Source organism: Galeopterus variegatus, unplaced genomic scaffold (genome assembly GCF_000696425.1).
Source record: "Galeopterus variegatus unplaced genomic scaffold, G_variegatus-3.0.2 Scaffold49, whole genome shotgun sequence".
Taxonomy (NCBI): domain Eukaryota; kingdom Metazoa; phylum Chordata; class Mammalia; order Dermoptera; family Cynocephalidae; genus Galeopterus; species Galeopterus variegatus.
Genome location: NW_007726160.1, coordinates 956,646 through 1,028,734, shown reverse-complemented (window position 1 = coordinate 1,028,734; position 72,089 = coordinate 956,646).

Here is a 72,089-nt window from a genome sequence, read left to right as displayed (position 1 = left end):
TCCCTAGGATCATACAACATCCTTATATAAATATTTTAATATACACAAATGAATGATTTAGCAACAATTTTTCAGGCTTGAAAAAATGAAAATCAAACCAAAGAAACACAAAACAAAACAAAATTAATATACTTCCCAGGAAATAGAGCCACTATAATGATTGATTTATACATAAGCAACAAATTTTTATTGTGATTCTACTATTTTACAAATAATTAGGATTTCAAATACAGCTTAATGTTACTTGGCCACATGAAAAGACCTGAAAAGACCGTAAGTGCATTAAAGAATACTTGAACTTGATTATTAAGTAGAATATTTAATAAAACTCTGAATCCAGAGACTGCAACATTATTAAAATATTTCATCTAGGTCTTTAGATAAAATGATAATGACAGAACATTATGATGCACAAAATGCAAAATAGTTACTTTTATTCAAACACCTGTTTAGCAGAAATGACAGTTTTATGAAATAAATAGGAGTGAAACAGGCACAGTCTTAATTTCTGGCTTATCATTTTAAAATCATTTGGTAACCAGACTGGGAAAGGGGTGCTTCTCAAATAAATAAGCAACAAATGAGGAGGTGACATGTTTAATATTGCTATTTTACTTGCCTTTTCTGACTAGCTAAACCCTTTTCCAATCAGATCTTGGTGTTGGACAATGTCCCATATACTATCATCAACTAGCTCATCTCCACAGCCACGCTCTTTATCTATGAAGTCTTAGGATCCCTTTCTTACTCAAAATATGTTTTTATTTTAAAAAATCCATACATTGTATGCATTCTTTAATTGTAAATGTCTACCTAATTAAAATTTAAGTATTTTAGATATTTATAGAATATGAGATGTGGCAAGTAGAAATTTATATTCATCATTGATAACATTGTTAACATATACCTTAAAGATATTATGTATCTTTCTATCTTCCATATTTTTATGTTACTGAATATCTTTAAAAGTAATTAAAATATTTAAAATTACTATAAGATTTGCATGCAGATAAGTAGGCCTAAAGATTCAGGAAATAGATGCTTAGGTCTTTTGCTATAATTTAAGTATGTCTTTTTTTTTTTTTTTCCTTTTTGTCGTTTTTCGTATCCGGCAATGGATCGTAACCCTTAGTGTCGCGCCCACACCGGACCGGGACTGGCAACGGGATCGCAACCCTCGGTGTTGTGCCCGCACCTCGCTCAGCCAGTGAGCGGGAACCGGTCTGTATGTGGGATCCAAACCCTCGGCGGGAGCGCCGCCGCACTCCCAAGTGGCACACTGTAGCAGTGCGCTACCGGGCCGGCCCTAAGTATGTCTTGTACAGAACAAATATGCCAGTTTTTATTCTCCACCTAAGTTTGACACAGATATTATTACTGTTTTTTAAAGAAAGATTTCTCAGGTTTACCTGTGGTAGGCTGAATAATGTCTCCCCAAAAGATATTCATGTGTTGACCCCTAGAACTTGTGAATGTTACCTTACACTATAGGAAAAGGGTATTGAAGGTATGATTAAGTTAGTGATCTTGAGTTGGGAAAATTATCCCTGATATCCAGGATCTAACGTAATCACACATAGTCTTATGAGAGAAAGTCAGAGGGAGACAGTCAGAAGTGGAGGAGGTGACAAGGTTCTACAGAGAAGTTAGATAGATAGATGATAGATATATAGTTGAGAGAAAGAAAGAGAGAGTTTGAGGACTTGGCTCATGTGGTTGTGCAAATTGGCAGGTCCAAAAACTACAGGGTAGACTCCTGGCAGGCTGGAGACCCATGAGGGAAGATATCACATTGCAGCATGAGTCTGAAGGAAGTCTGCTCGCATAATTTCTTCTTCCTTGGAAGAGGTCAGTCTTTTTATGAAAGTATTCAACTGATTGGATTAGGCTCACCAACATTATAGAGGTTAATTTGCTTTACTCAAAGTCTACTGATATAAATGTTAATCTCATCTAAAAAAATACTTTTGTGGTGACTTCCAGATGTGTTTGACCAAATATATGGGTACCATGGTCTAACCAAGTCAACTTATGTGTCAACACATAAAATAAACAATCTTAGAAGGCAATGTAGCCATCAAGGAAGAGATTGCAATGGCTATAAACAAAAGAATAAGAGAAACAACCAGAGGCAAAAGAGACAAAGAATTGATTCCCCCTCAGAGACTCTGGTGGGGGAACATTCCTATCACTCCTTGGATTTTAGCCCAGTGATACTCATTTTAGACTTCTGGCCTCCAGAAATGTGAAAAAATAAATTTATGTTGCTTTAAGCTACCAAATTTGTTATATGAGCCATTGAAAACTTAACTTATTACAATTTTTAAAAATATATTTGTCTTCACAAGATATTGTTAAGAGATCAAGGATGACAAGGCACATACTATGAGAAAATATTTGCAAAACACATACCTGATAAAGGATTTATATCCCAAAATTAAAATAACTCTTAAAACCGAACAATAAGAAAATAAACCGTACAATTAGAAAATGGTCATAAGAACAGACACCTCATCAAAGAAGATATATGATTGAAAATAAGCACATAAAAAGATGCTCAGTATCCTTAAGGAATTGCAAATTGAAAGAAGAAAATACCACTACACATCTGTTAGAATGGCTAAAGTGCAAAAACCTGACAACATCAAATTCTACCCAGGACGTGAAGCAACAGGAACTCTCATTCGCTGTTGGTGGGAACTCAATATGGTATAACAACTTTGGAAAGACATTTGACACTTTCAGAGTTTTACTGTTTGATCCAACAATCCTGTTCCTAGGTACTTACTGAATTGATGTGAAAAAATGTCCATACAAAAACCTGTACATGGATGTTTATAGCCACTTTATTAGTGGTTAGAGTAACTTATAGGTAATGAAGGTGTTCTTTGATAGGAGAATGGATAAACAAACTGTGGTATATCCATAAAATAAGATGTTATTCAATAGTAAAATGAAATGAGCTATCAAGATACATGAAGACACAGGCATCCTGATAATTGGGAGGCAGAGAGATATAGAAAATAAAGAAAAAGACAATTTGGCCATGGGGACAAAAACTGCTGGCAGCCACCAGAAGTTGGAAGAGACAATGGACAGAAGTCCCAAATTATGATAATCACTTGATTTCAGCTCAATTTTACTGATTTAGGATTTGGCCTCCAAACTGCAAAAGAATATATTTCTCTTTTACTAGCTACCAGGATTGTAGTAATTTGTAGCAGCAGCTACAATACACACATACATCACTTCTCTCATCTCTCTCTATGCCCATATAACATGATATATTCAACATAATTTTCAGAAATCAGGATGAGTATTACTGCAAACATCCATTAATTATGCAAACAAATGTTAAACTATAAGTAATGCAAATTAAAATTGCTATTACAGCAGAGGATAATAGTGACAGAGAAATGAATTTATTACAGTAAAAATACATCTTTAACTTAAATGGTTTTTATTAATTTTATAAAATAATTTTTGAAAATTGAAATGCATCAATATGCTTCTTCTCCATTCATACAAATCTAATTTCAAATGAACTGTTTTAATTTAGAATCCAATTATTAAATGCTTTTCTTGTATAATTTAATTAATTTTTGTATCAACAAATTTTAAGGTGATAAGACAAAAATACCAGCCCTCTTCATTTACAGTTGCTAATGAAGTGTGCAAATATTAAAAGTGATGAGTTAACAAGTATAAAAATTCATATCAAAAATATAGATATCACTTAAACTTGAACAACCTAGTATGTTTTTGAAGCAATGAAGATAAATATCCATGAATTAAAATCATATTTGGTAGTGATACTACATAAATTCATATTTTGGAAATTATCACATACATAAATGAAAATATGTTTTATAAATATAAATGCACATAAATAATGTTATTTATTTTGCCATCTATATTATAAAATCTAAAATCAAAGTTAAGAGATTTTTTTATAACTTAAAATAAAAAGAGAAGCTCCCAGCAGCCAACCAAGAGGAAGTAGCCAAATGACAACCCTCTGTACATGGGCACCAGCTGAAAGCCCAGCCACCCACCACCAGCAGTCCCCCTCCCCTCCCACTGCCCTACCAGGAGCTGAGTAGCTGAGCGAATATCCCCACAAATGTGCACCCATCCAGAAGCTGCTGCAGTCACCACTGGCAGCCCCTTCTCCTCCTGCAAATTGACCAGGAGTCATGTGAGCATCTGGCAACCAGACAGCAATATAATCACTGTTTCCAATTAGTGGTCCACCACAGCATATGTCACAGCTACTACCACAGCAAGAACAGCCCAGTGCCACAGTAATAGCCAAGACCAACTTCCACTCAGACTGTTACACACTCAACTGCATTAACACAAGGATAGTCACCAGCAGAGCCTTCAAATAGAGGAGGAAGTCTTTCTCCTCAAAGCCCACTCCAGAGTAATAGAAGAATCAACTGCTCTTCCAGATGACCAGGCATCAACAAAGAGACACTAGGAATACAAATTAACAAGAAAATATGACACCGCTAAAGGAATACAGTAACTCTGAAGTACCAGATTCTGTACAGAAGGAAACCCTTGGCATGTCTGAAGGAATTCCAAGCAATGATCTTAAGAAAAGTCAAAGAGATAAGAGAAGACTCAATTAAAGAACATAATGAAAAAAGAAAAAGTATACAGGATATGAATGAGAAAATTTACAAAGAGAATAGTACTTTAAAAAGGAATGTGGCCGAACTCTTGGAACTTAGGGACTCATTCAATGAAATAAAAAAACACCACTGAGAGCTTAAACAGCAGGTTAGAGCAAGCAGAAGAAATAATCTCAGATCTCGAAGATGGTCTTTTTGAAATAACCCAGGCCTTAAGAAAAGTCAAAGAGATAAGAGAAGACTCAATTAAAGAACATAATGAAAAAAGAAAAAGTATACAGGATATGAATGAGAAAATTTACAAAGAGAATAGTACTTTAAAAAGGAATGTGGCCGAACTCTTGGAACTTAGGGACTCATTCAATGAAATAAAAAAACACCACTGAGAGCTTAAACAGCAGGTTAGAGCAAGCAGAAGAAATAATCTCAGATCTCGAAGATGGTAATAATAATAATAATAATAATAATAATAATAATAATAATAATAATAATAATAATAAAATATTTAAAAGTTTTTTTTTAAATGAAAAAAATCTAAGAGAGCTGTCTGATAACCTGAAGCACAAAAACAGGGTGTTCCAGAAGGGGAAGAAAAAGGAAAAGACATTGAAAACACATTCAATTAAATAATAGCAGAAAACTTCCCAGGTATAGGGAGAGATATGGACCTCCAGATCCAAGAAGTTCAAATATCCCCAAACAGATTCTATCCATAAAGATCCTCTCTTAGAAACATTATAGTTAAACTGGCAACATTGAAAGTCAAATAGGGAATTATAAAGCATCAAGAGCAAAGAGTCAAGTCACCTATAAGGGAGCCCCCATCAGACTAACAGCAAACTTCTCAACAGAAATTCTACAAGCCAGAAGAAAAGAAAATGGGATGATATATCGAGAATACTAAAAGAAAAAAAAAATTCCAGAAAAGAATTCGATACCCAGCAAGGTTGTCCTTATGCAATGATGGAGTAATACTGTATTTTCCAGACAAATAAAAACTGCAAGAGTTCACCATCATACAACCAGCCCTGCAAGAAATTCTCAAAGGATTCCTACATCTAGAATCTGAAAAACTATAATTACTATTATGAATACACAAGAAACAACAAAGCATGCTGTCAAAACAACAATGCAAAAGAGAAAGAGAAATAAACTAATTCATACCACCTCAAAAAACCAACAAACACTGAAGACAAATAATAAAAAGGGAAGAAAGGAAAAAAAGATATTTGAAACATCTAAACTAAAAGCAATAAGATGCCAGGAGTAGAAGAATACCTGTCAAAAATGACCCTAAATGTGAATGGATTAAACTCCACACTAAAAAGACACAGACTGATGGATTGGATTAAAAAGCTAAGCCCAACTATATGCTATCTTCAAGCAACTCACCTCAAATGGGAAAAACACACACAGACTAAAAGCAAAGGGATTAAAAAAAGATGTGCCATGGAAATAAAAGCCAAAAATAAAAAGAGCAGGAGTAGCTATTCTTATATCAAACAAAATAGATTTTCAACCAAAGTCATAAAAAGAGACAAAGAAAACCAGTGTATAATGATAAAGTGATCTTTCCAGCAAAAAGACATAACAATCATAAATATGTATGCACCCAACACCAGAGCACCCAGATACATAAAGAAAACACTATTACACCTAAGGAAAGAGATAGACCCCAGTGCAATAATAGTGGGGGTCCTGAACACACCTCTCTCAGCATTAGACAGATCAACTAGGCAAAAAATCAACAGCGAAACATAGGATTTAAACCACACTTTAGACTAATTAGACCTGGCAGATATCTACAGAATATTTCATCCAACAATGCGGGGGCTCAGGCGCACTGGGCCATAAACCTCCCAATAGCCCCTTTTAGCCCCCCACCATGGGATGAGCAAGAGAGGGAACTGGTAGGATTACTCCTGCCACCCTAGTGGCCAGGACAGCCCGAGAGGAAGGTGAGTATGCTGCCTGCCTATTCAGCCCCACAGAGAGACACTCAGATGTGTCAGGGGTTCCGTCAAGCAGTTCCATTTATTTCCACACAAGCACCTGCTTTTATAAGCATATGGCAAGGGGATTTCTAACTTCAGCGTATCATCTTAAAGGTCATGTGAACATGCATGTTGCTCTAATGCTTTGCTATTGCAATCACGCAGTGAGCACGAGCATGGAAATAATCCAATAATTTTAAACTATGTCTTTCCTTAGTCACTCCCTGGTGGCTTCCGTCAGGCACCATCTTTATCTCTCCTGTCCAGGTGAATGTTTTCAACAAATTACATACGCGTATGTGGATGGGGTTGTGGCTAGTTCTCTGCCCGGGGAGGAGGTGTGTGGCCTCAACGCCCCAATACAACAACTATAGAATTCTTCTCATCAGCACATAGAACATTATCCAGGATAGACCAGTTACTTATTAGATTACAAATTAAGCCTCAGCAAATTTTAAAGAATCAAAACCATTTGAAATATCCTTTCAGACCACAACGGATTAAAATTGGAAATCAATAACAAACAAAACTCTGAAAACTATACAAATACATGGAAACTAAACAATAAGCTCCTAAAAGACCTATGGGTCCAAGAAGAAATTAACAAGAAATGTAAAAATCTCTTGAAACTAATGAAAACAAAGACAGATCATACCAAAACCTGTGGGATACTTCAAAAGCCATACTAAGAGGGAAGTTTATTGCAATGAAAGCTGACATAAAAAAAAAAAAAAAAAAAAAAAAAAAAATAGAAAGACTTTGAGTTAATGACCTAATGCTACACCTCAAAGAACTACAAAAACAAGGACAATCCAACACTAAAAGTAGTGGATGGAAAGAAATAATTAAGACCAGAGCAGAAATAAATGAAATAGAGACCCCAGAAATGATACAAAAGATCAATGAAACAAAAAGTTGGTTATTTGGAGAAGATAAATAAAATAGTCAAATCATTAGCTAGGTTAACTAAAAAAAGAAGAGAGAAGATCCAAATATCAAAAAATAAGAAATGAAAGAAGAGACAATACAACTTATACCACAGAAATACAAAAAATCATTAAAGACTATTATAAACAACTATATGCCAACAAATTTGAAAACTTGGAGAAAATGAATAAATTTCTGGACACATACAAACTACCAAGACTGAACCAAGAAGAAATAGAAAACTTGAACAGACGAACAACAATCAGTGAGACTGAAGCAGTATTCAGCAGTCTTCCAACAAACAAAAGCTCAGGACCAGGTGGCTTTACTGCTGAATTCTAGCAAACATTTAAAGAGGAATTAATACCAATTCTCTTCAAGCTGTTCCAAACAATTGAAATGGGGGCCATTCTCCCAAACTCATTCTATGAAGTCAGCATCACTCTGATACCAAAATCAGACAAAGGCACAACAAAAAAAGGAAACTACAGGCCAATGTCCTTAATGAACATAGACACAAAAATCATTAGCAAAATATTAGCAATTAGAATACAGCAACACATCAAAAAAATTATACACCATGATCAAGTGGAATTCATCCCAGGGTTGCAAGGACAGTTCGACATAGGCAAGTCAATAAATGTGATACATCACATCAACAAAATTAAGGACAAAAACCATATGATAATCTCAATAGATGCAGAAAAAGCAAAAATTGGCAAAATTCAACATCCCTTCATCACAAAAGCTCTCAGAAAATTAGGTATAGCAGGAATGTATCTCAACCAGTAAAAAACATATACAACAAACACAATGCCAATCATACCAAATGGGGAAAAGCTGAAAACTCTTCCATTAAAAACAGGAAAAAGACAAGGATGCCCACTCTCACTACTCCTGTTTAACACAGTATTGGAAGTACTAGCCAGGGTGACCAGACAAGAGAAAGAAATAAAGGGCATCCAGATTGGAAAGAACAAAGTCAAACTGTCCCTGTTTGCTTACCACATGATCCTGTATGTAGAAAAACCTAAAGACTCTACCAAAAAACTCTTAGAGCTGATTAATAACTTCAGTAATGTTGTAGGATACAAAATCAACACACAAATTCAGTAGTATTTTTATACTCCAATAACAAGCTAGCAGAAAAAGAAATTGGAAAAGCAAGCTCATTTACAATAGTTGTCAAAAATAATAAAATACCTTGGAATCAATTTAACCAAGGTGGTAAAAGATTTCTACAACAAGAACTACAAAACACTACTGAAATAAATTAGAGAAGACACAGAAAGTTGGAAAGACATTTCACGCTCTTGGATTGCAAGAATTAACAATGTGAAAATGTCCATACTACCCAAAGCTATCTACAGATTCAGTGCAATCCCCATCAAAATACAAATGACATTCTTCACAGAAATAGCAAAAAGAAAAAAAAATTATAACATTCATATGGAACAAAAAAAGACAACATTATAGCAATAGCAAAAGCAATCCTGAACAAAATAAATAAATAAATAAAGACAGAGGCATAACACTGCCCGACTTCACATTGTTCTGCAGAGCTATTGTAACCAAAACAGCATAGTACTGGCACAAAAGCAGACAATCGGATTAATGTAACAGAATAGAAACTCTGGAAATCAAATCACATACTTAACAGCCAACTGATCTTTGACAAAGGCAACAAGAACATACATCAGAGAAAAGACAGGCTTTTCAATAAATGGTGCTGGGAAAACTGGACATCTATATGCAGAAGAATGAAACTAGACTGTACCTCTCACTGCATACCAAAATCAACTCAAAATGGATTAAAGACGTAGGTATAAAACAGAAACCATAAGACTACTTTAAAAAAAAAAAAAGAAGGAGCACATCAGGAAGTAGGAGCGGGCAAAGACTTTATGAATAAGACCCCAAAAGCAAAGGCAACAAAAGAAAAAATAAACAAATGGAATTATACAAACTAAAAACTTCTGCATAGTGAAAGAAACAATCAACAGAACAGAAAGACAACCTACAAAATGGTAGAAAATATTTACAAACTATACATCTTACAAGGGATTAATATCCAAAGTATATTTTTAAAAATCCAATTAAAAAATGGGCAAAGGAGCTGAATAGGCATTTTTTAAACGAAGACATGCAAATGACTTACAAGTAACTGAAAAATTCTCAACATTACTAATCATCAGGGAAAAGCAAATCAAAATCACATTGAGAAATCATATCACTCTAGTTAGATTGGCCAGTATTAAAAAGAACAGGAACAACAAATGCTGGCAATGATGTGGAGAAAAGGGAATCTTCCTACACTGTTGGTGAGACTGTAAAACCATTATAGAAAACAGTGTGGAGATTTCCGGAACAAGTACAAACAGAACATAGTACAAATATGATCTAGCAATCCCACTTCTGGGTAAATACCCAAAGGAATGGAAATCATCATGTCGAAGGGATACCTGCCTCCCATGTTCATTGCACTTATATAGCCAAAATATGGAATCAACCTAAATGTCCATCAATGGATGACTGGATAAGGAAAATGTGGTACATATACAGAATGGGACACTACTCAGCCATATGCAATAAAATAAAACAAAATTCTACCATTTACAGCAACATGGATAAGGTTGAAAAAAAATTATGTTAAGTGAAATAAGCCAGACACAGAAAGAGTTATACTGTATATCCTCACTCATAAGTGGGTGCTAAGAAAGAAGGAAGGAAAGAAGGAAAAGGAAGGAAAGAAGGAAGGAAAGAAAGCACACAATAATCATTGATATTTTAGAAGGTGAGAACAAATCTTTGGTTACTAAAAGTGGGGGGGGGAGAGTGGGGGTTGGAGAGAGACTGTGTAAGGGGCATAATAAATAGTTATGATTTGTAATAATGAATATGTTAATAATATTGATTTGATTAATACATGCTCTACACAGGTGACGGTGGTCAATGCTGTGCCCCCAAAATGTGTATGATCAATTATGCTTCAATAAAAAAAAAATAGGTGAAACATAAAAGATAGGAAATTATAAACTATGTTAACATTAACTTTTAAAAAGCCAGAGTGACTATGTTATTCTCAGAGGAACTAGGTTACAAAGCAAAGTAGGTTGCAAAGAGATAAAGAGGGCCATTTCGTGAAGATAAAGTGGCTAATTAATCATGAGAACATAACAATCCTAAAAATATACACATATTCAAATACATGAAGTAAAAACTCAGTGAACTTAAGGAGAAATAGACAAATCCATCATTTTTATTACAGACATCAACATCTGTCTCAATAATTGATAGACCAAAGAGACATAAAATCAGTAAGAGTGTAGAAGACTTGAACAACACAAATAATAAACTTGACCTAATTGACCTTTACACACCATTCAACCAACAAAAACCAGTAACATATTATTTTCAAGTGCACTATGAAAAAAAAATCACTTGAGTTAATACCTAAAAACCCTTAGAACAGGGCTAGGCACACAGTCAAAGATCAATATCATGAGCTGTTGTATAAATACTTGTAAGTTGAGATTTTTATAGTTTTGAAAGTTTTAAGGTTTTAATCTGTGTTTAATAAAGCTTAATAGTCTTACAACTTAACCCTGTTCATCAACTAACACATTTTTAAACTCATTCATTTTCTCTACAAACACTGTAAAAATATAGATAGAGAGAGAGGGAGAACATTTAATTTTGAAAGTGTTTTAAAGTGTCATAAATACATGGAAATTAAAATTTGTGAATATGATTTATTTATTTTTTAATCAGTATTTTTAAATTTTCTTTTATGTGCCAAGTATTGCTGGGTGATTGTGGAGACACACTAGTAAACAAATCAGAGCAAGGGCCTACTCTCATTGTGCATTGTAATACATTGAAGTGAATTACAAAACCAAAATAAATCAAAGAAGCACTGTGCGAATGACAAGTAGACCATTCATTAGTCACATGTCTCTTTTCTACACTCGGGCCTATGTCAACCTAAGTGGTAATAATTTTTATCAGAGAGATGGCTGACAGTGCAAAAAGTTATAGGCTGAAATTATTGTTTTAAAAATAAAATCTGAGCCCTGTTAACTAAAGAAGTTTGAAATACAAATAGAATTTGAAATACAATATTTATTTTGCAATAGAATAAGTCTTGTCTTAATTTCAAATCAATCAGGAAACAGCAGAAGAAAATTGGGGACATATTATTGAAGGACCAAATGATCAATGACATATTTTCATTTTTGCATGTACTCCATGTAAATGCTCTAAAATCTTCTAGAAATATAATGGAAGTTTAGAGAATTGAATAACCTTATACTTCACAGCAGCATAAATAGACATATGGCACTATATATAATATATATATATTATTAGATTTATATATATATATATAATATAATATATATATATATATATTAGTTTACTATGGCTGCTATAACAAACTACCACAGACTGGGTAGCTTAAAGATCAGAAATATATTTTTTCATAGTTTTGGAAACTAGATGTCCAAGAACAAGATGTTAGAAATTTTGGCTTCTGATTACTCTCTGCTTGTCTTGTAACATGGCCATTTTTTCCCTCTGTCTTCAAGACCTTTCCTGCAAATACAGTCACATTCTGAGATACGTGGAGATAAGAAACATATGAATTTTGGGGGCGTCACAATTCAGCCCATAACAGTATATATGTATAGACATAGAATATGTATAGATTGCATATTCCAAAAGTACGAAAATTTACAAAATTAAAAAAGAATAGTCACAATAATGATTACTTCTAGAAAAGTGGGAAAATGGTCTTGGGCCCATTTTTCAAAATAAGCCTTAGTGGTATATTTTAATTTTTCAGTAGACAATAACATATATACAGAATAGTGCACATACCATAAGTATGAATTTTCACAGGATGGATACACCCATAAAACCAGAACCCAGAATGTGAAATTAGATGTTACCAGTTCCCCAGTAGAATGCATGTATTCTCTTTTAGGTGCTACCACCAAGAATAACTACTAGCATGAATTCTAACACAATATATTAGTTATGCTCCTTTTGTACTTTATAAAAATGGAAATACATATTATGAACTTTTTGGTAACTCACTGTTGCTTTTTTTTATTTTTTGAGGAATAATTAAAATTAAAATATTCACGTTTAAAGTGTGCAATTTTCTAAGTTTTGCCATATATATATGCATCCATGAAATCACCACCCCATACAAGATAGGAAACATATTTATCACCCCCAAAAGTTTCCCTTCACTTTTTAAAGTTCCCTCCTACTTCTCTCCATCTCCATTTCCAAGTAACCACTGATCTGTTTTCTGTTATAAATTAGATTGTATTTTGTAGAACTTTATATAAATAAAAGCATACAGTTTCTCTTTTTTGTACTTTCTTCTTTCACACAGCATTATTGTTAGATTTGTCCCTTCAGTAAGGGGCATTTTAAAAGAAAAAATAGAAAATGCAATAAAAGTACTAGAAATAAACAGGGGGGCACAATAAGAGATATTGCAGATATTAAGAAGTTTATAAAAGTACATCCTGTAAAACTTGAAAATTTAGATTAAATGAACAAATTACTACAAAATTATAATAACTTTATGGAAGTGACTCATAATAATAGGAAATTTGAATGAATACATTTAAAAGAGTATATAATTAGCTAAGAATTTAATTGTATTTCTGTATATTATCAAAGAATGATTCAAAATTGAAGTACAAAAATAACTACTGTTAATAGCATCAAGCATATAAAAAACAGAGATAAATTTAACAAAATATTCACAAGGTCTGTACCCTGAAACTGAAAAACACTGCTGGTAGAAAGTTAAGATTGCCTAAATAATGAAGAAATATATGTGTTTATGGGTGGGATGATTGAATATTGCTAAGATGTTAATTTTCTCCAAACATCTATAGATTCAATGTGATCCAAATCAAAATCCCAATAGGATTTCTTGTGCACATTGTCAAACTATGTATAAAATTTATATGGAAATTCAATAGATTTAGAAAGGACAAAGCAATTTTGAAAATAAGAATAAAGTTAGAAAACTTAGATTATTTTATTTCAAGATTTACTAGAAAGCTTCATTAATCAAGATAACAGGACATTGGCATAAGGATAGAAATAAAGATCTAGAAATAGACCCAAATAGATGTGGTCAATGGATTTTCAAGCATGTCAAGTCAGTTTAGTCGAGAAAGGATAGTCTTTCCAACAGATAGTGCTGGAGTAGGTGGCTTATCATATGCAAAAATATGAACCCAAACCTCACTTTACACTATATTCAAAGTCAACTGAAAATATATCATGGACCTAAATGTAACACAAAAAGATAAATGAAGACATATGTCCACCAAAGACTTGTTAATTTAAAGTTCCTAGAATTTTTATTTGAAATAGTCAAAAATTAGAAACCACCCAAATGCCTATCAACAAGTAAATGGATAAATAATCTGTGGTATGTATATACTAGAATGCTGCTCAGCAATTGAATACATGCATATAACAACATGGGTGATGTGGATTGAATTGTGTCCCCCAAATTTCATTTATTAGAAGCTTGATCACCACTGTGATGGTTAAGAGGGTGGGAAATCCTATGTTAATTGAAAGGTGGGGCCTTCAACAGGTGTTTAGATTCTGAAGACAATATGCTAATGAATGGATTAATAATGGTGGTCATGGGCATGATTCTGAGGGCTTTAAAAGAGCATGTAGGTGTCTCTCTCTCTGCTCTGCCATTCTTGCATGTGACACCCTGCATTGCTGTAGAGTCACCTCACCAGGTGTGTTCCCTGGAGTGTGGACTTCCCAGCCTCTAAAACTGTTAGCAATAAATTTTGTTTTCTTTATAAATCACTCAGTTTCAGGTATTTATGTCATAAGCAACAGGAACAGAGAAATACAATGGGTGAACTCAGAAGTATTACATTAAGTGAAAAGAGCTATATACAAAAGACTTAACTCACTGTGTTTGTGTCAAATTCGAGGAATAGCAAGCTTGTAATGATAGAAATATAGGGATTGGGTGCAGAAGAGCATAAAGTAACCTTATAAACTGGTGACATTTTTCTTTAACACAATAGTCATTGTGGTAACACTACTTTATATATTTATTAAAATTGTAAAATTAAAACTGGTAAATTGTTTTGTGCATAAATTAGACAGCGATAAAATTGTTGAAAACGAATTTTGACATACACACTCAGATTCTTTGAAATATGAATTCTATCATAATTCATACATAAATCTCATTGTACATATCACAAATAGTGGTAGAATAGAAAAAGTGGGACTCTTCCTCAAACAATTTTATGAAGTTAGTGATATGCGTATAACAAACCAGTTGAGAATAGTATGTGAATATAAGCATAAAAATCACAAACATATTACTCATAAAAACGATTATAAAAATTCTAAACAAAGTATAGACAAATTAAGTTTATTATATATAAAAATGTATTCACTAAAATGTGATGGCTATACAAAAAAAGTTCTTTTTTATAGCATTAATAAAAAACAGAACTTATTAAATTAACAGATTAATGGAGAAAAACATAAAATAATAATAATGACCCAATATATTTCAGCAGTCTTTCATGATAAAACTCACTGGAAGATAATAGACTAGAATTTTTTAAAACTGATATAACAAGAAAATTCTAGATAAAACAATACTAAATAATGAAACTTTAGAAGAATTCCTTTTTAGTCAGGAACAAGACATGCCTTCCCTTGATCCCCGTATCATATTACTATTTCTTTTCAACATTTCAATGAAAATTAGAGTCAGTGTAGAAAAAAACACATTAAACAAATATTATAAATATTGGAAAGAAAACAGCACAGTGTTTTAGTTCAAATATAACCACAATGTATTCTACATATACCGTATTACAAATAATGAAATAAAGAAAAGAAGACCAGAAGTGTAAGCCTGGCATCTTGAAGGGTAATATCTAATAATATTCTAAAACTGAATTAATACATTGACCAGAGATTCAGGAAGTGGTGCCTACCTATAGAAAGATAAATGTAGGGAATACCAAATTAAGTGGTTATCCAGTAAACAATGGAACCATATTTTCAAATTGTTATAATAAAATAGCTGTCAATCTGGATTTCAATAACCAGTGAAAATAGCCTTGAGGAATGAAGTGAAATAAATGCATTTCAATTGAGAAACTTTGTCAGCAGCAAACGCAAAATAAATAAAAATGATAACACATGAAAGCATCGTTATGTACAAAAAAATAAAAACAATGGAATACAGCAAAGATATGGATAAATCTAAATGAATATTGACTTACACAACAAAAATAATAATACCCACGGAGGTTCAAAATACATACCTCTACCCTAAGCCCCTCTTTCTCCCCCTTTCCCACCTCTAGTAATCATAGGGAGAAACTGGGTAATGGACCGAAAGAATAATTACTATTTGTAATGATGAACATGCTAATAATACTAATTTGATCATCACATATGGTACACAAATACTGGTAGTCAGCTCTGTACCCCATATATATATGTATAATCAATTATGTTTCAGTGTTTTAAAATAAAAGAAAAAATATATATACATTTAAAATTTCAACAATATTATAAAAAAGAGGAAAAGGGGAAATGAAGTTAAAGTATTGTAAGTAAACATTTATATTAGATGTTAAGAAGTCAAAGCTGTATCTAGAAAACCACAAAAATAGTAAATCAATTCATAACTTATAGCTCATTATAGCTTATAGCTACAGTTATACAAATTCATAGGAGTTATGGGTCAGGGCTCCACCTACCATCACTCCCAGCTACTTCAGAGATATCCCAAATTAAGATAAGGGGAGAGGGACAGAGCTTTATATCCCAGCATCAAACTAGTTAGTTAGACATTGGCTACCCCTATGGAGAGGGCAGACACCTGGGCAAAGCAGTTCCTGATGAGTGACTCAAGTGTGAGCCTTTAGCAGTCAAGCATCCTGGCAGGTGAAGGAATGAGTACCTTGACCCTGAAAAGGTGATCTTGGCAGCACTCCACAGTACTCACAACAGTGATTTAGAATGAAATACTGAAAATGACTTATTCATCCGATAAAAAGGAGGAAAGGAAAAAATATTTAAAAAGCCAGCTGGGCAAATAGGAACAAATACCCAGTGAGTATATCAATGATTGCATTAAATGGAAATTGACCAAAGTATAAGATATATTTTATTAAACAGGAAAGGAATAAGAAAAACTAAATTATATGATGCTAGTAAAAGAGAGACAGATTGAAAGTTTAGAAATAAAAAATATGTACTATGGAATCACTAACAGTAAGAAAGCTGGAGTGGTTATATTAATAACTGAAAAAGCAGACCTCAAAGTAATTATTCACAGAGAGTCATTTCACAGTGATATAAATGTCAATTCGCTAAGGACATACAAGAACTCTAAGTGTGTAAGAAACTAATAATTCATAATGCAGGAAGGAAAGCTAGTCAGAACTGAAGGGAGAAATATAGAAACCTACAAACATAACTGGTGATCTTAGAATCCCTCTTTCAATAATTCACAGAACAAGTAGATACAAACAAGAATAGAGAATATCTGGAAAATACTATTAAACAACTTGACCAAATTGATACTCAGCCACCAATATACCTACTGACTGTGGAATATGCAGTCTTTATTTATTTTATTTATTTATTCATGCCAGTGCATGAACCAGTGGCTGGCACTTTCTAAGAGCCTAATAACTCTATGTGGACTGAATGAGATGTTATTTTAGTCCTAGGGGGGGAAAAATGTCTTTTGGCAAACATTAAAGGCTTTTTGATCACTGGGAAGGAGATTTAAGTTTTCTTTAATGAAATGACTGATCTTGGTACCCAATAGAGCAGTGGTCCCCCTTGGAAGGTTTGTTGCCATCTCGGTGGGTGGATCATCATTCTCCCAGGCCAAAGACAAGCTTGCCAGAGGTTTCTTGGTAATTTTTCTCCATATCACACACCGTTCTGGTGTTCTATTTTTTTTCCCCTAAGGTTTTTTATTGAGTTACAGTTTCAATATAACCAATTTCATTCTTTTTAGTGTGCAGTTCTGTGATTTTTGACAAATGTATACCATTTTATAAATATCACCAAAATCAAGATATACAATATTTTTAGCACTACAGAAATTCCCTCCCTATCCCTTTAGTCAGCTCCCTTCCCACATTCTCAGTTCCTGTCAACTACTAATTGATTATGACCTCCATAGATTTTCCTTTTCCAGAATGTTATATAAATAGAATAATGCAGATTTAATGTTTAGCTTCTTTCATTTAGAGATTCATTTATGCTGTTGCACATGTTGTTAGTCCTTCCTTTTATTGCTAAGTAGTATTGTATTGCATGGATATACTGCAATTTGCTTATTCATTTACCTGTTGTTGGCAATTTGTGGTATTTACAGTTTAAAGCTATTATGAAAAGAACTGCCATAAATATTATTTTTTGGTCATATATTTTCCTTACCCTTAGATAAATATGTGGGAGTAAAAACTGCTTCCTAAATACTAAATTGTTTTCCAAAGTCAGGATAATGTTTACTTCTGGGGAACTGAAGCTATGTATAGGAGACGTCTGGACTGATGGAAATACCTGGCAGTGAAGATATTGCACAGGAATAATTTTTACGTTTTTAGTAAACAGTACAGTTATGTTTTCTTTACTTTTGTTCATGTGTTATATTTCTCAATTCAGTAAGGTAAAAGAAGGGGAGGAAGAACCTAAAATCCAAAACGTACATCCTCAGTTAAGTTTACCTATGTTTTCTATCTTGCAGGATTGACATTTTACAGCTAAATTTTAGTTAGTTAGTTAGATCTATTATCCTATTTATGTGGCAAACAAAATTCATTGGATGTTCACAACTATCCCACTCAGCTTTGGAAAATAAATGGATGATAAGTAGCAGATTATTAATGTGACTTGTTTGGTATGTGTTTTTAGTGATTACAAAGTGTACCCAAATGTACTAAATACTATCTTGTAATAAATTTTTGATTGTTGCAGAAGACTTGAATGACCATTAACTAGACTTCCTTTGGATCATTAAATTGTCCCCTATATGACACTTGCATTTTTTCAATTTATCATATTTACATATTACCCAACAGATGTTTGAACCTTTAAAAAACTGCCAAGATTGCAATATTTTCTGTTTACAAATCCTCAACATTTATTCCTAGGATTGTTAATCCCAAGTCCTTTTTAAAATTGATGACTTTAGTAGTCACATTTAAGTCTACATAGACTTTTTAGATCTCTTTTCCAAAATTGTTTAATCAGCCTTTTAATATTTTAACTAGTTTATTATAAATGTTTACTAAATCCTAGGACACTACCGAGCACCTACTGAATGCATACCTCTGTGTTAGCCAATGTAAGCAGGCATCTGCAGAAAAATGCAGAATCATCAGAAAAATCTAATGTTGTATCCTAGTAATATTTATGGGCTGCTTGAATTCAGACTTCTCTTTTTTTTTATTCCTTTAAGCCTTATCAGATATAAATGTTGATAAAATCTTGTCGGTCGATGGATCTACATATTTAGTTTATAGATAAAAGGCTCAATCACAACAAGGTAAAAACAAAAGTAAATAAAATAAAATCATTACCTTGAAAAAATGCCAAAAGACCTAATTAACTGAAGCTAATTCACATCAAAGAGATGAGATTTTGTTTTTCTTTTTAGTGTTAGGGGCTCTAATTTCATTTAGAATCAAGTTTATTTGAGATTTAAAATAAAGCATTTTAAAATAATGACTCAATCAACAAAATAGTGAATACGTGACAATAAATTAAACGCAAATATCATTGATTACCCTGTAAATCTCTCTGTATTCTGACCCTGACTTCCTTTCTAGTTATATCATGATTTGTGCATTCCTTCTACACATTGATTTGACTGAATGGATTTTATGCTATTTAACAACTTAATGAATGGACCATTTGCCAAACATCAGATTTGGGTAAAATGGCAAGAATACTTAAATTTATTGTGTTCAAAATATTAATTTATTTACTATTTGTAATATGGTCAATTTTTAAGATCACAAAAATGTTGTTATTCTCACTAAATTCTGTAATGTCCTTCCTCAAATCATTCCTACTTTCCCATTATCTACAAAACATAGCAACATTGCTTAGTTTGATGTTTAAGTCCCTCCAGTACCTGATTACTCACATGTCTCTTATAGGCAAAAGACATAGGTAAATGTGACCATTCTCTACTTTTATCAACTATTATTTCAAATTAATATTAAAGACACTAATTAAATTTTGCTGTTGCCAGAATTCTTCCAGGTTTCCTTTATTTTCTTATGTTCCTTAATGTTTTTTTTTTTAAATTTATTTGTGACATGCTAATTTGTTGTTGTTTTGTTTGTTTTTTAGGTTGCTGCATATTCTTTGTAATAATTATTTTCTAGGATAAATAATTTAGTCCAAATAGTGTGAGTATCAAACATATCATAATTTTCAAAATATATTGATGATAAAGAAAACAATATTAATGAAAAAAATAATCAAGTAGCATATAATTCAAATGTCTTGGGGTGAAATTCTCGCTCATAATAAAATTAATATAATGCTGATAAAGAACATTTAATCTGATTTATAATACCTAGATATTTTCATTTGGGGAACTTCCCCCTTTCTACTCTCTGTTTGATAGAAATAATGCAGTTTAGTCTTTTTTGTCCCTCTAGATACTTCTGAGTATCTGTCAGGAAAAGAATTAAATAGGAAGCTAATTTTCAATATTGAAAGGAGATGAAATTCTGCTTTTTATTTTAGATCGAGCTGTGGTATCTAAGACATAGCTTTCTACACATTACAATTATGTAATGTTATATTCTTCTTTTGGCCCCTCTTTGGTCTTTAAAGGGAATACCCAGTTAAAAGAGATCACGTTGATCTGATAGAAGACAAAGAGATTAAAGTCAATTATATGCACACCATAGAACAGGAACTTTTACTATAAATCTGGGATGGTTTATATTTGAAATCTATAAATGTTCTGAGTCTATACTATCACCCTTAAATATAAAATAAAATAGTAATATATTCATAACAAATAATTTTAGAACAAATTATATACCCAAACAATGTTATAGTTTCTTTGGGAGAATAGATATGCTCCTGGAGTCTGATTCATTGTGCATGAATATATTTTAGAGCTGTAAAAGAAAAATGAAAAACAACTATCCAGGAATGACCATCTTACTTGTGTGTAATCTAGCATAAACTTCATGCATATTTTCAACCACTCTCTTAAAAGATTCAACACATCGTTTCCTTTCAAGGCTCAGTCACAGTTTTTATTTAGCACTCTGCCTTTCACACTTCAGTTGTAGTACAGAAAATTTTACTTAAACTAACAGAAACAATCAGATCATTTCTCTGTGGGGCATAAAACCCACATAGATCAGGTTACTAGAGTTAACTCAGGGTGTAAATGTTATAAATGTTCATCTTTCAGCTTCAATCACTATTGGAAAACCTTGGATTCTCCTGAAAACTTAAAAAAAAATTGTATTTTAAAATTTACTTGCACATATTTGTGGGGTACAGTGTATTGTTTCAATACATGCATATACTGCAAAATGATTCACCTAAGGTAGACAGCATAGTTGTGCACCCATTAGTCCACCACTTCTCCTCCCCAATCTCCCTTCCCTCCTAGCCTCTGGTGACCATTATTCTACTATCTACTTCTTTGAGAACCACTATTTGTTTTTTAAGATTCCACATATAACTGATATCCTGTAGTATTTGTGCTTGTGTGCCTTACTTACTGACTTAGTTAACTTAACATGATGGTTTTCCATTCCGTCCATGTTGCTGCAAATGATAGGATATACACATATATACATATATATATATTTTTAAATAGCTGAATAGTATTCCATTGTGTTTATATGCCATAGGTTTTTTATCCATTCATCCAGTGACAGACATTTAGGTTGATTCCATCTCTTGGCTATTGTGAATAGTGTTGCAATGAATATGGGAGTGCAGGTGTCTTTTCAATATATTGATTCGATTTCTTTTGGGTATATACTCAGTAGTGGGATAGCTGGGTCATAAAGTAGATCTATTTCAGTTCTCTGAGGAACATTCATACTGTCTTCCACAGTGGCTATACTAATTTACATTCCCATCAGCAATGTAGGAGAATTTTCTTTTCTCTGCATCCTCACCAGTATTTGTTATTTTCTGTCTTGTTAGTTACAGCCATTCTAACTGGAGTGAGATGATAACTCATTGTAGTTTTAGTTTGCACTCCCCCAATAATTAGTGGGTTTGAGCATTTTTTCATATGCTTGTTCGTCATTTGTATGTCTCCTTCTAAGAAATGTCTGTTCAGGTCCTTTGCCCATTTTATAATTGGATTATTTGATTTTCCATTGTTGAGCTGTTTGAGTTCCTTCTATACTCTGGATATTAGCCCCTTGTCTGATGTGTAGTTTACAAACACTTTCTCCACTCTATAGGCTGTCTCTTCACTTTGTTTATAGTGTCCTTTGCTGTGCAGAAGACTTTTTAGTTTGACATAGTCCCGTTCATGTATCTTTGCATTAGTTGCCTGTGCCTTTGTAGTCTCACTCAAAAAAGCACTGCATACTCCCATTTCGTGTAGCATTTATCTTTTGCATTCTTTTAGTAGTTTCATAGTTTGGGATTTTAAATTTAGGTCTTTAATCCATTTTGAGTTGATTTTTGTGTATAGTAAGAGATAGGGGTATAGTTTCAATCTTCTGCATGTGGATATCCAGTTTTCCCAGCACCATTTTAAAGAGGCTGCTCTTTCCCCACTGTATATGCTTGGCACCTTTGTCAAAAATCAGTTGACTGCGAGTGCATGGGTTTATTTCTGGGTTCTCTCTTCTGTTCCATTGGTCTATTTGTCTGTTTTTAGACCTGTACCATGCTGCTTTAGTTACTATAACTTTTAGTATATTTTGAAGTCAGGAAGTGTGATGCCCCCAGCTTTGTTCTCTTTGTTCAAGATTGCTTTAGCTTTATGGGGTCTTTTGTGGCTCCATACAAATTTTAACATTGTTTTTTTCTATTTCTGTGAAGAATATTGTTGGTATTTTCAAAGGGATTCCATTGAATGTGTAGATTGCTTTGGGTAATATGAATACATTTTTGTATACCAATGTGAAAGTAAAAAGTATGTGTCTATATGGAAAGTCATAAAAAGGGATAGAGGTTCTAAGAGACACTGGATTTGGGTGGGGCTCACACTGCTTCTCTAGTCAGAACATATTCATGTTCACTTAATTCCAGTGAAATACAGAAATGTTACTTCTATGTATCTCAAGGAATTATTGTTATACATATCACACCTATAAATGTTTTAAACCCCCAAATACATTGTTATTATTATTACTTTGTGTAATCTTGTCATTTAAAGTAGATAAGATAATAATTAAGAGTGAATATATATATATATATTTATAGCTTCTGTTATTTTAAACTTCTTATTTATCATTTCCGCTTTTTTTTTTTTCTTAATTTGTTGCTTTATTTTAAGTTGTCATCTGCAGTCATTTCCTTAGCCCAGTAGCATTTTTACTATGATGTGACTATTTGTGAGTCATTTCAATGTATCCTACTTGGAGTTTATTGAGATTCTTGGATGTATACATTAATCCTTTTCAATAAATTTGAAAACTTCAGCAATTATTTATCTGAATTTATTTTCTGATCCTTTCTTTTCTTCTTCCAAATCTAGTTCTATTACATGTATGTTAATGCATGTAATGGTGACCAACAGTTCTCTGAAGGTTTAATTTCTCTTCATTTATTTCTCTGGTTTTCAGATTGCATAATCTATAGATTTATCCTGAAGTTCACCAGGTTTTTTACCAGTTAAAATCTACTATTAAGCTCTTACAGTAAATTTTTCATTTCAATATTTTATTGTTCAACTCCATTATATCCATTTGGTTCTTTTTTTATATTGTCTGTTATCTCTTTATTGATATTTTTTATTTAATAAGACATTGCTATCATATCTTCCTTTACTTTATCTTGGTTTGCTTTAGTTCTTTGAACATATTTACAATAGAAGTTTTTGTTAATTCTAATGTCTAATCAGGCTCATAGATAGTACTACCTGCTTTTTTAATCCAGTGTATGGATAATAATTTTGCACTGAAAATTAGAAATTTTTGATAATATATTGTAGCAACTCTGGGTACTGGTTACCTCCTTCCTTTTTCCCTAGGCTTGTTGTTGCAATTTTCTTCTTTACTCTTTTACTGACTGGTCAGATTATTTTAGCGAAGTTGATAGATACCCCCCCACACACAGTACTTAAGTCTGTAACGTTGTTCCTCAGGTGATGCACCTTTGGGTATTCCCACTGTCACCTTGAGATAGCTATGGTTTTGGCAAGGCTGTCCTGACTTTCTCTTTTCATGACCACACCCAGCTGTTAACCTCCACTAGTTATAATCTGATTGCTCTATTTTTTTCCAACAATGCCCTGGGATATATATATCAATCCCATTAAATTCTGGTTCTTTTGAAGAAAAGTTCCCTAGACGAGTGTTTGATATTTGTTTTGACTACAGGAGTGTTCTTCCAAGATGTCTCTTCCCTGTTTACCTCCAGCAGACCAGTAGTTCTGTCTACAGCTTAGCTCATGTCTCCAGTGAAGTGTCAATCTAGTTCCAATTGCCTTTTCCGACAACTTCCACTCTTTTTGAGTGTGCCCTTAGACTTAAAATTTTCTACACTCTGTTGCAAATAAAGTCAGTACTTTGGGGGAAGGATTTGGAATTCTCTGTTCTATGGCATCTTTCCCTCACCCCTGCCATCCTGGGCATGGCTGTGAAGCTGGGGTTGGGACAAAAGCCTGTGCTTCTCTCCGAATGATATCCTCACTTGGAGCAAACATTTGATGGAGGTGGGGCAACTGTCCCAAGTCTGCTTAGCTTGCTTTCCTTGTGTGGAACCTTCACCCCATAACCCAAAGTAAGTGAGCACGAAGCCTCAGCTTTCTCAGCAGTGCTGCTCCCAAGCTAGAGCCTCCATACCACGTATCCGCACTGGGTGGAAGAAAGAAGTGTCACCTCTCGCCACACTCACCTACGACTTAGCCTCAACAACAGGTAGATGAAAGCAGAATGAGAAATGCTGACGTTCCCCCTTCCCAGGAAAGCAGCCCTCTGACTGGGTGCTGAGGGGACTCTGTGTTCATAGTTATAGCAATGAGAATTAAAGTTTCCATCTCTTTAGTCGGGAGGAGGAAAAGCAAGGATCTTGGCTCAAATGTCACAGAAGCTCCTAGTTCTTACCAAATTTTTGTAGATGTGCTTAAGTAAATATACATTTATTTACCATGCACATTTAGGGCCATTTCCAGAAACTTTAAATGGTTTTCATTTTTACAACTTTTACTGATTTCACTGAGGAGTGGGTCTGTGGAGTTCTTCATGTTGTGCTGGAAGTGGCCCATATCTATTTTTAAGTCTCATACCTTGTGGCCACACTTCTATAATCAACACACCACTGTGAGTACTGAATATTTCAGACAGTTTGGAAGGACCATAGGATAAACTTGGAGCCTCTTGATTTAATTCACATATATAGGGGGAACATATTTATATTAAAGATATTATGGTAATGTATGATTCAGATGGATTTTAAACACAAAATTTGATATTTTACAAAAGGACTCTTTAGTAGTGGGCCACCTGGCTCAACACCTTCAGACCATTAGCATAAGCTTGCATCTTCCTACAGAATTTGTAGTGGACAGATGTCAAGTAAGCCACCTGTCAGTAGGCAAAAAGTCAATTTCGATACTGAGTTTGGCAAACCACATATAAAAATAAAACTATTGTGACCTATGATAATATCTGCCTAAAAATTCCTAAGATTTTCTTGCTCCATTTTATATATTAAATAATGTAATGTGCATACACTATGCAAAATCAAACTAAAAGACCCAGTTTTCTTCTTTAAGGGTTCTTTCATTTAACAAAGAGTATGAACAAAGCAGAGGATTATTTTACAATTTGATATAAAGTGAAAATGATATTAGTGTAATATAAGCACACATAATTTAACAAACAAAAACATAAAAGACTGCTTTCAGATGTAGTTCTAGTTAAAAAATATTCCACTACTTCTAAGGCTTACTCTTTGCCCTTAACTTTTATAGAAATGTCCTTCTCAATTGCTCTTACTCTTTCTATTTTCTTTCTTCTTTTCCCTCAAGATTTGACTATGCAACTTTTTTTGCTCACATACTTTTAACTGCATTCTCAAGGCTATTCCCAAAAGAGCATCTCTATCTTGTCCTTTCTATCTCCCTTCATTCCACCAATCTAATTACATAGACTGTTGTGTTCCAGAAAAATACTGACAGATAATTTTCCCAGTTGAGTTCCCCAACTGTTATAATCAATCTTACTCCTCACTTTTATTTCCTCAAACTATTTACTCTAGTGTTGAATTTAGCACAACTTCTAAAATGAAAGTGTGCTAATGATTCCAGGGAACTATAAAACATGAAAATTACAAATATTTCAATATACTGTCTAGAGAACATAATACAGTGCTCAGCACATCGCCACTTGACAAATAGTCTTAGACTTTTAGGGTTTCTTATGAAGCTAAGATTAGAAGTTTGAAGCGCTGTAATAGAATATCATGTATATTCCTAATTCATTTTCAAGATACACAAATCATCAAAAATAAATCTATTTCTAAGATGCTGATTCTGAAATATGTTCCTAGTGTGCTTTGAGAGAGTAGAATATTTTCCTGCTTGCCAGTGATCTTATTTGTTATCTTTAGCTTTATATTATTCTTCACACAAAATATATTTCTCAACATGAGTATTGACTGGCAGATTATGTCGTACTACAAATATCCACACAAGCACAGATTTCACCAGATGCTTTTTGTTGTCTTTCCTTTAATTGATGTTTTGGTGTAATTTTTATTCAGGGTCGATTTTTAAGTACCAAATTTCTTTTCAATAATTCCAGCTAATCTGTGGAACCCCATTACACCCTTATCCCTAATCAAACCCCACATAAAAATCTTTACAATTAATGTATTAGGATTCTAGGAAATGAGTTAAAATTAAAAGTGTTCCACAGTATTGTGATTACCCCTAATATATAGTAAATAAGCCATAAATAGAAAAGTTAAGTAGTTTATAATTTTACAATTTATCTGAATGAGTTAAAATGCCATCCACAAAGGATGAAGTAATAGGTGCTGGAATAATGCTAAAAGTTTTAAATCTCAATCCTACCATTTGGTGGATGAATTTAAATTCCAAAATAAATTTGAAAAAATTCCCTATATTGTACACACCACATTCTTTATTAAAATAGATATAATAAAGCATGAAATTCATAAAGTTAAATATGATAATGCTAATGAACTTCTGGTATGTGCTGAGTTTTAGTTTTCAATAATAAAAATTTAAAGTATGTTGCCATCCACTGGATATTGTTTTTAGAATTGTAAGTTTGTTATATCATTTTACTTTCACAATTAAAAAATATATATATATGAAAACTCTGAAATTAAGAAATATATAGTTGTGTTAAGGTCACTCAGCCTGTAAATAAATGAGTTGAGAGAGAATCAGAAAACTCATTTCTGAGAAAAATGTCATTGGAATTTTGATGGGGATTGCATTGAATTTGTATATCACTTTGAGTAGTATGGACATTTTCACAGTGTTGATCCTTCCAATCCAAGAGCATGGTATATCTTTCCATCTTCCTGTGTCCTCTTTAATTTCTCTCAGGAGTGGTTTGTAGTTCTCATTATAGAGATTTTTCACTTGGTTAACTTTATTCCTAAGTATTTTATTTTTTTTGGTGGCTATTGTAAATGGGCAAGCTTTCTTGATTTCTCTTTCTGTGTGTTCACTATTGCAGAATAGAAATGCTACTGATTTTTGTGTGTTGATTTTGTATCCTGCAACTTTGCTGAAATCATTTATCAACTCCAAGAGTTTTTTTTGTAGAGGCTTTAGGTTGTCCGATATATAGGATCATATCATCTGCAAACATGGAGAGTTTGACTTCATCTTTTCCAGTCTGGATGCCCTTAATTCCTTCTCTTCTCTGATTGCTCTGGCTAGTACTTCCAATACTATGTTAATTGGAGTGGTGAGAGTGGGCATCCTTGTCTAGCTCCTGTTCTTAAAGGAAAAGCTTTCAGCTTTTCCCCATTCAGGATGATATTGGCAGTGGGTTTATCATATATGGCTTTAATTATGTTGAGATAGTCCAAACAACTTTACAACAAAAATACAAATAACCCAATTAAAAAATGGGCAAAAGAGCTAAATAGGCATTTCTCAAAGGAAGATATATGAATGGCTGACAGACATATGAAAAAATGCTCAACAGCATCAGGGAAATGCAAATCAAAACCACTTTGAGATACCATCTCACCCCAGTTAGGAAGGCTAATATCCAAAAGACTGTGAGTGATAAATGCTGGCGAGGTTGCAGAGAAAAAGGAACTCTCATACATTGTTGGTGGGACTGCAAAATGGTGCAGCCTCCATGGAAAATGGTATGGAGGTTCCTCAAACAATTGCAGATAGATCTACCATATGACCCAGCTACCCCATGCTAGGAATATACCCAGAGGAATGGAAATCATCAAGTCAAAGGTATACCTGTTCTCCAATGTTCATTGCAGCACTATTTACAATAGCTAAGAGTTGGAACCATCCCAAATGTCCATTATCAGATGAGTGAATATGGAAAATGTGGTATAACTACACAATGGAATACTACTCTGCTATTAAAAAGAATGAAATTACTGTCATTTGCAGCAACCTGGATGAACCTAGAGAGAATTATATTAAGTGAAATAAGTCAGGCAGAGAAAGAGAAATATCACATATTCTCACTTATTTGTGGGAGCTAAAAATGAGGAAATAAATACACAAATAAACTGGGGATGGGAGGGAAGAAGACACAACAATTACAATTCCTTGAAGTTGATATGACAAGTGAACAGATATGAGGTTGTTGTGGGGGAGGACAGGGAGGAGAGACGGAGGTTTTGGTAATGGGCCACAATAATCAACCACATTGTATGTTGACAAAATGAAATTAAATTAAATAAAAGAAAACTCAACTATTATAGTCTACTTTGTGTAATCAAGAGTCCATAATATTTTAAAATAGCATTTACTGAGTGCTTATTAAGTGCTGAGGAAAAGTGCATTTTAAGCATTTGCATTTTAAGAACTGTTATAAGAACATATCAGCTGCTAATGTTTTCCATTTCTAGGAAACAAAAATTCCTTCCTTTATTCTTTCTAATTGGTTAAATTTCCTAAGAGCCATTTTTTTTTCAATAGATGCTATAAGTAGAGGCTCTTTGCCCTGTAGCTTATACTAGAGCATAGAAGAATATTTAACATCTGTGAGAAAAAATGAAGTTTATTGATTCTATGTACTAGGAGAAATCTGCCATCTGCCAACTCAATATTAATAGAAGTTGGATATCTACAAATATAAAATAATCAAGTCAAATACTCTCTCTCTCTCTCTCTCTCTCTCTCTCTCTCTCTCTCTCTCTCTCTCTCTCTGCCTTTATAAAGAATAGAAATATATTCAATATGGGTTATAGGTAGACTGAGATAATGTGTTTATGGAATGTCCAGAAAGAAGATTTCCCAGGATCTGAAAAGTTGTTAAAATTTCCTACAACTACCATCAAGGATTGCTTAAGATGCTAGCATGTTAATAGTCCTTAAATAGAGCCAGTTTATTTGTATCCCAGTTTTTGCCTTCCAATTTTCTTCTTTGTCAGATCTCTAAATGTCAGCATAATTATTTTTAAATTTATAATGTTGCTGATTGCACCAATAACTTATTTCTTAAGCAGTATTTCATTGTATGAATACACCAATTTGTTTATTCATTAACCTGCTGTTTGATATTTGAGTTGTCTCCAGTTTGGGGCTTTTACAAATGTAGCTGCTGTGAATATTCACGTAAAGTCTTTGTCTCAGATTATGCTTTTATTTCTATTGGGTTAACAGCCAGTAGTAGAGAAACTAGATCATATATTAGGTACATGAGTATCTTTAAAAAACTGCCAAACTGTTTTCCAAAGAGTGTGTCATTTTATATCTCCACCAGCATTGTATGGAGTTTCAGGTGCTGTACATGTTTGCCAACACGTTTTTTGTAGACAGTCTTTTTTAAAAAAAATTTTAGTAATGCTAGTAGGTTTGAAATTATATTTAATAGTGGTTTTTATTTGCCTTTCTCTAATAATTAATGAAGCTAAGCATGTTTTCTTTGGTTTATTTTACATCTTTGTGTGTGTGAAGAGTCTGTTCAAACATTTTGTCAACTTTTTAATAGACGTGATTGTTTCCTGGTTATTGAGTTTTGACAGACTTTGTACATTCTGGTTATAATTTAATATGATATAATCAGACATGATTTGCAGTTATCTTTTCCCAATATGTGGCTTACTTTATATTGTTTTAACAGTTTCTATCAAAAAGCAGAAGTTCTTAATGTTTATGAAATTCAGTTAATCAGGTATTTTTCTTTTGTGGGTCAGGCTTTTGGTATTGCATCTAAAAAATCTGTGCCTAACCTAAAGTCACAAATATATTTTCCTAATTTCTTCTTATATAAATTTTAAATTTTTTGTTTTATGTTTAGGTCTAAGATTCATTTCAAGGTATTTTTTCATATGTGATATAATACATGACTAAAATTAATTTTGTATACAGATGGCTAAGTGTTCCATTATCATTGGTATAAAAGACTATCATTTCTCCAGTGAATTAACTTTAAAACTTTGTTGAAAACCAATTGACCATATACACATGTGTTGATCTATATATGAACTCTATATTCTTTTCCATTGATTTTTCCATTTGTATTCCAACAACTCAATCAAAATCTTGATTATATAGCATATAATAACTGTTAAAATCAGGTAATGTTGTTCTTCAGTGCCATCTTCTTTCTAAAGTTGTTTGGCCTATTTTAATTCCATTACATTTCTATAGGATTCTTTGAATGAGTTTGTTGATTCCGGCAAAAATTCTGCTGGAATTTTTTTTTTGGGGGGGGGAATTACAATGTATCTATAGATCAATTGTAAAAGACCTGACCTCTTAACAATAATGTGATGCATGAACACATTATATACCTCAATCCATTCAGATCTTCTTTAATTTCCCTCAGGAATATATTCTAGCTTTCAATGTAAAAGTCCTGTATAACCATTCTGCACTTTTGGTGGTACTGAATATTAGTACAACAGTTTTGGAGAACAGTATGGAGGTTCCTTAAACAACTACAGATAGAACTTCCATATGATCCAGCAATCCCACTCCTGGGGATATATCCAGAGGACTGGAAAACATCAGGTCAAAGGCATACCTGTACTCCCATTTTTATTGCAGCTCTATTTACAATAGCCAGATGATGGAACAAGCCTAAATGTTCATCAATGGATGACTAAATAAGGAAATAGTGGTATATAGACACAGTGGAATACTACTCAGCCATTAAAAAAAGAATGAAATTCTACCATTTGCAACAAAATGGACGAGCCTGGAGAAAATTATCCTAAGTGAAACAACCCAGGTACAGAAAGAGAAATACCACATGTTCTCACTCATAATTGGGAGCTGAATCCATAAATAAACAAATATACAATAAAGACAGACAGAGAGAAAGAAAGAAAGAAATAACAATCACAGTAATGCTTTGAACTTTTAGAAAACTAGAACTGGAAAAGGGGAGGGCAGAGGAGGGGAGAGGGAGGAGGGCTAATGAGGAATTGGTCAATGGATGGACACAAAGAATGATTGCGTATTGTAATGATGAATACACTAAATATACTCATCTAACCACCACACATTCTACACAATTATTGAAAATCAACATTGTACCCCACACGTATGTATAATAAAAAATAGATAATAATAAAATAATAAAGTAAAATAAAAATAAATATGTCTTGTGCATATTTTATCAATTTCATTCCCAAGCAGATCATATTTCTTAATATTATTTAAATTCGGAATTGTTTGCCGCTAGTATGTACAAATATGATTGATATTTGAATACTGATATTGTATCTTGAAACATTGCTAAATTTACTTATTATTTCTAGTATGTTTTTGTTGGTCACATAAGATTTTCTACCTGAATAATTGTGCTACTTGTAAATAATGGCAATTATACTTTTTTTTTTAACTTGGATCTTTTGCATTTCTCTTTTTGTTGTTTCACTGTCTAGAATCTCCTGTAGTAAGATAGGACATCTTTGAATTGTTCCCCATCTTCAGTAATGTCAGCTATAGGTTTTTCTAAGATGCACCTTGTCAGTTTAAGTCCTCTCTACTACTAGCTTGCCAAGAGACTTTTTAGGATTGGATGTTGAATTTTGTAAAATGCTGGGGGGGGGTGTTTTTGTTTTGTTTTGTTTAAATATCTATTAAGATGGCATACAATTTCATTCTTTTAGTCTGTTAATATGGTAAATTACATTAACTGCTATTCTGATGTGAATGTGACCTCCCATTTCTGGGATTAAAACACACATGGTCATGGTGTATTATCATTTTTATATATTGTTGAATTCGCTTTTAAAAGAACCATTGCATCTATGATCATGAGATATATTGGTCTGTATTTTTCTTTACTTGTAATGTGTTTCACATTTTTTGGTATTACCAGTGCTGGTCTTTTAGAATGATGTGCACTTTATTTCCTCTCTTTTATTTTTTAGGAAGACTTTGTGCAGAGTCTGTATTATTTGTTCTTTAAATGTGTTGCTAGAATTCACCAGATAAATCATCTAGGCTTGAATGATGTAAGATTATCCAGAGAAACATTAACATGTATGAAACTAATAAACCTATTTAGCACATAATACCAAGAGATAACAATAGATAAATGAACCAGTGGCCTACTAGTTAACTTTTAAATTAAAGAAGATCTGAATGAACTTTAGAGGCTAAAATTTACATTATGCCCCAGAAGGAATAAAAATCTACCTATTAAATATTATATTCTTATTATATGTTAATCTTCTATTCTGACACTGTACTTTCTTATTAGACAAAATAAAGTTGCCAACATGTGAGGTATAATATCTAAATCTGTGCTTCATCTTAAGCTAAATAAAACTTGAAAATAATTTCTAATTCATGAAAGCTCATGGTGATAGTAAATTATGACTATATGTTTTTCTTGGTTAAAAAAAGAACATTTGAGTATAGAAGTGTTTTTTTAATAATTAAAGAACCAATAATTATAAGTATAAAAGTTGTGTGTATAATATTTGTTTAAGTAAATAGGAGCAATAAAGAGTTTTGTTTTTAAAGATAATATTACCTATTTTACAGCTTGACTAGTAGTCAGTAAGATTCATATAAAGCTACTTGTAGCTACTTTCTATGTTCTTCTGATGAGTGACATACACTTGAGCTTTAATCTAACTCTTACCACATTGCTTTTTTCCTCCCATATATATTGTTTCCTTTTTTTAGTAAATATTAACTAGTAATAAATATTAACTACCAAATTAGTAATAAATATTAACTACCAAATATTTGAGAAACCATGACCTGTAGGTTTAGGACACATTTCTGGCATTAATGATTGCCTAAATATATTTTACTCAAGGCCTTTTAAGTGACCCCTTCCTTGATGTCAGGAAATGCCTAACCTTGGTTTCTTAATTATTATCTTAAACTGTGAAAACATTTACAAAGAACAAAAAAATTAAACATATTCCCACTTGAGAAAGTTGAGTGCTGTTTCCTTGGATACATTTTTCTACTCATAGTACTAGTCAAAATTCTAGTGAGTAAACAGTAGGAAAACACCATTAGTCTTAAGAAATTCATTCTCCATAGTTCAACTTTACAGTCTTGCTCACTGTTTAACTGATAATAATAAGAATTATAATAACTTGTAGTTTCCCAGAATTTTTCCATTATGACCAGCACTGGGATAAATACTACATGTCTAACCTTGTTAGATATGTTAACTTTCCTGGCATATAATGGCATATGGCAAAACTTCAGATTTAATATAGAAGTAAACTTTTCTAACTCCAATCTACTAATTTAACACATATTTCTACTATAACACAAATTAACAAAAATCCCCATAGGAATAGAATTATTAATAAGCATCATTAACAATTTAATTAAGCAATGATTCTTTTCCCAGAAGTATATCAAAAAAGTTTTATAGATACATTTAAAAAATGCTATTTAATTTTATGTTTGGCTTTATCTAAGAGAGACTTTTCCACCTCAGAGCTGCTCTTGGCAGAGCTAATTTATATGGGTGCTTAAATACACTGGATGACTAATTAACTGATTTCTTCAGATGTATTTAAATAGACGTGTATAATAATGCACATTTTAGTAACAATCCAAAACTTGTCCAACAATAGGAAATTTGATAGTGCTCTAGCAAAACAATTGAATACTGTATACAAATTAAAATAAGTAAACTACACTTATACAAACACTATGGTTGCATCTCATCAATATAATGTCAGTAAACAAAGCTAGATCAAAAAATAATAATACATAATTATAATAGCATGCATATAAGATTGAATAACAGGGTGCTAAGATATGATATTATAAATCAGAAGCATGATTGATTGGCATGTGGAGAAGATAGCAATGACTGGAAAAGCTCTTGGAGGAGGATACTGGAGCATCTTAATAGTCTATGTTTTCACCTAAAGGTCTATTTCTTCACCTAATGATTATATGGGTGTTCTTTTGTTAAAGTTTGTTGAGCTGCACATTTGTATTTTTATGTGTATTACTTTAATGAAAAGTTTTAAAAACTTAGAGTTTATCTATCTTCAAATGTATTTTGCATAACATAAAGAGCTTATGGGAAACAAATAAAGAATATCGGAATGTATCTGTCATCCTTAGTCATGGACTGAAAACACTGAAGAGCTAGTAATTTCATAAACCCTAGACACAAATAAGAGTAAAACCATTTATTTGTCAATTCCTGCATTTACACAGCTTTGTTCAATGCAAATTTATTTACTTCAAAATGGAAAAGGAGAAGTGTGAGGCAATAAACCCATGAAGTTCTTTAGTAGTGGGGAAATCTCTACTGCTCTACAGGTAGAAATATAATAAAATTTACTCATCAAATTTCATTACAAAAGCATCTGCAGAAACCAAAATCATGGATGATGCAAGTTTTCTTCACTGGACTCCTCATTTTCATCTGTTTGCTTTTGCTCTGATGTTTCTTTTCAGAGCTCTCCCGTCAATGTCTCTAGAGTCATGTTCAACGTTGTTACAATCTATACCACACTGTCTTTGTGTTTTTAATTGAGCCTCCTTCACATCACCACATCTCAACTGATCCAGTAATCATCCAAAGCACTATCTAAAGCAAATAGTTTTTAACTTATCATAGTAGCTTGATCTTTTTTCATGTGGATAATTATCAGTTACAAAATTATAAAAAGTATATTTTGTCAATGTGCCTTTTATCTATACTTTCAGATAAACTATCTTCTATTCCACATTGCTTCTCCTGGAAAAGTAAAAGCAAATGAATCTTCACGTCTCCAGTGGAGCCTGAGTGAGAAGGGATTCTAGCTGAGGACACACAACTGAGGGATGCTGCTGTGAGATGGAGGAAGAAATGAGAGGGAAATGAAACGAGAGGTTCCTCTGCCAGACTTGAGAGTAGGTATTTAGTTGCCAGTAAAGATGGGCTGTCAAACTGAACAGTAAAATTCTCACAATGGTTGGTTTGAGGAGGGTTAGAGACTCAGTAACCTTCTCAAGAGAAATAATCGTTATTTAGCCTCAACATCAAACTTGACAGAGAACATAATAACAAACGAGGGGTACTCTACAATGTCTGTATTCCACAGGTCATGTGCTGTTTTGCACATTGTATAAGATGTCTTCCTTACTGAGTTTCTTGAAAGGAATTGTAAGCCAATATTGAAGTCAATTTCTAGGGAGTTTTGTGATAACTCTTTTTTTTTTTTTTCATGAACTACTCCCAAGATTTTTTTTCTGACAAAAATTCTACAAGAATTCACTGTGAAAATTGGTTTATAAACCAATTAACTATACTAAGTAATATTCTTCCTCAATTGGGATAGTGATGGCCCAACATCATTATAGATTCTTAGAGGCAGACCAAGAACATTACGCATTTAGTGAAGTTCTTTTTCAGCATTAGGTTTGTGCACTCTAAAATTCATGGTAAGCCACATTCAGTCATCACACCAATCCAACTAAGATAGTTCATGTTTGAAAAGTTTGATTATTTTGTTTTTACTTGTTCTAATCCATATTTGTCTCCCAACCCTCCAGAAAAGCAAGATTTCATTGTATAACAAGCCTTCCTACAGAAGCATGTCCAACAATGATCACTAAATAAGTTGTTGAGCATTCCTTATTGGTGCCTATAATATATGGAAATGAGTAAAAGTAGTCTAAAAAAAATTCTTGAAATACAAGCAGCCAGACTTGAGCATATCAGTTTTCTATTGCTTTTGTAACAAATTACCACATATTTAGTTGTTTAAAACTACCCAAATGTATTCTCTTATTGTTCTAGAGGCCTAAAATGGGCAAGCAGGCTGTATCTGAGGACACTCTATTTCCATACATTTTCTAGCATCTAAAGATCATCTGCATTTCTTGATTCATGGTTCCATATTCCATCTTCAAAGTCAGCAGTGTAGCATCTTTCAAGCTCTCTCATATTTGTCTTCACATTGACTTTTCGGACTATGATCCTTCTCCCTCCTTACAAGATCCCTTGTAATTACATTGGGACCACTTTTATAATCCAGGATGATCTCATCATTGGAAGATCTTAGTTGAATCACATCTATAAAGTCCCTTTTGCCACATAAGGTAACATATTCACAATCTGCATGGATTAGGACATGGACATCTGTCATGGGCCATTGTTCAGACTACCACACCTAGGTAGCATGTCCCAAGTGTTATCAACCTAAAAGCCTAGAAGAAAGCAAGATTTCACATATCAGCCAAAGGGAAATAAACTAGGATACTATATGAAAATGAGAAAGTTGAAAGAAAGCAGTATGAGACAGAGTCTACAGCACAGGACAAACAATGTTTTATTTGAAAACATCCATGCTCATTCATTTTTGGATTGCCTGTGGCTGCTTTTATGCTACAATGGCAGAGTAGAGTAATTGTGACAGAGATCATATGGCTCACAAAACCAAAAATATTCACTATCTAGTCCATTGTGAAAAGAGCTTTCTAATTCATTGTCTAGAAAATTATCTTAATGGAAAACTATAGCATTTCTTAATATAATGTTTTTAATCTGTGAAATCGGCATTATATTTGATTCTTAGGGCTGCCACAACACAGTGCCACAAACAATATAAATTTATTCACTCACAGTTCTAGAGGCAAGTAGTCCAAATCTGATAGAGCCATACTTTCCTTGAAAGCTCTAAGGGAGAAATTCTTCCTCACCTATTCTAGATTCTGGTGGTTGCCAGCAGTCCTTAGAATACCTTGGTTGCAGATGAATCATTGCAATCTCTCCCTCTATCATCAAATGGCCTTCTTCTCCACATGCCTCTGTAAACATTTTCCTGTTGTTATGAAGACACCAGTAATTGGATTAGATCCCACCTTAATCCAGTACGTTCTCACCTTAACTTGATTATATGTACAAAGGACCTATTTACAAATAAGGCCACCACATTAAAAGGTTCCTGGGTTTAAGACATTAGCATATCTTTTGGGGACATACAATTCAACCCACTATAGGAATCAAGGGGCATAAAAAATGTTTTCCCAATATGGACATTAACAATACTCCTAACTCACATTCTGCTTGACATCAGTCAGGACATTTCTCTCCAGCAAAAGAAAAGTGATCAATTACTTTTAAATAGTAGTGTAATATTTACATTTGAAATAGGAATGCTAAAGATATAGCAGAGTAGACACAAATTCCTACTGACCTCAGTGAATCAATAGTCTTGGTTTTCTGATGATTATGTAGTCTCATTTGAAAAACTGGACCTATGCCCATTATTTTGTTTTTTGGTTTTATATATGATTCTCTTTGGTAGGCTGATGCATGCTCTTAACCGTCTATATGTCCTGAAACTTAGAATATATGTCATTGAGTAATGAGAGAGAGAGAGAGAGAGAGAGAGAGAGAGAGAGAGAGAGAGAGAGAAAAGAATAACTATTTCTCCATAGACAGGGTAAAGTTTGAAATACCAATATCTATATTACTGAGATTTGGAACAGATTTTATCTGAATCTGTTTTTTATTTGTGTTTCATGTGGTTAAGTATGTTTTGTTTTTATGCTGCCTATTAAATTGAAGATGCAGAAGCAGAGATTTTTTTTTATTACTTTTGTAAATGTGCCCAGAGGTTATTAAGCAATAAGCTTTTCTAATAAATATAATTTATGAATATGAAAATGCTCATAAATGATATTTAAGTCTTAAGGGGAGTAAAAGGAAGCTCTGAAAGCATGGGATGATATATCCTTTTTGGACTCTGCGTTGCTTCTCTGGTACAGCATTGGGATAGAAGTAATAAATACTGACTTTTAGAACTATAGTGCAAGTAATAAATTAAGAAGAACTGTCATGTCATATGGGTGTTTTGGAAAAAAATAGCATCCTTATTGATGATCATTATTTGTTGTTGATGAGTTTGTGTAGTTAGATACTTTTTATCTCCCAAATTATAGGATATTTAAAATATTTACAGGGAAAAAGAATGCTATTTTCATTTTAATTAATATTTCCCCCCAAAAAGTTCACATTTAAATATGATGAACACTCTGAGGCAAATTTATGCATTCAGTCATTTATGCTTTCATGCTACTTCATACAAAATTTCATAATTATCATTTATCATATTTTATTATAGTCATTCATTTTTATCACTGACACTCCTTCTAAACTGTGAGGACCTTGGAAGTAAGACATTTCATTTATCTCTGTAATCGCTACCTGCATGTTAACATATGGTAGTCATTTAATAAATGTTTTTTGTATTTTTTTAAGAATTTAAATTGAGAATAAACTGACAGTTCCTCATAATTAAGTGGTATGCATGCATTCAATGAAAACTAAATATGTAAATAAGCAGTATGAATGCTATTAAAGAAAAACATTAAATATATATAAATTGAGATTTCATATCAATTGAAAGCAAGCCATCTGTCTTATGGGGTTTTGTTTTGTTCACTTTAATATGAAAGATGCTGAGAAAACTTCACATGCTACAAGAAATTGGGAATCCACAAATTTCATGGTAGAACATTGTATTAGGATTCTCCAGAGAAACAGAAACAATAAGATATAAATATAAAATATACTAATAGGATACACACACACACACACACACACACACACACACACACACACACACCACACATATATATGAAACACTTTCTTACTAAGAATTGGCTTACACAGTTTTGGAGGCTGAGAAGTTCCACAATCTGCTGTCTGCAAGCAGGAGACCCAGGAAAGCCAGTGGTCTAATTCAGTTCAAGTCTGAAGGCTTAAGAATCAGGGGCAGCCAATGGTGAAAATTCCAGTCCAAGAGCAGGAGAAGACAGAGGTCCCAGCTCAACAGGCATGCAGGAAACAAAGGGGAAAATTCCTTTTTTTCTCCGACTTTTTCATTCTAATCAGACCCTCAATGACTGGATGGTGCCCTTCCACTTTGGGGAAGGAAATCTACATGACTGAGTGTACAGATCCAAATACTAATCTCATATGGAAACACTCTGACAGACACACTCTAAAATAATGTTCTATCTTGGCAGCCCATGGCCCACTCAAGTTGACACATAAAATTAACCACCTAAAACGTTGAGAAGAACATGATTATATAGGCCTCTTTAACTCCCTAAATAAATTTTCTTATATATGTACATATGTCTATATAATATGTATGTAATATATATCTAAATTGTATGTAACTCTCACTTTGCACTTAATATTATATTACAAAATAGAGTCAACAAACACATCCTGGACTCTGATTTCGTTTCAGGCACTGTGCTAGGCCTTTGGAGAACAGGTTGAATAAAGTGTAGCCCTCTTCAGTTAGCACATATTTTCTTGGTGCTAACAATATCTACCAGTGGTCTTTCCTGTTTTGTGCAAATCGTATTTTGTAAACTTTGAAGTTTACTTCCCTTTTTTTTTTTTAGAATGTGACATGTTGCAATTACCAATAAACACTTTTTGAGAAGTTATTGTGTTTTCACATTGGAGATATAAAAGTCCTCTCTGTTTACATTTCAGATATATTAAAATGCCCTGTTAAAAGGGAATATAGGATTCAATGAAGGTCTTTAAATACTTTCTAGAATAATCATATATCAAGAAAGAATAGATACTGATGTGTTTGTCATTTGCCTGACTATACTCCCTACATTATTCAAGGCTGCTCTCCTGCATTAGCAGGTGCTATCACATTAGTGAGTTGTATTCTCCCTCCTTTTCCTCTACCTGCCTCCTGTCCCATCCAGTCTAGCCACTAGTTCATATCCCATTCATCTTTTAAGAGCAATAAATTGCCTCTATATTGCCCAACCATCACAAGTGTTCTAGCTAGAAATAAATAATATCTCCATTCTCCAAATTCCTATTGTATTATGTCAGAATATATTTCATTGACATTTTATCCCTTTCAATGGAGCCATGTCACCTTATTTACTGGGTGTGATCTGCTTAAGAGAACATGTCCCATTCATCTTCAGATTCACATAGTACCCAGCACAGTGTCTTGTACAAAACTGCATCTTAAAACAATGTTTGTTGGATTAATAACTGAATTAGTACTAGTTAACATCATCTTTTGGAATTACTCTCAACCAGTTGCATAAAAATCATAGGATAACATTCTGTATTATTCTGAGGACATTCCTAATTGGATCAGAATTTAATCCTAGATTGTTGGGATTTTAACATTTGCTAATTATATCTGGCTTTGGAAATAAATTATGAGTTATTTGGACTGGAATGAGTATGAAGGCTTTTATTAGCATTAATAATTGTTAATCAAGAGCTGTCTATAAAACGTATCTGGCCGTACAGCAGAATTGGGAATCCACAAATTTCATGGTAGAACATTGTATTAGGATTCTCCAGAGAAACAGAAACAATAAGATATAAATATAAAATATACTAATAGGATACACACACACACACACACACACACACACACACACACACACACACCACACATATATATGAAACACTTTCTTACTAAGAATTGGCTTACACAGTTTTGGAGGCTGAGAAGTTCCACAATCTGCTGTCTGCAAGCAGGAGACCCAGGAAAGCCAGTGGTCTAATTCAGTTCAAGTCTGAAGGCTTAAGAATCAGGGGCAGCCAATGGTGAAAATTCCAGTCCAAGAGCAGGAGAAGACAGAGGTCCCAGCTCAACAGGCATGCAGGAAACAAAGGGGAAAATTCCTTTTTTTCTCCGACTTTTTCATTCTAATCAGACCCTCAATGACTGGATGGTGCCCTTCCACTTTGGGGAAGGAAATCTACATGACTGAGTGTACAGATCCAAATACTAATCTCATATGGAAACACTCTGACAGACACACTCTAAAATAATGTTCTATCTTGGCAGCCCATGGCCCACTCAAGTTGACACATAAAATTAACCACCTAAAACGTTGAGAAGAACATGATTATATAGGCCTCTTTAACTCCCTAAATAAATTTTCTTATATATGTACATATGTCTATATAATATGTATGTAATATATATCTAAATTGTATGTAACTCTCACTTTGCACTTAATATTATATTACAAAATAGAGTCAAAAAAAAAAAAAAAAAAAAAAAAAAAAAAAAAAAAAAAAAAACGTATCCTAAGGAAAATATAATAAAAGATAGGAAACTATAATCATTGACCACATAAAAGAAAGCTAAATTTATAATTTTAGATATTTTATCAATGGAAAAACTAAAGTCATTTGGAATATTTTTTCTGACAAATAAGTGTAAATGCAAATTTAACTTCTTTGGAGTAACTGCATTTCCACAATTAATGTCAATGCTTCTTTCATTTTTTGGAGATCATTACTTGATAGGTACATAAAATTGATTTTTACTTTCATGCTTTCTAAAAGAAAACATATGTAGTTTTGGATCCTGAGAATAAATTATAAGATTTTGAATATTGTAAGATGAAAACAAACAAAAACAAACAACAACAACAAAAACCACACAATAAACATGACCAGTTTTAATTTCTTTTTCTAACTTCTCTGATAACCCTCCCAATTACATAGATGAAGAAAGTTAACATTTAGATGGATGCATTCTGTTCTAGGTGACTGGCTAGTGGCATTACATATGATTTCATATTTAACCCTTATCACTTCTAAAACAAAATACTTGTCCCTATTTTATAACTAAGTAACTGAGGTTTAGATACTTTTCTAAGATCAAATAACTAGTAACAGTTAGAATTAGAACCTAAATATGTCTGACTCTATATTCCATGTTCTTTCTACTTCCAAAATTTTAGTTATGTGCTGATAAATGTTTAACAGATCACTTGGGAGTGGGAGTGGTGTGATCTATAGCATTTGCTGATTTTTATGGCACAAATACCCTTGCTTTGACTGATCCAAGCTACCAACACCACTTCAATGAAGATAGTTTATGGGAAAAAAATAATAACTATTGTGTGCTAGTAACCACCACTTCCAGCATACCACTGCATACAAAATGGTCCTACTATGGGCATTTATAATATCAGAGCAATGTCATAGAGAAGGCATCAAATATTCAAGTTGTTAATGCCAAAACAAACAAACAAAAAAGTCATTCTAGGAGTTTGTAAAAATAGGAAACACTGAGCAGATAACAAGGTAAACTCAAGAATTTCCATTTGTTAGATAATAGGAGAAAACAGGAGATTACAAATGAGATTTATAAAATTCTTTTTGTTATCTTCAGCACACATTTTTCCAAGTCTTATTGCGAGATCTTTAAATATCATATGAATGTATATCCCCCAAATAACATGGTTTGTAATTTTTGTAATTTCAAAGAACTGGAATAACTCACATGCATATCAATACTGGAATACACAAGTAAATGGCAAAATATTCACATAATGTTATTACATACCGTACAGCACTGAAAAAGAATAAACTACTGCCACACAGGTCAGCATGTGTGAATCTTAAGAACAGTAATGCAAACAATAAAATGGACAAAGAGAAATACAAACATAAGAATTCCATTTAAATAAACATTTTTTAAAAACAGGCAAAACTAACTACTATGCTATTTAGCATTGTATACACAGGTAGTAAATGCCATTACAAAAAGGCAATGAAGTGATGAACCGTAAATTTCTGGATAATGACTTTCTCTAAGGAAGGGAGAAGGGAGGTGAAGTTTTGCTGGTGTATGAGGTGTTTCAGCAGGTTGGTAATACTCTATTTCTTAATCTAAGATCTGGGTCTATAGTTGTTGAATTTTATTTGTTTTTGTACACAGTTCACATTTAAGAAGTAATGATATATACATTAAAAAGAAATATACAATATTAAACTAAGTAGGGCTGACAGCATATGCAGAATAATTTATAGGAAAGATAATGTTGCCTTGTTCAAAGAAAAATTTTATATAGTACTTTTCTCATTACAAATTAAAGTAAGATTTTTGAAATTTTAAAGAAAATACGTCGCTCATAATTTCACCAAATATCATCACTAACATGCAGTTTTCAATTTTTTTATGTATTCACGTTTTACCATTGTGTTAATCCTAAGAGGGATAACATATTTTGGGACCTAGTCAGCACACATTAACAGTTCAAAGTGCCTTTACCTGTTCTTCCTAAACAGCCGCTTTCATAGCTGTCACCTCTCACCTGAGCATTGGACACAGCATTTATCCTAGAACAATATAAAATCAACCAATGAGCTTTCATACTCAACTCTGGCTTTTTTAACTCTGTGTTAAAATAATCACAGATATTTACATATAACTTAGAAAGGAAATAGATTCTTTCCTAACTAAAGTCAATATTTGAATAACTGAACTTATCTTTTTTTTTTTGTCTTTTTCCGTGTCCGGCAACGGATCGCAACCCTCAGTGTCGCCCCCGTACCAGACCGGGGACCGGCAACGGGATCGCAACCCTCGGCATTGCTCCCGCGCCTCGCTCAACCAGTGAGCGGCCGGTCTGTATGTGGGATCCGAACCCTCGGCGGGAGCGCCACCGCGCTTCCCAAGCGGCGCACTATAGCAGTGCGCCACCGGGCCGGCCCATTGGGACCTAGTTTTTTACCTAATATTACAAATAAAGCATTTTTGTATGAATGTCTCTGGTATTATATTTAAAGACTCTTTTGGGTAAATTTTCACATGTAGAATTACTATTTCAGAGGATCCACATATCCTTAGGCCCAGTTAAATATTGCTGATTCAAAAGAATTTTACCAATTTTCGTGACATTAGAAATATGAGTGTGATTGTTTAAGCCTTATTAAATAGAATTAAGTTTTGCCTTCTGAAGAACATTTATTTGTTTGACATGGCACTGCACTGCAGATTGATTTGCACCCTGATGACCAGAGACAATGAAAATACTTTCAAAGTATGTTGACTGATTAGATTTCCCCTTTTATGTATTATTCAGATTTTTAAAAATTTATTGGTATTTTACTTAAATTTTTAAGCTCTGCACAATAAAGAAGTTGACTGGTTACAAAACATCTTTGTAGTGAGAAATAGAGAAGGATAGATTGACCATTTTAACAAATGCACTGAGTATATTGGTTTCTAAATTACTAATCAATTATCCCAATCTCTTATAATAAAATAATACATTCCGTGTCCATTAATTTGGGATGGTAGGAAAATGCCATTAAAGCCAATGCTAGAGAAATAATACGAAAGTTGCAAAGTTGGGTCCTTATTGTAGTCTTCAGGTGACAAAGATGTTAAGCAGCAGAGGGTGGTGGAGTGGGTATGAAGACAAGAGGAGTGACTCCTTTAAACCACCAAAGGGCTCTATCAACTCTTTAACCACAGCGACAGAGTATTATATGAAAAAAGTGACTGGTAGCAGTAAAATAAAGATCATCCTAATGGAAGCTTTCCAATGCAATATTACTGTCTTTGTTTTGTAAGCATGTACTTTCAAAAGAGAGGGAAAGTGATTTATCAAAGAAAGAGTAATTACTACCACTCTTATATAACCGAATGGTGGCTGGTTGCCACGTCAGAATTGTATACTAACATTATCTATAAAAATTCACCTACGTCATGGTGAAATACATCTAAAAATTATATTGTTATAATGTTATATCACTGCATTATATTATATTACATTATATGGTAATAAAAAGTAGACTTGAGTTGTGAGCCTTTTCTTTTGCACCCAATTTTTTACATAAATTATTAGAAAATCATAGACTGGAAAACCTCAAAAATGTCCTCCTAATACTTCAAGGAGGATGTGACTGTAAACCATTCTTCAGTCTTATACTTATTTTGCTACTCATAAATTAGTAGCAAAGGAAATTCTACCCTTATACTAGAGATTTCTTGTTTTCATATACAGAAAAAAAAAAGAAAAAGAAAAAAAAGAAATGATGACAAAGATTAAAGCTCTGTGAATATTGCCAACAAAGTGAACAAACCTGGCATCTACAAATATGATGATTATACTGTACAGGTGAATAATCAGTAGAACATCACCATTTTCCTCATGGATCGTAGAGCAAGTCATAGGTAAATAAACCTTTTGACCCGAAATTAACCAGTTGGTTGACAACTGCATTGTCCAAGTATGGAAATCAGCTTTTCCTATTTTTTTCCAGCACTTATAACAAAATCTTTTTTTTTTTTGATAGTGAAGATATATTTCAGTGAATGGTTTTCACTGAGTTTGTATCTATCCAATGTCAAATAACATATTAAAAACTTTTAAACCTAGACAACTACCCAGATGTTTGGTTTGGTTTATACAGTGCCAGTTTTTTAAATCAATTACTTTACTAATCCTAGTGTAGATTTTTTTTAAATACATAGAGTTTATAAATACAAAAATAAAAATAATCTATTATCCTATGACTGAGAGTCAATAACTACTAATGTGTAGGCAAATTTTCTTTGAACATATGATTTTACACATATTTAATAAAAATTTGTTATCCTTTTTATCTATATATTTAAATACTAAAAATAACCTGATATCATGATATACTTTATACAAAAAAGAAACAAAACATGTTAGTCAGATTTTCAGTGGTTTACAGTTAAACTCAGAGACATTTCTAAGAAGTCCATACACTTCAATAAGTAGACAAAAATTTCTTATTTATAGGAGTTTTCTCAACTAAAGTCAAGTGTTGGACAGGTATTTGGATCATATCCAAGCATTCATACAGTTATTAAATTAGATTTGGTTTTTGTTCTTAATCATTTCAGTTATAGTAAGTTTAACCCTTTTTAATTTTTCAGCATCATTTCATTTGTTAGGATTTTTGGAGTTTTCTATCTGAAGTTAGATTATGAAAACTTCATAGGTCCAGACAAATAAAATATGTAAATTTTGAATAATTATTTTAATTTTCCATTAGAAATTAATTATTTTAAACTTATATCTAGATCTACAAATTGGTATCTGTGTTTTACATTGTGCTCCCATGCATGATGAATTAATATTCAAGTAATTGATCAATAACTCATATTTTTTCTGAGTAATGGAAATGTTCTGTCTTATAAACTGAAATTAGAAGGGAGTTTTGAAATGTGAATCACCCCAATTCTAATTCATTTGTTTGTGTGTGTGTTTCCAAACAGTTGTCTCTGATATTTTGTTAACTATTGGATGAACCAGTGAAATTATTTTGTGGTGACCCATTAAATAGCACCTTCCTTCTCACTTCTCATTGTGAAAACGATAAGAAATAAAACATGATAAATGATATCATCAGTAAAAATTAAGCTAGTTGGGATTATAACCATATCTATTAGGTAACTGAATCCTACAATTTGACAAAAATCACTCAGTGTTCACTGGCAATTTTGGAGCACAGTTCCCTGACCTGAAGGATGTGCCCTAGTAATTTTGAAGGTCTGATGTAAGAAAGAAGTCTTGCTTCAGGCAAATAGCTTGGTCCCAAGAGGAAAACTGCAGACTTGAGCTGAATGTAAGCAATCATTTCCTCTCCAATAAGTCAATAATATTAAATTTTCCCATGTACCTTGTGGAAAGAATGATTACAATGGCAGATAGAGGTCAGGCTGCTACATCAGGGAAGCCCATCCACTGGGAAAGAAACAAAATGTGAAAGTAAGCATCCCCCAAACAAAACATATAAACACATACACATACATAAACTCTATTTAACATGAACATATTCCAATTGTATTAAAACTTGAAAATATACCATTGTAAAAACATGTTCTGTTAAAAGGATGAAATCCATAATTCACTTAACCAATTCCCCTATAATGCTGATGATTTTGGAATATAACCAATTCAACTGTGTTTATTTCTATCCCTCAGCAGATATTTTCTAGTTATATAGTAATTCCTGGCATAGTCATTTACCTAATGTGCTTTATAGTCACTTTCTTCTATGTTTAGGTAGACACTCTGGTGAAACAAAATTACAATTTTTTTTTCCTGAAGTAATGAAGCAGTTTGGAATTATGCACTCTTTAATTTTGTAATCCTTTAAGACTAAGGCCATTACATTTTTACCTGTTTTTAAGATACTACTTACGTATTCCTTTGAGAAAGCATCCTAATTCTCACTTCAGTTATTTATGATTTAAATTTGCATACTGTCTTTCTTCTGAAAAGCTTATGGCATTGAATAAAAACACTTTCAACTTTCATTAAACATCTGTCACAATCCACTGCTACAAAAGCAGCAGGGAAGCTTTACAACAATAACTGAAGAAATATGATTTTAAAGAAAAGAAAATAATAAATCTTAATAAGAAAGAAATTTATTATACCATTGTTCAGATCCCTCTAACCCAGTTGCAAAAACATTTTAAACTTTAACTTGAATGTATTCATTACCTATGATTGACTTTCTAGACAAACTTGAATAGGTGATTCTGAACATGAACTGTAACCTCTTATTTCGGCAAATTTGTTGCATCCTTTGCTTAAAAACCTTACCCATTTACATTTTGACATTCATCTGTTGAAAATTTTCCATTTATTTTCAGTATTGAGAGCATAAAATCAGTTGCCTGGGCAGTGGAAGTGGCTACATAGTGTTCAAATCTCTCTGAATATTTCCACCAACAAAGATTGAGCAATTGGGGTAATAAAATGAGATACCTATGGACAACAATTATAAAAATTGAGTGAAAAATCATGCACCAAAAGCCACCCCCCCCCCCCCAAAAGAACTGTGTAGTAACATAACTACTTGGCAGGAATGAGAGGAAAGGCCGAGGGAATCCTACAGTTCAGACAGCAAAAGAACTCTAAAATATTATTGTCAGTAAGTAGTTGCTACCAAGCAAAGGGATCACAGAGTTAACCTCAATAGAGTAATCAAAGAACACAACCAAAACTAGGGAAGATTTATCAAGCTCTCATTCATCGGCAAATAAAACAGAAATCTGGAAAGGAAAAAAATAAAAAGCTGGAATGTTCTGAAACAAAGGATCTCTCAACCAAACCAAACAAAGACCCATTCCAGAATAAAAACCAGCACTGAGAAAAAATTATTCAGAGTAGAAGTTATATTGAAAAGTACAGAAGCATTGGTTAAAGGAAAGGAAAGTGACATCTATTATAAGATAGAAAAACATAATAAGCAGGATAAGAGGCAATAAAGACCTGGTAGAAATACACAGACAGAAAACATATAAAATTTTTAAGCTAATAATTAAAAACAAAATAACATTATTTAAGAATACAATCGAGTTATAAATAAAACATATACTACAATTTGAAAAATTCAGAAGTAGATTTTCTTACAAGAAAAGCTTTAAAAGAAAGCTGATAGTACTCAGGAAAAGGTTAGAAATGACAAAAAGATTAGTTTTGACATTGAGGATTAAATTAGAAATCAAAAAAGAGTGGATAAATGCAACACATAACTTTACAAAATAAATGGAAGGTGGAAAGGAGAAAAAAATAAAATAAAGAAGATTGAGAGAAAAGAATATTATAACTAGAAAAGATTGTAGTTAAAAAAGATAGGCAAAAATTTTCCTATGTATAGATGACTCGAGTCTCCATAAAAGAAAATGAAAATGCTGGAACAGAACAAACTCTAAAATTCATAATTAATGTATATACTTTAAAACAAAAATATGACAAACATATATTAGGATGGCACTGCACACAACAGGAAAAAAAAATCTCAGTGCTGTCAATACAAAGATATGTTTTAATAATGCTGTTAAACTTTAAACATCAGACAGAAAAAAAGACATACTCATTTATAAAGGGAAGAAAAACAAATTAACATCAGACATTACAGCAACACTTTATTCCAGGAGAAAACAGAATGATATTTTAGCCTGCATAAAGAAAGCCAGTTTCGTGATGGGTTTTATATCTATACACAGTGAATTTAAATATAATGACTTCAGAAAAACTGACACATGTAAGATTATCAGAATGTTGTTCGTATGAGCCCATTCTCAGAAATAAATAATGAATAAACTCCAGAAAAGTAAAATGAATAGATAATAATCAGCATAAATTCTGTACTGAATATTCAATACCAATTTTCTTGTAGAACTCAGCCTAATTAATTGACTTAAGGAAGACATTATATTATTTATGGTGATATATTTTTATAATATAGATGCACAATAATGTAAATTAGTGAATTGTGAGAAGAGTATATTAAAAAATACTTGATGATTTCCTGTGTTTACTAAAAGGAAAAATGTTAATTCAAATTAAATTCTTTGGGTGAAGGAGGAAATACATAAAAATGCTCATGATGCTTAAAATAGGGAATTATTAGGTAGTATACAAAACAGGATCGGCAGTATTTTACCAACATGTTAGTATAAAAATAACCTTTTAGACAAAAATACAGGACTCCCTACATATCCATATATGAATGAGAAAGAGGAGGAATGTAATTAAATCATATATTAAAAGTCTCTTTTTCACCCCATCTCTGACAGAATTTGAGTGAATATATTTATCTAATCAAATCACCTATTATAAGTAAAAAAAAAAAAAAAAAGTTTGTTTAACAAAAAATTCAACACTATGGTGTAGAAAGAGAAACATTAAAGGTGTTTTAAAGGTTAAAAGAGTAGAAAGAACAAATACATACCAGGCAAATTCAAATAAAAGAAAGGCAAGTGTCAGTATCATGATATTTAACAGTATATAACTCAAACCAATAAAAGAGTAAAATCAAGATATCACTTTATAATGCTCATGCTTACAATAGTAAAATAAAATAAAATATGTATTAATATTTATGCATATGATAACACAGCAAAAACTTTCATAAAATATGAACTACAGAAGCTCCAAGATAAATAAAAATATATTGATATCTGTACTAGGAAATATCAAAATCTCTTTCAATTCAAAACAGATCAAGTGGATATAAAATAAGTATGTAGAACAGCTAAGAAACTGATGGTAGATCAAACTTTGAGCTCTGATAATTGAATATTCATGTTATTTTCAAGGGTACATAGAACAATAAAAAAAAATTATGCCACCAAAGAAAGCATAATAAGTTCCATGCAATACAATTAATGCAAAGATTATTCTCTGGAAACAATGGACTAAAAGTAGAAATAATAACAATAGCGAGGCACAAATAAATACTTAAATAAACACCTAAATAAAAATGGAAATCAAAATAATTAAACACCAACTCAAAAAACTGAAAACAACAATATAAAATAAGCAAATAAAAATAAAAATTTAAATATAAAAGTGAAATTATTGTTGCAAAGAATAACAGAACAAATACTTTATTAGGAAATATTATTCATAAAAATTAAGAAGATTTGCACATCATTAGCTAAATCATTAAGAAAAAGAGGAGAAAGAAAAAGTAGACCACATTAGAAATTCCAAGTGTTAAATACCACTGTGATGGTTAATATTGTATGTCAACTAGTCTGGACCATGGTGCCCAGATATTTAGTCAGGCATTATTCTTGATGTTTCTGTGCGGGTGTTCCCGAGTAAGATTTACATCTAATTGGTGTACTTTAAGTATAATAGATTGTCCTCTTTAATGTGGGTGGATTCATCTAATCACTTAAAGGCCAGAACAGAACAAAAGGCTGACCACTGAGAAAGAGGGAATGCTCCAGCAAACCACCTTGGAACTTTATCTGCAACACTAGCTTTTCCTGGTTTTAGAGCAGACTGCCCTTGAACTTGAACTGCAATTCTTTTATGAGTCTACAGCCTGCTTGGCTCCCCCATCACATTTTGTGCTCACCATGCCTTTGCAATCAAACCAGTCAATTACTTAAAATAAATCTCTATACGCATATGCACATCCTATTGATTCTGTTTCTCTAGAAACCCTAACTAATACAACCACTTTAGCAGTATGTTTTTAAAAAGCATGAAACTATATTGCATACTTATGGAATCCAAGGATAGTTTAACACTAAGAAATCTATTAACAAATCCATCACATTAATAGAGGTACAAAGAAAACCCTTATCACCACTAATGAAGCAGAAATGTCTATTAAAAATTAAATATTCATACCTTAAAATATCAATAAAATAAGAATTAATGAAAATTCCACCTATACACACACACATCAGCACAAAGGTAATATCTTATTTATTTGATAATTAGGTCTCTTACCATAGTTTGGAAAACTATTTAAAAAAATATTATTTAGAAGTATTTTCCAATTCAATTTGACAAGAGAAAGAAATTAAAAGCTTAAGAATGAGATAAAATGAAATAAAATAACCTCTATTTGCAAATAAAATAACTAGGTATCTAGGAAACGTGAAATAATCCATGCAAAAATCTTTACAAGAGCAGTTTATAAAATAAACTTACAAAGTTGGAACAACATAGTGACTAACTAGAGGTGGCCAGCCCTTACCCGTAATGTAAATTCCAAAACAAGTGGATAGTCCACCCATAGAATACAGTGTATAGAAGAAAATGCCAGAATTCACCAAAATAGTGAGATTGATACCCCAAGATGGCAACACAGAAAGACAAGGGAAATACCCATCCAAGAATGATATGGAGGTGGGAGAGACTCAAACTTCTTGAAGAAGGTAGGAACATGGGTAGTGGTAACCAGTCAGCACTCCCACTGCAGAAGCCTGCAATTCAAGTGACAAAGTAACTGTGTAGTCCTTATGGTCAGTGAGCCCAGTGTGGGGAGCTCCTAGGAGTCAACATGACTGCATTTTTCCAGAGAGGGAGTACACACTGAGTCCTCCTACCCCTTTGGTTCTGAGCTGCTGCAGAGGATTGCCATTTTGGGATTGAAGCCATACAAGAGAGCACTTTGCCTGGTGGCCCAATGGCCCTGGAATCTCCACACCTGGAATAGTACCCTTAGCACATCAAGACCCCAACACCCCGGCCTATGACTCACCTTACACCCCTGGAAGTGGGCAGTCCAGAGCAGCGCAGAGGCCACTCTCAGGATAGAGGGAGCCGGTGCCCGAACTCTCTGGATCCTGACAGCCAACTGAGTGAGACCTCCAGCAACTGGCCCTGCTCTCCTCATTCTGGCACCCACACGACACTCCAAGTGAAACAGATTCCTTCCTGACTCTGGCTGGCCCACCAGGTCCCATCCATTACAACTGAGAGGCTGTGGGGAACATGCAGTCAACTCCCACATAGTCCTGCATGGTGCAGTGGACTTGCCTGGACCCATTCATTCCAGCAGGGACACCTTGGAATGCCCATCCACGCACTCCCAGGACAGGGAGACCAGCCTCCAACAGAGAGGCTACAGAGAGTTGACTGGCCCCTTCTGGATGCATTCATTTCAGCATTATTCATCTCTAGTAAACTTGCCTAGATCCTCCCAATACAGCTGGAAATTTTCAGAAAACTGGCCTACCTTTCCCCAGGAATACAGAGATTTCTCCACTTCTGGCAAGCCTGCAAAAGCCTTCCACTCCAGCAGAAAGACTGAGAGAAGTGTTCCAGCCTTTCCCATGTATGTGTAGTCCCACACAGACCTAATAAACTTTCCCAGACCCACCCATACCAGAAGGAAAGCTTTAGAGAGCCTCCCCACCTCCCCCTGAGGGCACTGAGCTCTTCCCAACTTTGGAGAATCTGTCAGAGGTTCCCACTCCAGCAGGGAAGTTGCAGGGAGCCAGTTTCACTCCGATAACCAGAACCAAATAAACATACAACAACAACAACAAAAACTACAGGCTGATATCCTTGATAAAGTTAGATACAAATACTCTCAACAAAATACTAGCAAACAGAATCTAATAGTACATCAAAAAGATTGTACACCATGATGAAGTGGGACTCATCCCAGGAACACAAGAATGGTTCAACATATGCAAATCAAAAAATGTGATACACCACATCAACAAAGTCAAGGACAAAAACCATATTATAATCTCAATAGACACAGAAAAAGTTTTATATAAAATTTGACATCACTTCATGATAGAGACCCTCAACAAATTAGGTACACAAGGAAAGTATCTCAACACAATAAAAGCTTTGTATAACAAACCCACAGCTAACATCATCCTGAATGGAAAAAGTTGAAAGCTTTTTTTCTTTCTTTTTTTAAAAAAGATGACCAGTAAGGGGATCTTAACCCTTGACTTGGTGTTGTCAGCACCACGCTCTCTGAAGTGAACCAACCGGCCATCCCTATATAGGGATCCGAACCTGTGGCCTTGGTGTTATCAGCCCCACACTCTCCCAAGTGAGCTATGGGCTGGAGCTGAGAGATTTTTTTCTAAGAACAGGAACAAGGCAAGGGTGCCCACTCTCAGACAAGGATGCTCACTCTCACGACTCCCATTTAATAAAGTACTCAGATTCTACCCAGAGCAATTAGGCAAGAGAAAGGTATAAAAGGCATCCAAATTGGAAAGAAAAGATGTCAAATTGTCCCTGTTTGCAGATGATCTTATATATAGAAAAATCTAAAGACTCCACCAAAAATCTCTTAGATTGATAAACAAATTCAATAAAGTTGCAGGATACAAAATCAATATACAAAAATTTCTGTACACCAACAATGAACTAGTGAGAAAAGAAATCAAGTAAGAAATTTTATTTACAATAGTTACCAAAAAATATAATACTTGGGAATAAATTTAACCAAGGAGGTGAAAGATCTCTACAATAAGAACTACAAATCATTGTTGAAAGAAATTAAATGGGACATACAAAAATGGTAAGACATTACATGTTCATGGATTGGTAGAATTAATTTTATGAAAATGACCATAATACCCAAAGTGATCTACAGATTTAATGAAATCCCTATCAAAATACCAATGACATTCCTCATAGAAATAGGAAAAACAATCCTAACATTCATATAGAACAACAAAAGATCCCAAATAGCCAAAGCAATCCTGAGCAAAAAGCATAAAGTGAGAGGCATTACAATGCCTGACTTCAAAATATACTGTGAAGCTATAGTAACCAAAATAGCATGGTACTGGCATAAAAATAGACACATTGACAAATTAACAGAGAAGAGAACCCAGAAATAAATCCACGTATTTGCAGCCAACTGATTTTTGACAAAGTCACTGAGAATGTACTTTGGGGAAAGGAAAGTCTCTTCCAAAAATCCTGGTGGGAAAACTGGTGATCCATGTGTAGAAGAATGAAACTAGACCCCTATCTTTCACTATATAAAAAAATCAACTAAAAATGAATTAAAGGCTTAAAGATAAGACTTGAAAATATATAACTTCTAGGAGAAAACACTGGAGAAATGCTCCAGAACGTATAACTTGGCAAAGATTTTTATGAATCATACCTCCACAGGCGGCACAAGCAAAAATAAATAAATGAGATTTTATCAAACTAAAAATCTTCTGCACAGCAAAAGAAACAATCAGCAGAGTGAAGAAACAACCTGCAGAATAGGAGAAAATATTTGCAAAGTATGCAAAATATTTGTAAAATATCTGACAAGGAGATAATTTCCAGAATATACAAGGAACTCAAACAACTTAATAGTAAAATATAAATAAATAACCCAGTTAGAAAATGGGCAAGAGAGCTGAATAGACTTTTCTCAAAAGAAGACATACAAATGACCAATAGGTATATGAACAAAAGCTATGTGTGTTCTGACTGCTTCACCAACCAGCTGTTTTCTCATCTTTCTCCCTCTCCTCAACTTCTCTATTCCCTGAGACATGACAATATTGAAATTAGGACAATTAATAGCCCTACAATGGCCTCTAAGTCTTCAAGTGAAAGAAAGAGTTGCATGTCTCTCACTTTAATCAAAAGCAAAATGATTAAGCTTAGTGAGGAAGCCATGTTGAAAGCAGAGCTAGGTCGCTTGCACCAAATGATTAGCCAAGTTGCAAATGCAAATGAAAAGTTTTGAAGGAAATTAAAAGTGCTACTCTGGTAAATGCATGAATGATAAGAAAGTGTAACAGCTTTATTGTTGATATGAAGAAAGTTTTAGTGGTCTGGATAGAAGATAAAAAAAAAAAAAAAGCCACAACATTCCCTTAGGTCAAATCCTAATCCAGAGCAAAGCCCTACCTTACTCTCTTCAATTCTGTGAAGGCTAAGAAAGGTGGGAAGCTGCAGAAGAAAAGTGTGAAGCTAGCAGAGGTTGGTTCATGAGGTTTAAGGAAAGAAGCTGTCTCCGTTACATAAAAGTGCAATATGAGGCAAAAAGTCCTGATGGAGAAGCTACAGCAAGTTATCCAGAAGATCTAGATGAAATAAGTGATGGATGTGGCAATACTAAAAAACAGATTTTCAATGTAGATAAAAACAACCTTCTGTTGGAAGAAGATGCCACCTAGGACTTTCCCAGATAAAAAGAAGTCATTGACAGGCTTCAAAGTTTCAAAGGACAGACTGGCTCTCTTGTTAGGGGCTAATGCAGCCGGTGACTTTAAGTTGAAGCCAATGCTTACCACTTCGAAAATCCTAGAGCCCTTAAAACAATGCTAAATCTACTCTACCTGAGCTCTATAAATGGAACAAGAAAGCCAGTACACCTGTTTAAAGCATGGCTTATAGAATATTTTAAGCCCACTGTTGAGACATGCTGCACAGAAAAAATATATATATTCCTTTAAAAATATTACTGCTCATTGACAATGCACCTAGTTACCCAAGAGGTCTGATGAAGATGTACAAGGGGGTTAATGTTTTCATGCCTGCTAACATACACCCATTCTGTAGCCCATGGATCAAAGAGTAATCTTAACTTTCAAGTCTTATCATTTAAGAAATACATTTTGTAAGGTTGTCTTACATGGTGATTCCTCTGATGGATCTTGGCAAAGAAAATTGAAAACCTTCTGGAAAGGATTCACCATTCCAGATGCCATTAACATTTGTGATTCATGGGAGGAGGTCAAAATACCAACATTAACAGGCATTTGGAAAAAGTTCATTTCAGCCCTCATGGATGACTGAAGAGTTCAAGACTTCAGTAGAGGAAGTCACTGTAGATGTGATAGAAATGGCAAGAGAAGTGAAATTAGAAGTGGAGCCTGACGATGTGACTGAATTGTTGCAATTTCATGATAAAAAGTTGAATGGATAAGGAGTTGGTTCTTATGGATGAGCAAAGAAGGTGGTTTATTGAGATGAAATCTCTTGGTGAAGGTACTGTGAACATTGTTGAAATAACAGCAGAGGATTTTGAATATTGCATGAACTTAGATGATAAAGCAGTGGCAGGTTTTGAGAGGATTGACTCCAGTTTTGAAAGAAGTTCTACGGTGGTTAAAATGCTATCAAACAGCATCACCTGCTACAGAGAAACCTTTTTTGAAAGGAATATTTAATCAATGTGGCAAACTTCTTTGTCATCTTACTTTAAGAAATTGCCACAGCCACCCCACCTTCAGCAACCACCACTCTCATCAGTCAACAGCCATCAACACTGAAGCAAGACCCTCCACCAGCAAAAAGATTATGTCTCATTGCAGGCTCAGGTGATCATTAGCATTTTTTAGCAGTAAAATATTTTTAATTAAGATATATACTTTTTCAAACATAATGCTTTGCATACTTAATAGGCTACAGTCTAGTGTAAACATAACTTTTATATGCACTGGGAAACCAAAAACTTTGTGACTCACTTTACTGTGATAATCACTTTATTGTGATCTGGAACCAAACCACAGTATCTCTAAGGTATGTCTGTATGTATACAGTGTGGAATAATTAATTCAAGTTAAGCAACCTATCTATTACCTCACTTATCATTTTTTGTGGTGAGACATTTGAAATTTACTCTCAGTTATTTTGAAGTGTACAATATTTATATATTATTACTGACCATATTCACCCTGTTGTGCAATAGATCTCAACACTTATTCCTTCTGTCTAACTGAAACCTGGCACACTTTGATTAACTAGATCCCTTTCATTCTTGCAACATAGAGGATGGGCTACTGCCAATAATTCAAAACAAGGAGGTAAACAGGTGTATGAAACTGCAGGCAAGTGAGCAATGAATTTCTAAACAACTAAGCACTAGTCCTACATCTCAGAGTACTGGTCAAATGTACAATATCTGGTGTCAAGTATAATATGGGAGAAAGTACATCCATCAGTAGAGATTCTTTTTTTCTAGATCAGCTAATCATGATATATAGAAAGTTTTATGATAGTGGAAGGGATAGGAAAATGTGTGCACATAACAAATCACTTTCCTATGTTATGTATACTCCTATGCATTACAATGACGCTCACTTCTCTCCAGTTAAAAATTTGTCTATATATCAGAAAAATAAATAAATATTGAATTCTATTTCTAAGCAAAAACCTTTAGAAAATATGAGCATCAAAATAACCATGATACATCCACAATGCAGTTGTTTTTCCTTTGCAAGTTGCTGATCCTAAAGGAAAATTTTTCCCATGTGCATATTACCTTACTCTCATGCCTTGTAGCAAAAAAAAAAAAAAAAAAAAGTAAGTGCTAATAAAACAAAACCACGTATAATATTTTTACTTATTTGAAAATACTTTTCTTGAGGCTGTACTGACATATTGAAATTCATTTGATTTAAAATCCAATGTTATTCTTTAAAAATAAGTTCGAATCCTGAATTTCTGTACCAAATTATCTTTTGTGTATATAGGTAATATATTTCTTTACTATTTTTTCTTCTGTTGATTAAAGCAAAAATGTAATTCTTATGTTTACAAAAACATAAAATGAAATATATGATTGGTCACTTGTTCAAATTTAAAGGATAGGAAATGGTTGCTTATTAAATCCAGCAAGGAAATGAATTCATAGGCAACTTACATTTGTTTTTATGCCTTCTCTTTCTATCTCTGACTCTTCCTACTTGAGGACTCGTGCTGGCAAACACATACATGTGCACTTGTACAGACACACATGCATGCACAGCATAGAGACTGACTGTAGAAACTTAATTAAATGAATTAAAGGTATATTCAAAGGGGACTATGTGAAGTTCATTTTTATTTTTTTCAATAAGAAAAAAAGTAGTACACTTCCCAGAGTACCCAAATAAGCATAAAAAAGGAAGCAAATTTCCTTTTTTTTATTAACACATTTTTCTTATTTATTTATTGTAGTAAAATACTTACATTATAAAATTTACCATCTTAACAATTTTAAGTGTATAGTTTAGTGATATCAAATAGATTCATAATGCTGTGCGACCATCGCCACCTTTCACCTCCCTAACTCGTTTTATCTTATAAAACTGAAACTCTATGCTTCCCATTTTCCCTTCCCCCCAGTTTCTGGAAACCACCATTCTACTTTCTGTCCCTACTCTAAGCACCTTGTCTACGTAGAATTATACAGTATTTGTCTTTTTGAAACTGCATTATTTCACTTGGCATAATGTGCTCAAGTTTCATCCACGTTGTAGCATATGTCAGAATTTCCTTCCTTTTTAAGGCTGAATAATATTCCACTGAATATATACACCATATTTTGATTATCCATCCATTCATTGATGGACATTGGGGTTTTTTCCACCTTTTGGCTATTGTGAATAATGCTGCTATGAATATAGGTAAACAAATATCACTTCAAGACTTTGCTTTCAATTCCTTTTTGTATATACCCAGGACAGGAATTGCTGTATCATATGGTAATTCTATTTTTAATTCTTTGAGGAGCTGTTTTACATATTGACTGTATAATTTTACATTCCTGTACCGATGTGTTCCAATTTCTCCACATTGTCACCTATACCTGTTATTTTCTAGGTTTTTTTTTTTTTATAGTACCCATCCTAATGGTACAATGATTTCTCATCATAGTTTTGGTTTTTTCCATATTTCCCTAATGATTAGTGATGTTGAGCATCTTTTCACATTCTTATTAGCCATTTGTGTATATTGTTTGGGGAAATATCTATTCAAGCTCTTTGCCCATTTTGAATTGGGTTCTTTTGCTGTTGTAGAGTTTTAGGAGTTCTCTGTATATTCTGGATATTAATTCCTTATCGGATATGTGATTTGCAAATATTTTGTCCCATTTCATGGGTTGCCTTTTTACTTTGTTGATAGTGTCTTTTGATGCACATAGTTTTTAAAAGTTTTATGAAGTCCATTTTTCTGTTTTCTTTTGTTGCCTGTGCCTTTGCTGTCATATCTGATAAATTATTGCCAAATGAAATATTATGAAGCTTGTGCCTTATGTTCTTTTCTGACATATAGTTTCAGTTCTTACATTTAGGTTTTTGATACATTCTGAGTTAATTTTTGTATATGGTGTTAGGCAAGCATCCAATTTCTTTCTTCTGTATGTGGATTTCCAGTTTTCCCAGCACCATTTCTTTATTTAATTTAATTTTATTCATTTTTTATTGAAACATATTCAATTGTACATATCTGTGGTGTACAGAGTTGGCTATCAACACCCGTGCACAATACGTGATGCTCAAATCAAAATAATTGGTATATTCAACATTACACAATGTAATCATTTCTTGTGGCCCCTTAACAATTCTTCTCTTATCCCCCTCTCCCTCCCCCTTTCCCACCTCTGGCAACCTCAGTTCTGTTCAGTCCTTTTGACAGCTCAACATGTCATTGTAGTTGTTGTATCTTTCTTTCTTTCTTAATTTATTTTTTAAATTTCTTTAGCTCCCACTTATGAGTGAGGACATGTGATATTTCTTTTTCTCTAGCACCATTTCTTATAAACAGTGTCCTTTCATCCATTGAATGGTTTTGGAAACCTTGTCAAAATCATTTAATCATATATGTGAGGGTTTACTTCTTGGCTCTCTATTCTATCTCATTGGCTAATTTGTTTGTGTTTGTAGTAAGTTTTGTATCAGAAAGTGTAAGTCCCCAGCTTTCATATTTGCCAAGACTGCTTTTCATAAGAGCCCACTATGGCAAAAGACATCGACAGTTGGCTTTAGAAGAGCTATTTTGTAAAATGCAGCTTTCAGCAGAATGCTAGCCATAAAGAAGTGTAAAGAAGTCTTTTTGTAACCTTGGCTCACAGCATAGCTCAGGGAAAATCATTGTGGGACTTGGTGCTCAGGAGGAGCAAGATAGTAAGAGCTAATCAGGTACTTGGTGAACTAACCATTCTTCCTTTGGAGTCACAGCTGCCCAGAAACCAAGACAGCATCCAGCTTGTGGTAGATGGATAACACCTGCATTCCAGGGATGAATGAAGGAATTACAGAACCAGATGAAAGAGTTACTGTACTGGCCCTGAGATGAAGAAAGCCCAGAACCTGCAAATTTCATATAGCAGCTTCCTGATGGAGCAAACTCCCCCTTTTGTTTTCCACACTCTTTCCTTTAAAAAACCCTTACTGAGGCTCTAGAGCCCCTAAGAAAGTGTAATCAAAACTGTCTCCCAAGTTGCACTTCCTGATAATAAAGCTTCCATACCTTGCACCAACCTTGGACTCTCGAGTCCTTTGTTTTTAGTGAAAGACAGCCATACTTGGATGTTGGCTACATATTAGCTATTTGGAGTCCATTTTGGTCCCATATGAATTTTAGAGTAGCTTTTTCTATTCCTCAAAAAAAAAAAGTCACTGGAATTATGAAAGGGTTTGAATTGAATATTTAGATAACTTTGGGTAGTAGAGCTGTCATTAAGTCTTTTTCAGAGATTATTCATGTTGGTTAATTTGTTTCTTTGGGTTATACTTTCCTGTTTCTTTGTATGCCTTGTGACTTTCTGCTGAAAACTGGACATTTGAATTTAATAATGTACTAACTCTGGAGATATTCTCCCCCTTCCCCAGGATTTACTGTTCCTGTTACTGTTTTTATTTATTGTTTTTAGTTTTTCAATTGTAATGGGCTGTTTCTAAACCAAGAATCTTCCTGAGGTGTAAACTTAAAGTCTTCTCAGGTCTTTTCTGAGCCTGCACCTTTCCCTGGGTATGTGCAGTCAACTTTCTAATTTTCTCTGTATATACAGTAGTTTTTGAATGTTCTAGTCTTTAATGCCTGGTTCCCAAAAAGGGAAAAAAAGAAAAAGGAAAGAGAAAGGGCATTGGTCCTTTAAATCACTTGAAAGTCCTGTGAGCAGGAGGGGAGAGGTTGCAGCTGAAGAAGTTAAGAATATGTTACCCCAAGGTATGCCACACTTGCATATTGACTATTTTTAGTTCAAGGCATTTAAAAAGCAGCAGGTATAAGAAGGTCATTCTGACCTTCACGCTGTTTCTTAAAAACAGGAGATGAAATTACCATGTGAAAGATGTCCTCCCTTCTAATAGAAGGAAAATAACATTATTACCAAGGATGGGAAGTTGAGGCAGGGAGAATTCTGTATAGTTATTCAACTCTCATTTTACTGTCTTCCCACATAATTTATTTTTCCACAACTTTCTATTCTTTGTCCAATTTAGTATATAAGTGTCCAACTCTAATTTATCTTTGAGTCTTCACTTCCTTACAATGACTCTTGTTTCACATAAAACTTATATTAAATAAATTTGTATGCTTTTCTCCGGTTGATCTGTCTTATGTCAATTTAATCCTCAGGCACAGAGGAAAAATCCTAGGAAGGTAGAGATAAAATTTTGCCCCCCCTACACAACAGTGGGGGAGATGCAACAATGATCACTCACCTCTTTGCCTACACCTCTGTGATCAGAAAGCAGCAATAGGAAATCAGAGCACAGATCCCCAATATGTGGAAAACAGGGTGCTTTTTGCCCATCCTGGCTACTGCAAGGTGTGTGCAGGTTTCTCTGGGAACACAAGAATAGCTAGCTACCTGTGATGGAGTTGAGTGTGTAGGCTATGTACCTGCTAGGATGCTAAGAGCTGAAATTGACTGAAATTTACCATCCAAGTCTTCCCCTGGAAGTTGAAAGCCTTCAAAAGTCTTGAGTTCCAAAACAGTTACATCAAACAGATTCTGCCATGCAATTGTTGTCTAATTGGAAGATAGATCCCTTGCTTCCTACTATGCCACATTCCCAGAATCTACCTAACAGCACATTTTTAAAAAAGTAAATGTAAATACTAAACATATATGTGCCCTAAATTCCTGTTTTTTGAAATAAAAGTAGTCCAAAATGTATAAAAAGCTATAAGAGCAAAATTACATTAGCTTTATTTTTAAACATCTGTAGTAACTACCAAGTGATAAAGTGTTACGAGCTCTTAACTAAACATATATTTCAATGACAAAAGCATATTTTTCCTGTTTTATGACTGTGAATAGCCCATAACATTTCACAACAATAAAACCTTTAAAAGAGGCATTTCAATTAAATTATTTCATTGTTTTCTTTTTCTTTATCAGTATTGACATCGATTTTAAATAGTAGTTGTTTATTTTCCACAATTCCTTTAAGAATATATATATTATTAATTACTTTAGAGTTTGTGAAACTGATGGATCCAAATTACAATATGAATAATTACTTAGAAATTCCATGTAAGATTAGTCATCTGTCAAAACATTATTTGTATGAATATATTTAATTATGTATTATTGAATGTATTTATTAAACTAATTTAATACACTGGGATCTAACCCATAAAATTAAAGGATCCTTCATTCCCATTAGTAATATGTTTGCAGCTTTTTCTTTCCTTAAGAGTTTCTAACATGCTGTTAGTGAAAGGGCTATAACGGTGAATAGAGTTAATCAAAAATTGCATAGTTCTCCCTTTGGGCACATGGGAGGATTGTACTTCCTCTTAGAGTAGATAAAATGGCTTAAATTGACCAATGAAGTACACATGGAAGCATCAGGTGTCACTTGCAGGTGGAGGCATTTAATTAACATTGCGAACCGCTTTAGTGATTACTTCTCTCTATACAGGTAATCATGGAAGCCTCTTCCCTAAATAAACATGAACAGCCATTCTAACTCTTCTACATGTAGAGTGAAATATAGAGTGACATAAACACTGACGTTAAACCATTGAGATTGGATATTGTTAGTTACTACAGCAAAACAAGCTGTCCTGAGTGATACAAGAGCCTAAAAAAGAAAATACTATTATGCTAACTGTACTCTATCTGATGAAACAATTTCTGACTTGTAACTAATTTAAAGTCACAAAGATTGTGATATGTAATCAAATGACATAATCTCATGTGAGTTTTTCAACTCAGATTTTTTTATTTTATATTTTACAGGTTATAGGACCACATTATATAATTGAATATGAGAAAGCCATCATAGTAAAAAAAAAAAAAGCCTGATCTATGAGAAATTTCAGATGCCGAATATATATATGATCTAACACAATCCACCAAAATTAGTCATATCTGTAAAATAGCCTTAGCTAATTTATCATACCCTATGTTTTATAAAAATTATTCTGGTGGTTAGAGATGATTTTCCATGTGGACAGGCCTATATTTTGCTTGGATATAAAGGCTACTAATAAAAGTACCGCTTTCTGAATGCTGAAGTGTTAATAGTTCAAAGTGAAAATGGTTCTAGAATTTTTCTTAAGTGTAGGATGACCATTTAATATAAGTACATTGCCAACATATCCATGTTACGTAGGTGCAATTAACAATGTCTTTTTACTCTCAAAATCTCCCCAGTTTGAGCAATAAATTATGGTCACACATGAGTTTGTTATAAAAAGTGAAATGAATACTGAGACTTGCAAAGATTAATTAAAACTGGATATGCAGATAGTATTCATATCCCCAAGTATAATATAATCTCTCTGAGGGTGGGGCATTAATTAACACTCTGACCAGCACTTATTATAGTATCTGATACTTAATGAGCATGCAAAAAATATGTATTAAGTAGATTCATGGATGGTAAGGCTAGGTGAGATTGCTAACATACTAATGGCAGATTCAGGGTTCAAAAGGATTGGAATAGACTGGAATCAGTTGGCTGAGACCAAAATAATATACGAATAAAAATTTTGAATTGGTTCTCAAAAATTATCTTTCAAAAACGTAGCAGAGATCTTTTTTATACGTAAAAAGACATGGAAAATTTTAGAACTTTAAAAATATGTTGATTTACTTGTTATAATATACTTTATAATTTTCATGTTATTAAGTTGTATTAATCAGGAAGGAAAAATCCTACTCTATTCTGCACTGACTGTACATGTCTGTTTTATTGTTTAGCTTAGGGGTTTAATGATTTAGTGGAAGAGAGGCTCTGAGATTGTAGGGGATATTTTTAAACCAGCTTAGCATTTGCTAAGGGAATTGAGACTATTTACCATGGAGAAGAGAATACTTAGCAGGTTATAATAATTGTTTGCAAATATTTGGAATACTGTAATATAAATAAGAATGTTCAGATTTTATCTGCAGAGGGCAGAAATGAGACCAAACCAATAAGTGAAAAGTTTGAGGAGACAACTTTCTGCTCTATGTTAGAAGAATTTGCCAGAAATTGGAACTGGTTAGCAGTACAATGAGCTGCTTCAGAAAGCATGGAATGCCATATGTTAGAGACGTCCATCTTTCAGGAATAGAAATTATTTCTCCCTTGGTGGAATAAGTTGGACATTTAAGATCCTTTACAACCTTCAGATTCCATGTATATATTATATCATTATATCATACTGAGAGGTATGGTTGAATGAGTTATGAATATACTGGTATGATTAAAACAAGAATTAGTATTCATAGGTCATTCAAAACCAATGGTACAGTCAATGATATTAGGATAATAACTATAATTATGACATAATTGTCTATTCTTTAATCCCCAGCAGAATAGCTGGAATGCAAGAACTTCAATGTTTATCTTTCCCTCTGGCAGAATCTTTCAGAGTGGTTCACAAGTTTTCTTTGAGAACTATTAAACCTTCTGCCTTTTCTCATCTGTCATAATGATGTCACAACAGTAATGTCAACTCTTTCAAATTAATAGAGAGCTGGGTTCTCCTTTTCATTATTTGTCTGTCTTTATTTGAGGGAATGGGTTTTCTCAGTACTTTGTGAAAATCTTCTTTTCACCATCAAGTTACTTTTATAGAAAATGAGTTTTAAGAGTAAAACAATTGTATTTGCATGTTACTCTGAGGAGGAAAGGCATTCTACCACATATTATTTTCTTCTTTTTTTCTTTTTAATAGATGAACATAATAGTATCCTTGCCTTTGTAAGTTTTTAGTTTTTTTAATTAAAATTCAGTGTTTTATGTTCCAGTTTTTAATTTAACTTGCTCTTCAGCTTCAGATATTCTCATCTAATTCAGAAATTAATATGTTTCCTTTAAGAAAGTTTTAGAAAACAATCAAGGTAACACTACATTAAGGAAATGTATAAAAATTCCATTACTTTTGATATTTTCATCCTCTGCTCATTGCTCAAGAAGGAGAAAATATCTGTCTTCTCATTTGATTTGACTTTTTAACTGTTCCAACTCATACTATTTTTTCCATCAAGCATTTTATATTTATTCAGTGAAGGTTGCAGAAGTTACCTATTGTCTTCTCAGTCCAGCACTCCTTTCTCTTGCTAAAAACTGCTCACACCTACTGCCACATTTACTAAGTTTTAGTGGCAGGGGGGAGGACTGGAGGGCAGGATCATAGCCATGATTGACCCAAGATGAAAGTCTTTCCTTGGAGACCAGTTTATAATGACAGAAGAAACGAGAGAACAAAGTATAACAAGAGAGGCAAGTAAATAAGAGGTTGACATTCCTAGTGCCAGTTGTTCCTAAGGCCCAGTGACAGTATTGTTACACATAACCTTAAATGCAGGAGTTCTTACCTGACTTGAATTCCATGAGCTAATAAATTTCCTTTTATAAAAACTAGTATAAATAGAATTTTTGGTTACTAAAACCCAACAGATTCATGACTAATATAAAAATGTACGTACTTGGTTAAGTTTATTTCTGTGATCTCTTGAAGCTTAATTAACCTTGAATTATAAATTGACACAATTCCTTGTTTGTATTTTGTTATATTTCGTTTGATTTTTTTCTTTGAAACACATATTTTGAACCCAAATTCAGGATTACCTCTTTCCTTCTAGCAAACAGATTTAAAACCAACTGAATACAGATTAAGAGGAACCTAGAACTAAGGCTGAGTCTCATGGCATCCATGAGTAACTTATTGCTTCTCCCTTTCTTGACCATTTTAAACATTAGGAAGATTATGATGTTGGAAAAAGGAAGTCAAAGTACCAGTAGGATCTTCACTACCTCTTGGTATTTTAATATTGTCAAAGAAAAGAGATCCATATTGGAGACAAAATTTATGAAGACTGGCATATCATAAGTTCTACTCATATAATTCCAAAGAGGAAGGAGACATGTAAGCCACTGCATCTTGAGGAAATCTTATTCACTGTTTTTAACCTGTGTGCACAGTAAGCCGACAGTACCTGGAAATGTACGTCCCCCCAGGGGCAGTCCTTAACCAATAAATGTCAAATGCAGGAAAATAAATACTCCAGTTCCCTTGCCCTTCATCAGTACAAATTTAAGGTGTGTCTTCAGCGGTTTCTAAAGCTCCTTGGCAGGTTTGAGAAAGAGCTGTCTTCTGAAACTTTGCTTGATATCAGTCCCTTGCTTGGCTGCCTTTCCTGTCTACTTCATTCTTTTCTGGATTTCCATGGAATCACATTCTAGTAAATCAATTTCACACAAATACTTATTTCAAGAAATTCTTCTGGAGATCCTAAACTAACATACGGACTAAGGACTTGAGAAGTCATATCCCAAGCATGGGATTTTTGTCCACATAGAAGAGAACCTCATGTGAAGAGGGACCACCTATCATTCAAAGTTTAATATCAGAAACCCTCACCAGTTTTCTCTATAATAGTACCATTATGTTTTATTTGAATTTAGTATTACAAATAAGTTTCTTCTGGTCAGTAACCAAATACAGCTCACATTATTATATAACACTAGAAATCACTGTACATATTCACATAGAACTCTCTATTTTATAGTACACGCTAACTATTCATAATAATAAACATTAATTACGTAGTATTTCACAACCAGAAATGGGGTAATCATTTTTGTGGTACAAAAAACAGAGATACTCTAATGAGTAAGAATATTCCTCCCAACCCAATCTTCTATAAAAAACACTCACATACATTCGTGCTATAAAATCACAGAACTCTGAGGTCAGGGTCCAAGTCTATCTAAAACTATAAAACTATTTCAATGATTGAAAGGACAATAAAGTTGATTCTTTTATTTATTTTATTTTTCCTATTATTTTTACAGTTTTGGAAATTTATTTGGAATTTATGTTATAGATTTATTTTAAAAGATACTTCTAATAAAACAGAGAATTAGTGGATCATGAAATTAATACAACTGCATGTGTTTTATGAGCTTAATAATCCTCATTACCAAAACCTAAATGGGATATCTTATAGAAGCTCTTGGTACTCTGCTTGTTTTCCCCTCTCTGGCCAGTGCAGGATCCTTCACCTGCTGAGTGTTAGAGCAGCTAATGCCTTATAGCTGCTCCCATCTCAAATTGCCCTTCACCAAACAGGAGCCACCTGACCTAGGAAGGGTTGTCAGTTATAACAAATAAAAATGCAAGACAGACAGATATTAATTTCAGATAAACAACATACCCTATTTTTTTAGCATAAGTACATCTCAGGCGATATTATAAGTATATGCTTATATATTTTTATTGGTTATGAATATTCATGAGATATAAAGCTGATTGTCACCCCTCGTGTCCATGATGTGGTGGCCAGATTCATACTGGCTGTATACCCATTACCACAAATTTCATTTGTACCCCATGTCCCCCACACAATCATATTTTAAAATTATTCATTATTTATTTAAAATTCAAATTCAACTGGGGTTCCTGTATTTTATCTGGTAATCCTATGCATAAGAAGTTTCATTGTGGGCTGACCCCATGGCTCACTCGGGGTAGTGCAGTGCTGGGAGCACAGTGGCGCTCCCACCACAGGTTCAGATCCTATATAGGGATGGCTGGCGCTCACTGGCTGAGCCTGGTGCAGGCAACACCAAGCCAAGGGTTACGATCCCCTTACCAGTCACACACACATAAAAAAGGAGAAGTTATATTGCCCTTTTCTTTTATTCTTGTCCCGCTTTTCCAACCTTCCCCTCCAGATAGACTGAAAAACACTGAGGAACAAAAGCCAACCCATTTGTCTTAAGGTAGGATCATGCTGAATAGTCTCTAGTTGAGACCTCCTCTTGGCATAGCTTTATATTTCTGCTTGTATTAGGGTTCTTCAGAGAAACAGAACCAATAGGTGCTATGGGTCAAATGTGTCCCACAAAAGTTCACGTATTAGAAACTTAACCTCCGTTGTAACAATGCTAAGAGGGTGGGAAATCCAATTATGGTATTTGAAAGATGGGGCCTTTAAGAGGTTATTAGATTGTGAGGACTGTGCCCTCATGAATGGATATGATGCCAGAGGAAGGGTCTGGGGGGCCTGATAGCAGATCTCAACTCGCCCTATCCTTTTACCTGGTTCTTGGCTCCACCACAGGAAGGAATTCAAGAGCAGAGTCACAGTAGAAAGTGAGAACAGGTTTAACCAAACAGATAAGAAATCTGGGTTCCACAGAGAGAGTGCAGTCTAGCTCCAGAGACTGGGCAGGGTTCACACCAAGTTTAACACAAAAGTGAGAAATACATACTTATGTTTAGTACAGGGTGCAGGTTGCTCAAAAGAGTGAGCAACCACCTGCTAAAAGTAAGTTTAACACAAAAGTAAAGCACATACACTTCAGCCAGTGAAGTAAAGGTTGGCCCCAGGAAAGTGAGCAACAACCCTGCCTTCTGCCAGGATTCAGCTTTTATACTTTTGCTATCTAATACATATTGATGCTATCTAATGAATATTCAACTAAGGAAGTGGTTCCCTGTTATGTAACATAGTCTTGCACATGCTCAGTTGGTCTCTTTTTGGAGCATGTTCATTGATCAAATCCTATCACATGCACCAGACATATTCAAGAATGATCTGTGCTCTTTAGCACCACTTGTGGAAGGTCATTCAAAGGACAAATTCCCTTCTACTGAGCATGCTCAGCTACCTGAGCGATATAACCTGTCTCTACTGAGCATGCCTAGCCACTGGATTTGCATAAGCCAGCCCCTTGTGGTCTCAGTTTCCCCATGTTGGTGCAAAAATAGGTCTAACTAGCAACAGTAACTTTTCTCTGGGGGAGGGTCTAGAGGAGGGACTGAGACCTTAGGGAGCAGCTTGAAACCCAGAGGTGTGTCCTGAAAACTGAACCCAGAGAAACTGAACACCTCCTATCTCAGATTGATCTATTCATGGAGTAAAGGGTGGTCATGGTCGTGGTTCTGATGCCTTCAAAAGAAGAGCAAGTGAGAAGTTTAGCTCTTTCTTGCTCATCCCATTATTACCATGTGATACCCTGAGTTGCTGCAGAGAGCCACTACCAAGAAAAAGTCCTTCACCAGATGTGTTCCCTGGACCTTGGACTTCCCAGCCTCCAAACTGTAAGAAATAAATTTCATTTCTTTATAAATTATTCAGCTTCAGGTATTCTGTTATAAGCAACAGAAGCAATAAGATATATATAATAAATGGCAGGAGATTTATTATAAGGGGTTGGATCACATAATTATGTAGGCTTCCCTTGATCTGCTTCCCTTAATTTCTTGAAAGTTCTTATCACAAAGAAATAAATTTTTGTGATGAATTGATTATTGAGGCATATTTTCAGGAAAAAGAAATTATAAGCTATGCACAGGCTTCAAATGAAGCAGGTACCTTAAAGAAAACATTTGCCCCTCTCAAGTCCAGTAGTATGTCTGTGTTATCTCCAGTACAGAACTATACACTTTTTGAAAAATTAGATCTTGACCTCCTACTGGGTTCTGTTAGAAATTGAACATAATAGATGATCAGAAGAATGAAGTCAGCCTCCTCAAGGGGAAATATGGATCCCTTACCCAGCTTCCAGAACTGAGGCAATTCTCCAAACCAAAACTCACTGCCTGAAGGAAGGATCTGCAACACTATAGCAAGTATACATGGTCGTGATTTCTCCAGTTCTTCCCTAACCAAAACTATGGCCACATATAGGGTAACCATATAATGGCAAATGGTGAATATCCAGATCTTTCAAGGGCTAGTAGATACGGGGTCTTCACTGATGCTGATGCAGATATCCAAAGCATCATAATAATGACCCTGTTAGAGTTCTTTATTAGTTAGACGTTAGATAATAAATGGAGAATGGCCCAAGTCCATCTAACAGTGGGCCCACTGAAGCAGGGAAAGTTAAGTACAGACCCACCCAATACTCATTTTTCCAGTCCAAAATATGTGGAATGGACATGCTTAGTAGTTGCCAGAAACCATACATTTATTCTTTAACCTATAGAGTAATAAGTATTGTAGTATGAAAAACATGTAGAAATACCTGAAGCTTATCTATATACCTATATATATATAGTTTATGAAGATATATATATGTATATATATATATCATATTTGTTATAAATAGGAGAGATCACTACCACCCTACAAGACTTATCGATTGAAAGACTGCTGTAGTACTCATCATATTTCTATTTAATTCATCTTAATTCATCAGTTTAGCTCTACAAAATTGTACTATTGAAATATTAATTAATTTGTATTCTTAAATGGAACTGTGGTTCCAGATGTGGTATTTTTCCCATAGAAGGTTAAAACAGCCTCTGGTATGCAGTCTAGAGCTCTTAATAAGGAGAATGTACTATTTTTCAATTGCCATTAAGAAGGTGTTCACATTCACCTGGACAGACAACCATATACACTTGCCCCAAGCCCTGTCATAGTTTAGTCCAATAGGAACTGGACAATCTAGATATTCTGGAAGTATCATATTTGTTTACTTTGTTTATGATATTATGATACTCATAACTAATGATGAAAAATTGTTAAGTACCCTGAATGCCTTGGTAACACACATGTGCTTTTACAGGAGGGAAAAAAAAAAAACTTCAGAAGTCAGGGACCTGATACATTGGAAAATATTTGGAAGTTTTACAGTCAGGGGTGTACTGTTTCAGACAATGTCTGCCAGAATTCTCCACTGTGAAATTATTTTTTTTTAATGTTTCCATATTCTATTCATTAGACATGCATTACGAGGTCCAGACCATGCTCACGAGGAAGAGAATTAAGCTCCACTTCTTGAAGGGAAAAGTAATGAGGATTGGTGGACATATGTTAAAACCACCATGGTAATTAATAAATATATAGAGAGAGATACTTTGAGGCAATGAAAATATCCTGCTTTTCCTTCAACTCTTACCCACTAATTTTAGCATTTATCAATGCATTTTGTCTGCAGCAATTATACTGTGGTGTTCTTCTATGGTAATTTTCTACTTCTCGTATTACTTCTACTTTTATTAACTGGAATGCTTAAAGTAAGAATTGTCCCATCTCCTATGCATTTATCATGTATTTATTCTCTCTCTTATTTATCTCAGTATGAACTTATTAATATTTATTCTTTCAGTTATAATCCAATGCTAGCATTATTGTGTTGTTCAAACTGTTTCAGCTTTGGCCAATGGGAGCTCTTTCAGGCCTGTTCCTGTATCCTCCTATTTTTATTATGTATTTATTTTTTGGATGTACATACATTTCTGTCATTCCTCTTTTTAACTGGAAATGGCTACCACCACCACTACAGTCTCATGAAGTCAGAGTAAAAAGGAGCTCAAAATCCTGACTCACCCCACTCATCCAGCCATTCAGAGGGTTGTGCCTGCTCAGCAGGAGGGAAATCTAGCAGTGGTGGTGGAGGAGCGAGAAGGTAGCTCAGGACTAACTGCTAACAAACAAGAACCAACTGGTGGCTG